This window comes from Pleurodeles waltl, chromosome 1_1 (genome assembly GCF_031143425.1).
Source record: "Pleurodeles waltl isolate 20211129_DDA chromosome 1_1, aPleWal1.hap1.20221129, whole genome shotgun sequence".
In the NCBI taxonomy this organism is placed as follows: domain Eukaryota; kingdom Metazoa; phylum Chordata; class Amphibia; order Caudata; family Salamandridae; genus Pleurodeles; species Pleurodeles waltl.
The window spans coordinates 865,591,974-865,664,062 of record NC_090436.1 but is presented as its reverse complement, the minus strand read 5'-3'; positions in this window follow the sequence as shown (position 1 = coordinate 865,664,062).

Below are 72,089 nucleotides of genomic sequence, written 5' to 3'. Positions count from 1 at the left end.
AAACACATTTTAAAAATCACCACTTTAAAAAGGCCAGGCTGCCTGAAACACAGAGAGTCCACAGTAAAACAGGCACAGGTAGCTGAAATAAACACCTTTGAACAAATAATACTATTTACCCAGAAAAGTCTGGGGGATCTTTTACCTATGTCTTCTTGCAATCCTTGAACACTGGGCTGTATTAGGACACAGGGAAGATGCTGAGGCTCACAAAATGGAAGTGGCTGTCTTGGGCTTCCCTCCACAAACTTAAGGTACCAGAGCAGGTGGGGGGGGGGAGGGCTCAGGTTCACAGGGACTCAGAGAGCCAATCAGCTAAGTCCAGTCCCTGTGGCCAGGGAGGAGGCAGGTGCTGCTCTATTCAGAATCTCCTCGGATACAGACAGGCTGAATGCACACTTCCAAGCCAGCAGAGTCTACTTTCCAGATAAAGGAGAGATTGTTTAAAAACAAACATTGGAATACTGCTGGTCGTGCTCTCTGAAATGTGGCATTTTTAAAGTAAAAAAACAGGGGGAGCAGACAGTTTCTAAACCCAATCTAAATCACAGAAACAGATTAAAACAGTCTCCTAAAACACACTCTGCAAGAAGTATGTAGCCTTTTTATTTAGAAAAAAAGGGGTGGGGGTTTATAAAGTCATGTGCCACAAACTAGCAAGGTCATTCACACAGTCACAGCAAAAACACATTTTAAAAAATCACCGCTTTAAAAAGGCCAGGCTGCCTGAAACACAGAGAGTCCACAGTAAAACAGGCGCAGGTAGCTGAAATAAACACCTTTGAACAAATAATACTATTTACCCAGAAAAGTCTGGGGGATCTTTTACCTAGGTCTTTTTGCAATCCTTGAACACTGGGCTGTATTAGGACACATGGAAGATGCTGAGGCTCACAAAATGGAAGTGGCTGTCTTGGGCTTCCCTTCACAAACTTAAGGGACCAGAGCAGGTGTGGGGGGAGGGCTCAGGTTCACAGGGACTCAGAGAGCCAATCAGCTAAGTCCAGTCCCTGTGGCCAGGGAGGAGGCAGCTGCTGCTCTATTCAGAATCTCCTTAAATACAGACAGGCTGAATCCACACTTCCAAGCCAGCAGAGTCTACTTTCCAGGTAAAGGAGAGATTGTTTAAAAAGAAACTCTGGAATACTGCTGGTCGCGCACTCTGAAATGTGGCATTTTTAAAGGCAAAAAACAGGGGGACCAGACAGTTTCTAAACACAATTTAAATGACAGCAACAGATTAAAACAGTCTCCTAAAACACTCTCTGCAAGATGTATGTAGTCTTTTTACTTAGAAAAAGAGGGTGGGGTGGGGAGTTTATGAAGTCATGTGCCACAAACTAGCAAGGTAATTCACACGCTCACGGCAAAAACACATTTTAAAAATCACCACTTTAAAAAGGCCAGGCTGCCTGAAACACAGAGAGTCCACAGTAAAACAGGCACAGGTAGCTGAAATAAACACCTTTGAACAAATAATACTATTTACCCAGAAAAGTCTGGGGGATCTTTTACCTATGTCTTCTTGCAATCCTTGAACACTGGGCTGTATTAGGACACAGGGAAGATGCTGAGGCTCACAAAATGGAAGTGGCTGTCTTGGGCTTCCCTCCACAAACTTAAGGCACCAGAGCAGGTGGGGGGGGGGGAGGGCTCAGGTTCACAGGGACTCAGAGAGCCAATCAGCTAAGTCCAGTCCCTGTGGCCAGGGAGGAGGCAGGTGCTGCTCTATTCAGAATCTCCTCGGATACAGACAGGCTGAATGCACACTTCCAAGCCAGCAGAGTCTACTTTCCAGATAAAGGAGAGATTGTTTAAAAACAAACATTGGAATACTGCTGGTCGTGCTCTCTGAAATGTGGCATTTTTAAAGTAAAAAAACAGGGGGAGCAGACAGTTTCTAAACCCAATCTAAATCACAGAAACAGATTAAAACAGTCTCCTAAAACACACTCTGCAAGAAGTATGTAGCCTTTTTATTTAGAAAAAAAGGGGTGGGGGTTTATAAAGTCATGTGCCACAAACTAGCAAGGTCATTCACACAGTCACAGCAAAAACACATTTTAAAAAATCACCACTTTAAAAAGGCCAGGCTGCCTGAAACACAGAGAGTCCACAGTAAAACTGGCACAGGTAGCTGAAATAAACACCTTTGAACAAATAATACTATTTACCCAGAAACGTCTGGGGGATCTTTTACCTAGGTCTTTTTGCAATCCTTGAACACTGGGCCGTATTAGGACACAGGGAAGATGCTGAGGCTCACAAAATGGAAGTGGCTGTCTTGGGATTCCTCCACAAACTTAAGGGGCCAGAGCAGGTGTGGGGGGAGGGCTCATGTTCACAGGGACTCAGAGAGCCAATCAGCTAAGTCCAGTCCCTGTGGCCAGGGAGGAGGCAGCTGCTGCTCTATTCAGAATCTCTTTGGATACAGACAGGCTGAATCCACACTTCCAAGTTAGCAGAGTCTACTTTCCAGGTAAGGGAGAGATTGTTTAAAAACGAACACTGGAATACTGCTGGTCACGCACTCTGAAATGTGGCTTTATTGAAGGCAAAAAACAGGGGGTGCAGACAGTTTCTAAACACAATCTAAATCACAGAAACAGATTAAAACAGTCTCCTAAAACACACTCTGCAAGATATATGTAGCCTTTTTACTTAGAAAAAGAGGGGGGATGGGGGTGGAGGGTTTATGAAGTCATGTGCCACAAACTAGCAAGGTAATTCACACAGTCACGGCAAAAACACATTTTAAAACATCACCACTTTAAAAGGCCAGGCTGCCTAAAACAGATACAGTCTACAGTAAATCAGGCACAGGTAGCTGAAATAAACACTTTTGAACAAATAATACTATTTACCCAGAAAAGTCTGGGGGCTCCTTACCTAGGTCTTTTTGCAATCCTTGGACACCGGGCTGTATTAGGACACAGGGAAGATGCTGAGGCTCACAAAATGGAAGTGGCTGTCTTGGGCTTCCCTCCACAAACTTAAGGGACCAGAGCAGGTGTGGGGGGAGGGCTCATGTTCACAGGGACTCAGAGAGCCAATCAGCTAAGTCCAGTCACTGTGGCAATGGAGGAGGCAGCTGCTGCTCTATTCAGAATCTCCTTGGATACAGACAGGCTGAATCCACACTTCCAAGCTAGCAGAGTCTACTTTCTAGGTAAGGGAGATTTTGTTTAAAAACAAACACTGGAATACTACTGGTCGCGCACTCTGAAATGTGGCTTTTTTAAAGGCAAAAAGCAGGGGGAGCAGACAGTTTCTACACAAAATTTAAATCACAGAAACAGATTAAAACAGTCTCCTAAAGCACACTCTGCAAGATGTATGTAGCCTTTTTACTTAGAAAAAGAGGGTGGGGAGTTTATGAAGTCATGTGCCACAAACTAGCAAGGTAATTCACACGCTCACGGCAAAAACACATTTAAAAAAATCACCACTTTAAAAAGGCCATGCTACCTGAAACACAGAGTCCACAGTAAACCAGGCACAGGTAGCTGAAATAAACATTTTTGAACAAATAATACTATTTACCCAGAAAAGTCTGGGGGCTCCTTACCTAGGTCTTTTTGCAATCCTTGAACACTGGGCTGTATTAGGACACAGGGAAGATGCTGAGGCTCACATAATGGAGGTGGCTGTCTTGGGCTTCCCTCCACAAACTTAAGGGGCTAGAGCAGGTGTAGGGGGGGCACAGGTTCACAGGGACTTAGAGAGCCAATCAGCTAAGTCCAGTCCATGTGGCCAGGGAGGAGGCAGCTGCTGCTCTATTCAGAATCTCCTTGGATACAGACAGGCTGAATCCACACTTCCAAGCTAGCTGAGTCTACTTTCCAGGTAAGGGAGAGATTGTTTAATAACAAACACTGGAATACTGCTGGTCGCACACTCTGAAATGTGGCTTTGTTAAAGGCAAAAAACAGGGGGAGCAGGCAGTTTCTAAACACATTTTAAATAACAGAAACAAATTAAAACAGTCTCCTAAAACACACTCTGCAAGATGTATGTAGCCCTTTTACTTAGAAAAAGAGGGGGGTGGGGGGTTTATGAAGTTATGTGCCACAAACTAGCAAGGTAATTCACACAGTCACGGCAAAAACAAATTAAAAAAAATCACCACTTTAAAAAGGCCAGGCTGCCTGAAACACAGAGAGTCCACAGAAAAACAGGCACATGTAGCTGAAATAAACACTTTTGAACAAATAATACTATTTACCCAGAAAAGTCTGGGGGCTCCTTAGCTAGGTCTTTTTGCAATCCTTGGACACCAGGCTGTATTAGGACACAGGGAAGATGCTGAGGCTCACAACATGGAGGTGGCTGTCTTGGGCTTCCCTCCACAAACTTAAGGGGCCAGAGCAGGTGTTGGGGGTGCTCGGGTTCACAGGGACTCAGAGAGACAATCACCTAAGTTCAGTCCCTGTGGCCAGGGAGGAGGCAGCTGCTGCTCTATTCAGTATCACCTTGTATACAGACAGGCTTAATCCACACTTCCAAGCTAGCAGAGTCTACTTTCCAGGTAAGGGAGAGATTGTTTAAAAACAAACACTGGAATACTGCTGGTCACACGCTCTGAAATGTGGCTTTTTAAAAGGCAAAAAACAGGAGCAGCACACAGTTTCTAAACACAATTTAAATCACAGAAACAAATTAAAACAGTCTCCTAAAACACACTCTGCAAGATGTATGGAGCCTTTTTACTTAGACAAAGAGGGGGCATTGGGGGTTTATGAAGTCATGTGCCACAAACTAGCAAGGTAATTCACACAGTCACGGCAAAAAAAAATCAAAAAAAAATCACCACTTTAAAAAGGCCATGCTACCTGAAACACAGAGTCCACAGTAAAACAGGCACAGGTAGCTGAAATAAACATTTTTGAACAAATAATACTATTTACCCAGAAAAGTCTGGGGGCTCCTTACCTAGGTCTTTTTGCAATCCTTGAACACTGGGTTGTATTAGGACACAGGGAAGATGATGAGGCTCATATAATGGAGGTGGCTGTCTTGGGCTTCCCTCCACAAACTTAAGGGGCCAGAGCAGGTGTAGGGGGGGCTCAGGTTCACAGGGACTTAGAGAGCCAATCAGCTAAGTCCAGTCCATGTGGCCAGGGAGGAGGCAGCTGCTGCTCTATTCAGAATCTCCTTGGATACAGACAGGCTGAATCCACACTTCCAAGCTAGCAGAGTCTACTTTCCAGGTAAGGGAGAGATTGTTTAAAAACAAACACTGGAATACTGCTGGTCGTGCACTCTGAAATGTGGCATTTTTAAAGTAAAAAAACAGGGGGAGCAGACAGTTTCTAAACACAATCTAAATCACAGAAACAAATGAAAACAGTCTTCTAAAACACACTCTGCAGGATGTATGTAGCTTTTTTACTTAAAAAAAATAGGGGTGGGGGTTTATGAAGTCATGTGCCACAAACTAGCAAGGTAATTCACACAGTCACGGCAAAAACACATTTTAAAAAATCTCCACTTTCAAAAGGCCAGGCTGCATGAAACACAGAGAGTCCACAGTAAAACAGGCGCAGATAGCTGAAATAAACACCTTTGAACAAATAATACTATTTACTCAGAAAAGTCTGGGGGGTCTTTTACCTAGGTCTTTTTGCAATCCTTGAACACTGGGTTGTATTAGGACACATGGAAGATGCTGAGGCTCACAAAATGGAAGTGGCTGTCTTGGGATTCCCTCCACAAACTTAAGGGGCCAGAGCAGGTGTGGGGGGGGGGCTCAGGTTCACAGGGACTCAGAGAGCCAATCAGCTAAGTCCAGTCCCTGTGGCCAGGGAGGAGGCAGCTGCTGCTCTATTCAGAATTTCTTTGGATAAAGACAGGCTGAATCCACACTTCCAAGCTAGCAGAGTCTACTTTCCAGGTAAGGGAGAGATTGTTTAAAAACGGACACTGGAATACTGCTGGTCACGCACTCTGAAATGTGGCTTTATTGAAGGCAACAAACAGGGTGCAGACAGTTTCTACACAAAATTTAAATCACAGAAACAGATTAAAACAGTCTCCTAAAACATACTCTGCAAGATATATGTAGCCTTTTTACTTAGAAAAAGAGGTGGGTGGAGGGTTTATGAAGCCATGTGCCACAAATTAGCAAGGTAATTCACACAGTCACGGCAAAAACACATTTTAAAACATCACCACTTTAAAAAGGCCAGGCAGCCTAAAACACAGACAGTCCACAGTGAAACAGTCACAGGTAGATGAAATAAACACTTTTGAACAAATAATACTATTTACCCAGAAATGTCTGGGGGCTCCTTACCTAGGTCTTTTTGCAATCCTTGGACACCGGGCTGTATTAGGACACAGGGAAGATGCTGAGGCTCACAAAATGGAAGTGGCTGTCTTGGGCTTCCCTTCACAAACTTAAGGGACCAGAGCAGGTGTGGGGGGAGGGCTCAGGTTCACAGGGACTCAGAGAGCCAATCAGCTAAGTCCAGTCCCTGTGGCCAGGGAGGAGGCAGCTGCTGCTCTATTCAGAATCTCCTTAGATACAGACAGGCAGAATCCACACTTCCAAGCCAGCAGAGTCTACTTTCCAGGTAAAGGAGAGATTGTTTAAAAAGAAACTCTGGAATACTGCTGGTCGCGCACTCTGAAATGTGGCATTTTTAAAGGCAAAAAACAGGGGGAGCAGACAGTTTCTAAACACAATTTAAATGACAGCAACAGATTAAAACAGTCTCCTAAAACACTCTCTGCAAGATGTATGTAGCCTTTTTACTTAGAAAAAGAGGGTGGGGTGGGGAGTTTATGAAGTCATGTGCCACAAACTAGCAAGGTAATTCACACGCTCACGGCAAAAACACATTTTAAAAATCACCACTTTAAAAAGGCCAGGCTGCCTGAAACACAGAGAGTCCACAGTAAAACAGGCACAGGTAGCTGAAATAAACACCTTTGAACAAATAATACTGTTTACCCAGAAACGTCTGGGGGATCTTTTACCTAGGTCTTTTTGCAATCCTTGAACACTGGGCTGTATTAGGACACAGGGAGAATGCTGAGGCTCACAAAATGGAGGTGGCTGTCTTGGGCTTCCCTCCACAAACTTAATGGGCCAGAGCAGGCGTGGGGGGTGGGGGAGGACTCAGGTTCACAGGGACTCAGAGAGACAATCAGCTAAGTCCAGTCCCTGGGGCCAGGGAGGAGGCAGCTGCTGCTCTATTCAGAATCTCCTTGGATACAAGCAGGCTGAATCCACACTTCCAAGCTAGCAGAGTCTACTTTCCAGGTGAGGGAGAGATTGTTTAAAAACAAACACTGAAATACTGCTGGTCGCACGCTCTGAAATGTGGCTTTTTTAAAGGCAAAAAACATGAGAGCAGACAGTTTCTACACAAAATGTAAATCACAGAAATAGATTAAAACAGTCTCCTGAAAAACACACCCTGCAAGATATATGTAGCCTTTTTACTTAGAAAAAGAGGTGGGGTGGAGGGTTTATGAAGCCATGTGCCACAAACTAGCAAGGTAATTCACACAGTCACGGCAAAAACACATTTTAAAACATCACCACTTTAAAAAGGCCAGGCTGCCTAAAACACAGACAGTCCACAGGAAAACAGGCATAGGTAGATGAAATAAACACTTTTGAACAAATAATACTATTTACCCAGAAAAGTCTGGGGGCTCCTTACCTAGGTCTTTTTGCAATCCTTGGACACCGGGCTGTATTAGGACACAGGGAAGATGATGAGGCTCACAAAATGGAAGTGGCTGTCTTGGGCTTCCCTCCACAAACTTAAGGGACCAGAGCAGGTGTGGGGGGAGGGCTCAGGTTCACAGGGACTTAGAGAGCCAATCAGCTAAGTCCAGTCCCTGTGGACAGGGAGGAGGCAGCTGCTGCTCTATTGAGAATCTCCTTGGATACAGACAGGCTGAATCCACACTTCCAAGCCAGCAGAGTCTACTTTCCAGGTAAGGGAGAGATTGTTTAAAAACAAACACTGGAATACTGCTGGTCGTGCACTCTGAAATGTGGCATTTTTAAAGTAAAAAAAACAGGGGGAGCAGACAGTTTCTAAACACAATCACAATCACAGAAACAGATAAAAACAGTCTCCTAAAACACACTCTGCAAGATATATGTAGCCTTTTTACTCAGAAAAAGAGGGGGGATGGGGCGGAGGGTTTATGAAGTCATGTGCCACAAACTAGCAAGGTAATTCAAACAGTCACAGCAAAAACACATTTTAAAAAATCACCACTTTAAAAAGGCCAGGCAGCCTAAAACACAGACAGTCTACAGTAAAACAGGCACAGGTAGCTGAAATAAACACTTTTGAACAAATAATACTATTTACCCAGAAAAGTCTGGGGGCTCCTTACCTAGGTCTTTTTGCAATCCTTGGACACCGGGCTGTATTAGGACACAGGGAAGATGCTGAGGCTCACAAAATGGTAGTGGCTGTCTTGGGCTTCCCTCCACAAACTTAAGGGACCAGAGCAGGTGTGGGGGGAGGGCTCATGTTCACAGGGACTCAGAGAGCCAATCAGCTAAGTCCAGTCCCTGTGGCAAGGGGGGAGGCAGCTGCTGCTCTATTCAGAATCTCCATAGATACAGACAGGCTGAATCCACACTACCAAGCTAGCAGAGTCTACTTTCTAGGTAAGGGAGAGATTGTTTAAAAACAAACACTGGAATACTACTGGTCGCGCACTCTGAAATGTGGCTTTTTTAAAGGCAAAAAGCAGGGGGAGCAGACAGTTTCTACACAAAATTTAAATCACAGAAACAGATTAAAACAGTCTCCTAAAACACACTCTGCAAGATATATGTAGCCTTTTTACTTAGAATAAGAGGGGGGTGGATGGTTTATGAAGCCATGTGCCACAAACTAGCAAGGTAATTCACACAGTCACGGCAAAAACACATTTTAAAACATCACCACTATAAAAAGGCCAGGCAGCCTAAAACACAGACAGTCCACAGTAAAACAGGCACAGGTAGCTGAAATAAACACTTTTGAACAAATAATACTATTTACCCAGAAAAGTCTGGGGGCTCCTTACCGAGGCCTTTTAACAATCCTTGGACACCGGGCTGTATTAGGACACAGGGAAGATGCTGAGGCTCACAAAATGGAAGTGGCTGTCTTGGGCGTCCCTCCACAAACTTAAGGGACCAGAGCAGGTGTGGGGGGAGGGCTCAGGTTCACAGGGACTCAGAGAGCCAATCAGCTAAGTCCAGTCCCTGTGGACAGGGAGGAGGCAGCTGCTGCTCTATTCAGAATCTCCTTGGATACAGACAGGCTGAATCTACACTTCCAAGCCAGCAGAGTCTACTTTTCAGGTAAGGGAGAGATTGTTTAAAAACAAACACTGGAATACTGCTGGTCGTGCACTCTGAAATGTGGCATTTTTAAAGTAAATAAACAGGGGGAGCAGACAGTTTCTAAACACAATCTAAATTACAGAAACAGATTAAAACAGTCTCCTAAAACACACTGTGCAAAATGTATGTAGCTTTTTTACTTAGAAAAATAGGGGTGGGGGTTTATGAACTCATGTGCCACAAACTAGCAAGGTAATTCACACAGTCACGGCAAAAACACATTTTAAAAAATCACCGCTTTAAAAAGGCCAGGCTGCCTGAAACACAGAGAGTCCACAGTAAAACAGGCGCAGGTAGCTGAAATAAACACCTTTGAACAAATAATACTATTTACCCAGAAAAGTCTGGGGGATCTTTTACCTAGGTCTTCTTGCAATCCTTGAACACTGGGCTGTATTAGGACACATGGAAGATGCTGAGGCTCACAAAATGGAGGTGGCTGTCTTGGGCTTCCCTCCATAAACTTAAGGGGCCAGTGCAGGCGTGGGGGGGGGGAGAGCTCAGGTTCACAGGGACTCAGAGAGCCAATCAGCTAAGTCCAGTCCCTGTGGCCAGGGAAGAGGCAGCTGCTGCTCTATTCAGAATCTCCTTAGATACAGACAGGCTGAATCCACACTTCGAAGCCAGCAGAGTCTACTTTCCAGGTAAAGGAGAGATTGTTTAAAAACAAACTCTGGAATACTGCTGGTCACGCACTCTGAAATGTGGCTTTATTGAAGGCAAAAAACAGGGCGTGCAGACAGTTTCTAAACACAATCGAAATCACAGAAACAGATAAAAACAGTCTCCTAAAACACACTCTGCAAGATATATGTAGCCTTTTTACTTAGAAAAAGAGGGGGGATGGGGGTGGAGGGTTTATGAAGTCATGTGCCACAAACTAGCAAGGTAATTCAAACAGTCACGGCAAAAACACATTTTAAAACATCACCACTTTAAAAAGGCCAGGCTGCCTAAAACACAGACAGTCTACAGTAAAACAGGCACAGGTAGCTGAAATAAACACTTTTGAACAAATAATACTATTTACCCAGAAAAGTCTGGGGGCTCCTTACATAGGTATTTTTGCAATCCTTGGACACCGGGCTGTATTAGGACACAGGGAAGATGCTGAGGCTCACAAAATGGTAGTGGCTGTCTTGGGCTTCCCGCCACAAACTTAAGGGACCAGAGCAGGTGTGGGGGGAGGGCTCATGTTCACAGGGACTCAGAGAGCCAATCAGCTAAGTCCAGTCCCTGTGGCAAGGGGGGAGGCAGCTGCTGCTCTATTCAGAATCTCCATAGATAAAGACAGGCTGAATCCACACTTCCAAGCTTGCAGAGTCTACTTTCTAGGTAAGGGAGAGATTGTTTACAAACACTGGAATACTACTGGTCGCGCACTCTGAAATGTGGCTTTTTTAAAGGCAAAAAGCAAGGGGAGCAGACAGTTTCTACACAAAATTTAAATCACAGAAACAGATTAAAACAGTCTCCTAAAACACACTCTGCAAGATATATGTAGACTTTTTACTTAGAAAAAGAGGGGGGTGGATGGCTTATGAAGCCATGTGCCACAAACTAGCAAGGTAATTCACACAGTCAAGGCAAAAACACATTTTAAAACATCACCACTTTAAAAAGGCCAGGCTGCCTGAAACACAGAGCGTCCACAGTAAAACAGGCAAAGGTAGCTGAAATAAACACTTTTGAACAAATAATACTATTTACCCAGAAACGTCTGGGGGCTCCTTACCTAGGTCTTTTTGCAATCCTTGAACACTGGGCTGTATTAGGACACAGGGAAGATGCTGAGGCTCACAAAATGGAGGTGGCTGTCTTGGGCTTCCCTCCATAAACTTAAGGGGCCAGTGCAGGCGTGGGGGGGGGGGAGAGCTCAGGTTCACAGGGACTCAGAGAGCCAATCAGCTAAGTCCAGTCCCTGTGGCCAGGGAGGAGGCAGCTGCTGCTCTATTCAGAATCTCTTTGGATAAAGACAGGCTGAATCCACACTTCCAAGCTAGCAGAGTCTACTTTCCAGGTAAGGGAGAGATTGTTTAAAAACGGACACTGGAATACTGCTGGTCACACACTCTGAAATGTGGCTTTATTGAAGGCAAAAAACAGGGTGCAGACAGTTTCTACAAAAAATTTAAATCACAGAAACAGATTAAAACAGTCTCCTAAAACACACTCTGCAAGATATATGTAGCCTTTTTACTTACAAAAAGAGGGGGGTGGAGGGTTTATGAAGCCATGTGCCACAAACTAGCAAGGTAATTCACACAGTCACGGCAAAAACACATTTTAAAACATCACCACTTTAAAAAGGCCAGGCAGCCTAAAACACAGACAGTCCACAGTAAAACAGGCACAGGTAGATGAAATAAACACTTTTGAACGAATAATACTATTTACCCAGAAAAGTCTGGGGGCTCCTTACCTAGGTCTTTTTGCTATCCTTCGACACCGGGCTGTATTAGGACACAGTGAAGATGCTGAGGCTCACAAAATGGAAGTGGCTGTATTGGGCTTCCCTTCACAAACTTAAGGGACCAGAGCAGGTGTGGGGGGAGGGCTCAGGTTCACAGGGACTCAGAGAGCCAATCAGCTAAGTCCAGTCCCTGTGGCCAGGGAGGAGGCAGCTGCTGCTCTATTCAGAATCTCCTTAGATACAGACAGGCTGAATCCACACTTCGAAGCCAGCAGAGTCTACTTTCCAGGTAAAGGAGAGATTGTTTAAAAACAAACTCTGGAATACTGCTGGTCACGCACTCTGAAATGTGGCTTTATTGAAGGCAAAAAACAGGGCGTGCAGACAGTTTCTAAACACAATCGAAATCACAGAAACAGATAAAAACAGTCTCCTAAAACACACTCTGCAAGATATATGTAGCCTTTTTACTTAGAAAAAGAGGGGGGATGGGGGTGGAGGGTTTATGAAGTCATGTGCCACAAACTAGCAAGGTAATTCAAACAGTCACGGCAAAAACACATTTTAAAACATCATCACTTTAAAAAGGCCAGGCTGCCTAAAACACAGACAGTCTACAGTAAAACAGGCACAGGTAGCTGAAATAAACACTTTTGAACAAATAATACTATTTACCCAGAAAAGTCTGGGGGCTCCTTACATAGGTATTTTTGCAATCCTTGGACACCGGGCTGTATTAGGACACAGGGAAGATGCTGAGGCTCACAAAATGGTAGTGGCTGTCTTGAGCTTCCCCCCACAAACTTAAGGGACCAGAGCAGGTGTGGGGGGAGGGCTCATGTTCACAGGGACTCAGAGAGCCAATCAGCTAAGTCCAGTCCCTGTGGCAAGGGGGGAGGCAGCTGCTGCTCTATTCAGAATCTCCATAGATACAGACAGGCTGAATCCAAACTTCCAAGCTAGCAGAGTCTACTTTCTAGGTAAGGGAGAGATTGTTTACAAACAAACACTGGAATACTACTGGTCGCGCACTCTGAAATGTGGCTTTTTTAAAGGCAAAAAGCAGGGGGAGCAGACAGTTTCTACACAAAATTTAAATCACAGAAAAAGATTAAAACAGTCTCCTAAAACACACTCTGCAAGATATATGTAGCCTTTTTACTTAGAAAAAGAGGGGGGTGGATGGTTTATGAAGCCATGTGCCACAAACTAGCAAGGTAATTCACACAGTCAAGGCAAAAACACATTTTAAAACATCACCACTTTAAAAAGGCCAGGCAGCCTAAAACACAGACAGTTCACAGTAAAACAGGCACAGGTAGCTGAAATAAACACTTTTGAACAAATAATACTATTTACCCAGAAAAGTCTGGGGGCTCCTTACCGAGGCCTTTTTGCAATCCTTGGACACCGGGCTGTATTAGGACACAGGGAAGATGCTGAGGCTCACAAAATGGAAGTGTCTGTCTTGGGCTTCCCTCCACAAACTTAAGGGACCAGAGCAGGTGTGGGGGGAGGGCTCAGGTTCACAGGGACTCAGAGAGCCAATCAGCTAAGTCCAGTCCCTGTGTCCCGGGAGGAAGCAGCTGCTGCTCTATTCAGAATCTCCTTGGATACAAGCAGGCTGAATCCACACTTCCAAGCTAGCAGAGTCTACTTTCCAGGTAAGGGAGAGATTGTTTAAAAACAAACACTGAAATACTGCTGGTCGCACGCTCTGAAATGTGGCTTTTTTAAAGGCAAAAAACAGGGAGAGCAGACAGTTTCTACACAAAATTTAAATCACAGAAACAGATTAAAACAGTCTCCTGAAAAACACACTCTGCAAGATATATGTAGCCTTTTTACTTAGAAAAAAGAGGTGGGGTGGAGGGTTTATGAAGTCATGTGCCACAAACTAGCAAGGTAATTCACACAGTCACGGCAAAAACACATTTTAAAACATCACCACTTTAAAAAGGCCAGGCTGCCTAAAACACATACAGTCCACACGTAACAGGCGTAGGTAGATGAAATAAACACTTTTGAATAAATAATAATATTTACCCAGAAAAGTCTGGGGGCTCCTTACCTAGGTCTTTTTGCAATCCTTGGACACCGGGCTGTATTAGGTCACAGAGAAGATGCTGAGGCTCACAAAATGGAAGTGGCTGTCTTGGGCTTCCCTCCACAAACTTAAGGGACCAGAGCAGGTGTGGGGGGAGGGCTCAGGTTCACAGGGACTCAGAGAGCCAATCAGCTAAGTCCAGTCCCTGTGGACAGGGAGGAGGCAGCTGCTGCTCTATTCAGAATCTCCTTGGATACAGACAGGCTGAATCTGCACTTCCAAGCCCGCAGAGTCTACTTTCCAGGTAAGGGAGAGATTGTTTAAAAACGGACACTGGAATACTGCTGGTCACACACTCTGAAATGTGGCTTTATTGAAGGCAAAAAACAGGGTGCAGACAGTTTCTACACAAAATTTAAATCACAGAAACAGATTAAAACAGTCTCCTAAAACACACTCTGCAAGATATATGTAGCCTTTTTACTTAGAAAAAGAGGGGGGGTGGAGGGTTTATGAAGCCATGTGCCACAAACTAGCAAGGTAATTCACACAGTCACGGCAAAAACACATTTTAAAACATCACCACTTTAAAAAGGCCAGGCAGCCTAAAACACAGACAGTCCACAGTAAAACAGGCACAGGTAGATGAAATAAACACTTTTGAACAAATAATACTATTACCCAGAAAAGTCTGGGGGCTCCTTACCTAGGTCTTTTTGCAATCCTTGGACACCGGGCTCTATTAGGACACAGGGAAGATGCTGAGGCTCACAAAATGGAAGTGGCTGTCTTGGGCTTCCCTTCACAAACTTAAAGGACCAGAGCAGGTGTGGGGGGAGGGCTCAGGTTCACAGGGACTCAGAGAGCCAATCAGCTAAGTCCAGTCCCTGTGGCCAGGGAGGAGGCAGCTGCTGCTCTATTCAGAATCTCCTTGGATACAAGCAGGCTGAATCCACACTTCAAAGCTAGCAGAGTCTACTTTCCAGGTAAGGGAGAGATTGTTTAAAAACAAACACTGAAATACTGCTGGTCGCACGCTCTGAAATGTGGCTTTTTTAAAGGCAAAAAACAGGGAGAGCAGACAGTTTCTACCCAAAATTTAAATCACAGAAACAGATTAAAACAGTCTCCTGAAAAACACACTCTGCAAGATATATGTAGCCTTTTTACTTAGAAAAAGAGGTGAGGTGGAGGGTTTATGAAGCCATGTGCCACAACCTAGCAAGGTAATTCACACAGTCACGGCAAAAACACATTTTAAAACATCACCACTTTAAAAAGGCCAGGCTGCCTAAAACACAGACAGTCCACAGGAAAACAGACGTAGGTAGATGAAAAACACACTTTTGAACAAATAATACTATTTACCCAGAAAAGTCTGGGGGCTCCTTACCTAGGTCTTTTTGCAATCCTTGGACACCGGGCTGTATTAGGACACAGGGAAGATGATGAGGCTCACAAAATGGAAGTGGCTGTCTTGGGCTTCCCTCCACAAACTTAAGGGACCAGAGCAGGTGTGGGGGAGGGCTCAGGTTCACAGGGACTTAGAGAGCCAATCAGCTAAGTCCAGTCCCTGTGGACAGGGAGGAGGCAGCTGCTGCTCTATTGAGAATCTCCTTGGATACAGACAGGCTGAATCCACACTTCCAAGCCAGCAGAGTCTACTTTCCAGGTAAGGGAGAGATTGTTTAAAAACAAACACTGGAATACTGCTGGTCGTGCACTCTGAAATGTGGCATTTTTAAAGTAAAAAAACAGGGGGAGCAGACAGTTTCTAAACACAATCACAATCACAGAAACAGATAAAAACAGTCTCCTAAAACACACTCTGCAAGATATATGTAGCCTTTTTACTTAGAAAAAGAGGGGGGATGGGGCGGAGGGTTTATGAAGTCATGTGCCACAAACTAGCAAGGTAATTCAAACAGTCACAGCAAAAACACATTTTAAAAAATCACCACTTTAAAAAGGCCAGGCAGCCTAAAACACAGACAGTCTACAGTAAAACAGGCACAGGTAGCTGAAATAAACACTTTTGAACAAATAATACTATTTACCCAGAAAAGTCTGGGGGCTCCTTACCTAGGTCTTTTTGCAATCCTTGGACACCGGGCTGTATTAGGACACAGGGAAGATGCTGAGGCTCACAAAATGGTAGTGGCTGTCTTGGGCTTCCCTCCACAAACTTAAGGGACCAGAGCAGGTGTGGGGGGAGGGCTCATGTTCACAGGGACTCAGAGAGCCAATCAGCTAAGTCCAGTCCCTGTGGCAAGGGGGGAGGCAGCTGCTGCTCTATTCAGAATCTCCATAGATACAGACAGGCTGAATCCACACTACCAAGCTAGCAGAGTCTACTTTCTAGGTAAGGGAGAGATTGTTTAAAAACAAACACTGGAATACTACTGGTCGCGCACTCTGAAATGTGGCTTTTTTAAAGGCAAAAAGCAGGGGGAGCAGACAGTTTCTACACAAAATTTAAATCACAGAAACAGATTAAAACAGTCTCCTAAAACACACTCTGCAAGATATATGTAGCCTTTTTACTTAGAATAAGAGGGGGGTGGATGGTTTATGAAGCCATGTGCCACAAACTAGCAAGGTAATTCACACAGTCACGGCAAAAACACATTTTAAAACATCACCACTATAAAAAGGCCAGGCAGCCTAAAACACAGACAGTCCACAGTAAAACAGGCACAGGTAGCTGAAATAAACACTTTTGAACAAATAATACTATTTACCCAGAAAAGTCTGGGGGCTCCTTACCGAGGCCTTTTTACAATCCTTGGACACCGGGCTGTATTAGGACACAGGGAAGATGCTGAGGCTCACAAAATGGAAGTGGCTGTCTTGGGCGTCCCTCCACAAACTTAAGGGACCAGAGCAGGTGTGGGGGGAGGGCTCAGGTTCACAGGGACTCAGAGAGCCAATCAGCTAAGTCCAGTCCCTGTGGACAGGGAGGAGGCAGCTGCTGCTCTATTCAGAATCTCCTTGGATACAGACAGGCTGAATCTACACTTCCAAGCCAGCAGAGTCTACTTTTCAGGAAAGGGAGAGATTGTTTAAAAACAAACACTGGAATACTGCTGGTCGTGCACTCTGAAATGTGGCATTTTTAAAGTAAATAAACAGGGGGAGCAGACAGTTTCTAAACACAATCTAAATTACAGAAACAGATTAAAACAGTCTCCTAAAACACACTGTGCAAAATGTATGTAGCTTTTTTACTTAGAAAAATAGGGGTGGGGGTTTATGAACTCATGTGCCACAAACTAGCAAGGTAATTCACACAGTCACGGCAAAAACACATTTTAAAAAATCACCGCTTTAAAAAGGCCAGGCTGCCTGAAACACAGAGAGTCCACAGTAAAACAGGCGCAGGTAGCTGAAATAAACACCTTTGAACAAATAATACTATTTACCCAGAAAAGTCTGGGGGATCTTTTACCTAGGTCTTTTTGCAATCCTTGAACACTGGGCTGTATTAGGACACATGGAAGATGCTGAGGCTCACAAAATGGAGGTGGCTGTCTTGGGCTTCCCTCCATAAACTTAAGGTGCCAGTGCAGGCGTGGGGGGGGAAGAGCTCAGGTTCACAGGGACTCAGAGAGCCAATCAGCTAAGTCCAGTCCCTGTGGCCAGGGAAGAGGCAGCTGCTGCTCTATTCAGAATCTCCTTAGATACAGACAGGCTGAATCCACACTTCGAAGCCAGCAGAGTCTACTTTCCAGGTAAAGGAGAGATTGTTTAAAAACAAACTCTGGAATACTGCTGGTCACGCACTCTGAAATGTGGCTTTATTGAAGGCAAAAAACAGGGCGTGCAGACAGTTTCTAAACACAATCGAAATCACAGAAACAGATAAAAACAGTCTCCTAAAACACACTCTGCAAGATATATGTAGCCTTTTTACTTAGAAAAAGAGGGGGGATGGGGGTGGAGGGTTTATGAAGTCATGTGCCACAAACTAGCAAGGTAATTCAAACAGTCACGGCAAAAACACATTTTAAAACATCACCACTTTAAAAAGGCCAGGCTGCCTAAAACACAGACAGTCTACAGTAAAACAGGCACAGGTAGCTGAAATAAACACTTTTGAACAAATAATACTATTTACCCAGAAAAGTCTGGGGGCTCCTTACATAGGTATTTTTGCAATCCTTGGACACCGGGCTGTATTAGGACACAGGGAAGATGCTGAGGCTCACAAAATGGTAGTGGCTGTCTTGGGCTTCCCGCCACAAACTTAAGGGACCAGAGCAGGTGTGGGGGGAGGGCTCATGTTCACAGGGACTCAGAGAGCCAATCAGCTAAGTCCAGTCCCTGTGGCAAGGGGGGAGGCAGCTGCTGCTCTATTCAGAATCTCCATAGATACAGACAGGCTGAATCCACACTTCCAAGCTTGCAGAGTCTACTTTCTAGGTAAGGGAGAGATTGTTTACAAACACTGGAATACTACTGGTCGCGCACTCTGAAATGTGGCTTTTTTAAAGGCAAAAAGCAAGGGGAGCAGACAGTTTCTACACAAAATTTAAATCACAGAAACAGATTAAAACAGTCTCCTAAAACACACTCTGCAAGATATATGTAGCCTTTTTACTTAGAAAAAGAGGGGGGTGGATGGCTTATGAAGCCATGTGCCACAAACTAGCAAGGTAATTCACACAGTCAAGGCAAAAACACATTTTAAAACATCACCACTTTAAAAAGGCCAGGCTGCCTGAAACACAGAGCGTCCACAGTAAAACAGGCAAAGGTAGCTGAAATAAACACTTTTGAACAAATAATACTATTTACCCAGAAACGTCTGGGGGCTCCTTACCTAGGTCTTTTTGCAATCCTTGAACACTGGGCTGTATTAGGACACAGGGAAGATGCTGAGGCTCACAAAATGGAGGTGGCTGTCTTGGGCTTCCCTCCATAAACTTAAGGGGCCAGTGCAGGCGTGGAGGGGGGGAGAGCTCAGGTTCACAGGGACTCAGAGAGCCAATCAGCTAAGTCCAGTCCCTGTGGCCAGGGAGGAGGCAGCTGCTGCTCTATTCAGAATCTCTTTGGATAAAGACAGGCTGAATCCACACTTCCAAGCTAGCAGAGTCTACTTTCCAGGTAAGGGAGAGATTGTTTAAAAACGGACACTGGAATACTGCTGGTCACACACTCTGAAATGTGGCTTTATTGAAGGCAAAAAACAGGGTGCAGACAGTTTCTACAAAAAATTTAAATCACAGAAACAGATTAAAACAGTCTCCTAAAACACACTCTGCAAGATATATGTAGCCTTTTTACTTACAAAAAGAGGGGGGTGGAGGGTTTATGAAGCCATGTGCCACAAACTAGCAAGGTAATTCACACAGTCAAGGCAAAAACACATTTTAAAACATCACCACTTTAAAAAGGCCAGGCAGCCTAAAACACAGACAGTCCACAGTAAAACAGGCACAGGTAGATGAAATGAACACTTTTGAACAAATAATACTATTTACCCAGAAAAGTCTGGGGGCTCCTTACCTAGGTCTTTTTGCTATCCTTCGACACCGGGCTGTATTAGGACACAGTGAAGATGCTGAGGCTCACAAAATGGAAGTGGCTGTATTGGGCTTCCCTTCACAAACTTAAGGGACCAGAGCAGGTGTGGGGGGAGGGCTCAGGTTCACAGGGACTCAGAGAGCCAATCAGCTAAGTCCAGTCCCTGTGGCCAGGGAGGAGGCAGCTGCTGCTCTATTCAGAATCTCCTTAGATACAGACAGGCTGAATCCACACTTCGAAGCCAGCAGAGTCTACTTTCCAGGTAAAGGAGAGATTGTTTAAAAACAAACTCTGGAATACTGCTGGTCACGCACTCTGAAATGTGGCTTTATTGAAGGCAAAAAACAGGGCGTGCAGACAGTTTCTAAACACAATCGAAATCACAGAAACAGACAAAAACAGTCTCCTAAAACACACTCTGCAAGATATATGTAGCCTTTTTATTTAGAAAAAGAGGGGGGATGGGGGTGGAGGGTTTATGAAGTCATGTGCCACAAACTAGCAAGGTAATTCAAACAGTCACGGCAAAAACACATTTTAAAACATCATCACTTTAAAAAGGCCAGGCTGCCTAAAACACAGACAGTCTACAGTAAAACAGGCACAGGTAGCTGAAATAAACACTTTTGAACAAATAATACTATTTACCCAGAAAAGTCTGGGGGCTCCTTACATAGGTATTTTTGCAATCCTTGGACACCGGGCTGTATTAGGACACAGGGAAGATGCTGAGGCTCACAAAATGGTAGTGGCTGTCTTGAGCTTCCCCCCACAAACTTAAGGGACCAGAGCAGGTGTGGGGGGAGGGCTCATGTTCACAGGGACTCAGAGAGCCAATCAGCTAAGTCCAGTCCCTGTGGCAAGGGGGGAGGCAGCTGCTGCTCTATTCAGAATCTCCATAGATACAGACAGGCTGAATCCACACTTCCAAGCTAGCAGAGTCTACTTTCTAGGTAAGGGAGAGATTGTTTCCAAACAAACACTGGAATACTACTGGTCGCGCACTCTGAAATGTGGCTTTTTTAAAGGCAAAAAGCAGGGGGAGCAGACAGTTTCTACACAAAATTTAAATCACAGAAAAAGATTAAAACAGTCTCCTAAAACACACTCTGCAAGATATATGTACCCTTTTTACTTAGAAAAAGAGGGGGGTGGATGGTTTATGAAGCCATGTGCCACAAACTAGCAAGGTAATTCGCACAGTCAAGGCAAAAACACATTTTAAAACATCACCACTTTAAAAAGGCCAGGCAGCCTAAAACACAGACAGTCCACAGTAAAACAGGCACAGGTAGCTGAAATAAACACTTTTGAACAAATAATACTATTTACCCAGAAAAGTCTGGGGGCTCCTTACCGAGGCCTTTTTGCAATCCTTGGACACCGGGCTGTATTAGGACACAGGGAAGATGCTGAGGCTCACAAAATGGAAGTGTCTGTCTTGGGCTTCCCTCCACAAACTTAAGGGACCAGAGCAGGTGTGGGGGGAGGGCTCAGGTTCACAGGGACTCAGAGAGCCAATCAGCTAAGTCCAGTCCCTGTGTCCCGGGAGGAAGCAGCTGCTGCTCTATTCAGAATCTCCTTGGATACAAGCAGGCTGAATCCACACTTCCAAGCTAGCAGAGTCTACTTTCCAGGTAAGGGAGAGATTGTTTAAAAACAAACACTGAAATACTGCTGGTCGCACGCTCTGAAATGTGGCTTTTTTAAAGGCAAAAAACAGGGAGAGCAGACAGTTTCTACACAAAATTTAAATCACAGAAACAGATTAAAACAGTCTCCTGAAAAACACACTCTGCAAGATATATGTAGCCTTTTTACTTAGAAAAAGAGGTGGGGTGGAGGGTTTATGAAGTCATGTGCCACAAACTAGCAAGGTAATTCACACAGTCACGGCAAAAACACATTTTAAAACATCACCTCTTTAAAAAGGCCAGGCTGCCTAAAACACATACAGTCCACACGTAACAGGCGTAGGTAGATGAAATAAACACTTTTGAATAAATAATAATATTTACCCAGAAAAGTCTGGGGGCTCCTTACCTAGGTCTTTTTGCAATCCTTGGACACCGGGCTGTATTAGGTCACAGGGAAGATGCTGAGGCTCACAAAATGGAAGTGGCTGTCTTGGGCTTCCCTCCACAAACTTAAGGGACCAGAGCAGGTGTGGGGGGAGGGCTCAGGTTCACAGGGACTCAGAGAGCCAATCAGCTAAGTCCAGTCCCTGTGGACAGGGAGGAGGCAGCTGCTGCTCTATTCAGAATCTCCTTGGATACAGACAGGCTGAATCTACACTTCCAAGCCAGCAGAGTCTACTTTCCAGGTAAGGGAGAGATTGTTTAAAAACGGACACTGGAATACTGCTGGTCACACACTCTGAAATGTGGCTTTATTGAAGGCAAAAAACAGGGTGCAGACAGTTTCTACACAAAATTTAAATCACAGAAACAGATTAAAACAGTCTCCTAAAACACACTCTGCAAGATATATGTAGCCTTTTTACTTAGAAAAAGAGGGGGGTGGAGGGTTTATGAAGCCATGTGCCACAAACTAGCAAGGTAATTCACACAGTCACGGCAAAAACACATTTTAAAACATCACCACTTTAAAAAGGCCAGGCAGCCTAAAACACAGACAGTCCACAGTAAAACAGGCACAGGTAGATGAAATAAACACTTTTGAACAAATAATACTATTACCCAGAAAAGTCTGGGGGCTCCTTACCTAGGTCTTTTTGCAATCCTTGGACACCGGGCTGTATTAGGACACAGGGAAGATGCTGAGGCTCACAAAATGGAAGTGGCTGTCTTGGGCTTCCCTTCACAAACTTAAAGGACCAGAGCAGGTGTGGGGGGAGGGCTCAGGTTCACAGGGACTCAGAGAGCCAATCAGCTAAGTCCAGTCCCTGTGGCCAGGGAGGAGGCAGCTGCTGCTCTATTCAGAATCTCCTTGGATACAAGCAGGCTGAATCCACACTTCAAAGCTAGCAGAGTCTACTTTCCAGGTAAGGGAGAGATTGTTTAAAAACAAACACTGAAATACTGCTGGTCGCACGCTCTGAAATGTGGCTTTTTTAAAGGCAAAAAACAGGGAGAGCAGACAGTTTCTACCCAAAATTTAAATCACAGAAACAGATTAAAACAGTCTCCTGAAAAACACACTCTGCAAGATATATGTAGCCTTTTTACTTAGAAAAAGAGGTGAGGTGGAGGGTTTATGAAGCCATGTGCCACAAACTAGCAAGGTAATTCACACAGTCACGGCAAAAACACATTTTAAAACATCACCACTTTAAAAAGGCCAGGCTGCCTAAAACACAGACAGTCCACAGGAAAACAGGCGTAGGTAGATGAAAAAAACACTTTTGAACAAATAATACTATTTACCCAGAAAAGTCTGGGGGCTCCTTACCTAGGTCTTTTTGCAATCCTTGGACACCGGGCTGTATTAGGACACAGGGAAGATGCTGAGGCTCACAAAATGGAAGTGGCTGTCTTGGGCTTCCCTCCACAAACTTAAGGGACTAGAGCAGGTGTGGGGGGAGGGCTCAGGTTCACAGGGACTCAGAGAGCCAATCAGCTAAGTCCAGTCCCTGTGGACAGGGAGGAGGCAGCTGCTGCTCTATTCAGAATCTCATTGGATACAGACAGGCTGAATCTACACTTCCAAGCCAGCAGAGTCTACTTTCCAGGTAAGGGAGAGATTGTTTAAAAACAAACACTGGAATACTGCTGGCCGTGCACTCTGAAATGTGGCATTTTTAAAGGAAATAAACAGGGGGAGCAAACAGTTTCTAAACACAATCTAAATTACAGAAACAGATTAAAACAGTCTCCTAAAACACACTCTGCAAAATGTATGTAGCTTTTTTACTTAGAAAAATAGGGGTGGGGGTTTATGAAGTCATGTGCCACAAACTAGCAAGGTAATTCACACAGTCACGGCAAAAACACATTTTAAAAAATCACCGCTTTAAAAAGGCCAGGCTGCCTGAAACACAGAGAGTCCGCAGTAAAACAGGCGCAGGTAGCTGAAATAAACACCTTTGAACAAATAATACTATTTACCCAGAAAAGTCTGGGGGATCTTTTACCTAGGTCTTTTTGCAATCCTTGAACACTGGGCTGTATTAGGACACATGGAAGATGCTGAGGCTCACAAAATGGAAGTGGCTGTCTTGGGATTCCCTCCACAAACTTAAGGGGCCAGAGCAGGTGTGGTGGGGGGGGGGGGCTCAGGTTCACAGGGACTCAGATAGCCAATCAGCTAAGTCCAGTCCCTGTGGCCAGGGACGAGGCAGCTGCTGCTCTATTCAGAATCTCTTTGGATACAGACAGGCTGAATACACACTTCCAAGCTAGCAGAGTCTACTTTCCAGGTAAGGGAGAGATTGTTTAAAAACGGACACTGGAATACTGCTGGTCACGCTCTCTGAAATGTGGCTTTATTGAAGGCAAAAAACAGGGTGCAGACAGTTTCTACACAAAATTTAAATCACAGAAACAGATTAAACAGTCTCCTAAAACACACTCTGCAAGATATATGTAGCCTTTTTACTTAGAAAAAGAGGGGGTGGAGGGTTTATGAAGCCATGTGCCACAAACTAGCAAGGTAATTCACACAGTCACGGCAAGAACACATTTTAAAACATCACCACTTTAAAAAGGCCAGGCAGCCTAAAACACAGACAGGCCACAGTAAAACAGGTACAGGTAGCTGAAATAAACACTTTTGAACAAATAATACTATTTACCCAGAAAAGTCTGGGGGCTCCTTACCTAGGTCTTTTTGCAATCCTTGGACACCAGGCTGTATTAGGAGACAGGGAAGATGCTGAGGCTCACAAAATGGAAGTGGCTGTCTTGGGCTTCCCTTCACAAACTTAAGGGACCAGAGCAGGTGTGGGGGGAGGACTCAGGTTCACAGGGACTCAGAGAGCCAATCAGCTAAGTCCAGTCCCTGTGGCCAGGGAGGAGGCAGCTGCTGCTCTATTCAGAATCTCCTTAGATACAGACAGGCTGAATCCACACTTCCAAGCCAGCAGAGTCTACTTTCCAGGTAAAGGAGAGATTGTTTAAAAACAAACTCTGGAATACTGCTGGTCGCGCACTCTGAAATGTGGCATTTTTAAAGGCAAAAAACAGGGGGAGCAGACAGTTTCTAAACACAATCTAAATCACAGAAACAGATTAAAACAGTCTCCTAAAACACACTCTGCAAGATGTATGTAGCCTTTTTACTTAGAAAAGGAGGGGTGGGGTGGGAGTTTATGAAATCATGTGCCACAAACTAGCAAGGTACTTCACAGTGTCACGGCATAAACAAATAAAAAAAAAATCACCACTTTAAAAAGGCCATGCTACCTGAAACACAGAGTCCACAGTAAACCAGGCACAGGTAGCTGAAATAAACATTTTTGAACAAATAATACTATTTACCCAGAAAAGTCTGGGGGCTCCTTACCTAGGTCTTTTTGCAATCCTTGAACACTGGGCTGTATTAGGACACAGGGAAGATGATGAGGCTCATATAATGGAGGTGGCTGTCTTGGGCTTCCCTCCACAAACTTAAGGGACCAGAGCAGGTGTAGGGGGTCTCAGGTTCACAGGGACTTAGAGAGCCAATCAGCTAAGTCCAGTCCATGTGGCCAGGGAGGAGGCAGCTGCTGCTCTATTCAGAATCTCCTTGGATACAGACAGGCTGAATCCACACTTCCAAGCTAGCAGAGTCTACTTTCCAGGTAAGGGAGAGATTGTTTAATAACAAACACTGGAATATTGCTGGTCGCACACTCTGAAATGTGGCTTTGTTAAAGGCAAAAAACAGGGAGAGCAGACAGTTTCTAAACACATTTTAAATAACAGAAACAGATTAAAACAGTCTCCTAAAACACACTCTGCAAGATGTATGTAGCCCTTTTACTTAGAAAAAGAGGGGGGTGGGGGGTTTATGAAGTTATGTTCCACAAACTAGCAAGGTGATTCACACAGTCACGGCAAAAACAAATTAAAAAAAATCACCACTTTAAAAAGGCCAGGCTGCCTGAAACACAGAGAGTCCACAGTAAAACAGGCACAGGTAGCTGAAATAAACACTTTTGAACAAATAATACTATTTACCCAGAAAAGTCTGGGGGCTCTTTACCTAGGTCTTTTTGCAATCCTTGAACACTGGGCTGTATGAGGACACAGGGAAGGTGCTGAGGCTCACAAAATGGAGGTGGCTGTCTTGGGCTTCCCTCCACAAACTTAAGGGGCCAGTGCAGGTGTTAGGGGTGCTCAGGTTCACAGGGACTCAGAGAGCCAATCAGCTAAGTCCAGTCCCTGTGGCCAGGGAGGAGGCAGCTGCTGCTCTATTCAGAATCTCCTTGGATACAGACAGGCTGAATCCACACTTCCAAGCTAGCAGAGTCTACTTTCTAGGTAAGGGAGAGATTGTTTAAAAACAAACACTGGAATAATGCTGGTTGCAAACTCTGAAATGGGGTTTTTTTAAAGGCAAAAAACAGGGGGAGCAGACAGTTTCTAGACACAATTTAAATCACAGAAACAGATTAAAACAGTCTCTTAAAACACACTCTGAAAGATGTATGTTGCCTTTTTACTTAGAAAAATAGGGAGGGGGGGGGGTTTATAAAGTCATGTGCCACAAACTAGTAAGGTAATTCACACAGTCACCGCAAAAATGAATTAAAAAAAATCACCACTTTAAACAGGCCAGGCTGCCTGAAACACAGAATCCACAGTAAAACAGGCACAGGTAGCTGAAATAAACACTTTTGAACAAATAATACTATTTACCCAGAAAAGTCTGGGGGCTCCTTACCTAGGTCTTTTTGCAATCCTTGAACACTGGGCTGTATTAGGACACAGGGAAGATGCTGAGGCTCACAAAATGAAGGTGGCTGTCTTGGGCTTCCCTCCACAAACTTAAGGAGCCAGAGCAGGTGTGGGGGGGAGGGCTCAGGTTCACAGGGACTCAGAGAGCCAGTCAGCTAAGTCCAGTCCCTGTGGCCAGGGAGGAGGCAGCTGCTGCTCTATTCAGAATCTCATTGGATACAGACAGGCTGCATCCATACTCCCAAGCTAGCAGAGTCTACTTTCGAGGTAAGGGAGAGATTGTTTAAAAACAAACACTAGAATCACTGGAATACTGCTGGTCGCGCGCTCTGAAATGTTGCTTTTTTAAAGGCAAAAAAGAGGGGGAGCAGACAGTTTCTAAACACAATTTAAATCACAGAAACAAATTAAAACAGTCTCCTAAAACACACTTTGCAAGATGTATGTAGCCTTTTTACTTAGACAAAGAGGGGGGCCAGGGGGTTTATGAAGTGATGTGCCACAAACTAGCAAAGTAGTTCACACAGACACGGCAAAAATGAATTAAAAAAAACACCACTTTAAAAAGGCCAGGCTACCTGAAACACAGCAAGTCCACAGTAAAACAGGCACAGGTAGCTGAAATAAACACTTTTCAACAAATAATACTATTTACCCCGAAAAGTCTGGGGGCTACTTACCTAGGTCTTTTTACAATACTTGAACACTGGGCTGTATTAGGACACAGGGAAGATGCTGAGACTCACAAAAATATTTGCGGTGCTCAGCTCAAATGGGTTATGGTGCCCTAGGTCAAAGTAGTATATGCAGGGTCGTAGGTGCGGGTCCAGGTGGAACACGAATACTCAGACCGGTGGGGTATACACAGAGGCACACACCAAGGCTGCCCACTGTCGATTCAGGACTAATAATTTCCTTTTTTCGGGGGTTATCAACCTTCTGGAGAACATTGTTCCTATCACCCCTGGGGAGAGTCATGCTGGTGAAAATGGTGGCATTGTAGTGCCTTCTTTATGTGTTTGCTAATGTGCTGCTAGTGCTGAGCTGCAAAGTGTTTACAGATCTGAACAGCTGGGTGTTGGATTTGGTCTGGGCAGTGGGACACCGCTATGTGGCACTGGACAAGTTGTATGTGACAATGGCTGCATGCGGTCTGGAAGTGCCAGATTACGAACTGTGCTGCCTGACGAGCTAGCTAAAATGGTGTAAGATCTCAGTGCCCACAGAGACATCACTGGAGGTGGCCAGCCTCTGGCTTTGAAGAACAAGGGAAGGCGTACTCAGGGCTCTACTGGGATGAGCCTCTGGGTTGAGCACACACCACTATTGTTGAAAGTGCCTAAATACTGCTGGGCACATCATCGGTGCAGGAGGTGGGCGGGAACAGCATATTTACCAGATCTGCCTCTGTGGTACTTGCCAGCTTTAATTTTTATTTTTAATTTGTTTAATTTGTATTGATGTTTTTAGTGGAAACATTTCACATTACATTATTCTTTCTTGTCAATGCTTATAATAACAGTATGAGCGCGGTATACAGTTCTCACTTATCAATAACTTAGGTCTGCATGATCAAAATTGTCATTTGTTCATTCATCCCGTCCCGCACCGATAACTTGTATAGTCCTCATACCTGCTTTCTGATACCTGCCAGTCTGTTGTATAATTTTCCAGAATGTGGACATGAATGTGGACATAGGCATCTTACTTCTCAGCTATTAATATCACAGCAGTAATTATGTGATTTCCAGCATCAGCAACAGCTCACAGTGCATTTGTTATCTCTAACCGAACCATTTCTAACAACCTATTGCAACTGTAAATAGGTAAAATAGAACAATAACTGGCAGTTCTTCCTTGATTTCGCTTTGTTATCCTTCCTTCCTGCTCTCCGTGGAAAGTTCAGTGCCCTCTCAATCATGCATGTTAACAATGCCCAGGGTTACTGATGAAGTCTTTTAGGGAGCCTTTTACCTTTTAGGGAGCCCCTTGTGTGTGTGCTCATGGGTTTCCCTCCATGTTCCCTTCGTCTCTTATATGAGTTGTTATCACCATCCTCCATGCTTGCCTATGCGTCCGCGAGGTCTGTACTCATTACTGCTACTAATGCTTTCCACCTGCTGGCCATAGGGTGCTTACCATTGTGTTGTCACGTTGCAATGCTACCCATTTAGCCTGTGCCCAGTTTGTCAATGAGTGAAGCCAAGCCATCAAGTGTGGAGGGTCTGGTGACTTCCACCGGCGTGTTATCAGACACTTAGGGCCATATTTATACTTTTTTGACGCACAACTGCGCCAACGCAGTTGTGCGTCAAAAATTTTAACGCCGGCTAACGCCATTCCAAAGCGCCATGCGGGCGCCCTATTTATTGAATGACGTTAGCTGGCGCAGCTGACTGGTGTGCGTCAAAAAAAATTACTCACACCAGGCAGCGCCGGCGTAGGGGAAAATGGAGCTTGGGCGTCAAAAAATGGGGCAAGTCAGGTCTGAGGCAAACAGAGTATAAATATGCCCCTTAGCTACCAGGAGTCCTAAAGCAATTAATCAAGATGTGGGCTTGTGCTTCTTACTCCTTTGGAATAGGCCTAGGATACATACCCACACATGCCCAGGATGTCTCTATCTGTCAAATGTGCTACCCCGTCCCAGTATGATTGCAAGTGTGCGCACTCCCATAGTGTGTCACAACATGGACACACAGCGTTTGCGGTGCCAAAGTATCTGCTAATGTTAGGGGGAGTGAGGTACGCCCTATGTATGATATACAATTGTATTAACTTAAATTGTGCATTTTGTGGGGGTCTGCAAAATATTAGACCACCCTTTATCTGCGCAGGGACAGGTAAGGTTCTGCTCCCATTTCACACGTAGGGATACTTCAAGTGATGGCGCAGTGTGTACACAATGATTCGGCAAACCACTGCACTAAATGTTGACCCACTCCCATGACATGGAGATATTGTATGGTTAGGCATATAGGTAGTTTGCTGGTGATCTCGCCCCACCACTGGCATAGCGCGCCCACAAGTAAGGCATGCACCAAATATTGCCAGGGTGGTAGACCTATTGCCTCCGCTAGTGCCTTGTAAGGCAGCAGCGCTCCAACTTCGGTCTCTGACCGTCGTCACCCCTCCTCCCTCCACAATGCCAGTTCTGCCGCAGTAGTGAGCTGGCACCCAACTTGCCAGCCTTCATTAGGGTCAGGAATATGGCACATCATGCCAGAAGAAGCATGCCTTCAGAGTGGACCTGGGTCAGCTAGCTGTTCAAGGAGGGGACCGCTGTCTCATTCGAGGAACTCAAAGAAGCATATGCTATCCCAGTGGGAACCCACGAAGCACTTAGGCGAGCCATCGGTTAAATATTTTGCTTGGGGAGGATAATGGCTTAGGAGGATGATGGTGAATGGGATGATCTTAGTAGTGGCGTGGCTGTGAGTTGAACTTGCACTCCGTGTTGAAGTACAGTATCGACGCAGTGGCCTTTCTTCTTCAAGTGTAGAGAATTTCCAGTAGCAAGCTTTCACTTTTTTTTTAATTATGAAGTCAAAGTTTGAAGTTTCCTGCTATTAGAATGTTACTGAGAAATGTATCTATGAGAAGGGTGGCAAAAGTATGGTGGGTTGTAGCCAGGCCCGTTGGGCTGTAGCAGATGAAAAAGTTGTTGAATAGTATGAGTGTGAACACTAGAGTCTTAAAGGCTTTGCTTGGCACTAGTATGATTCCAAAGGTGGACAGAATTTCTCTGCACATGAATCCTTTGCTCTTCTCTGCTGGCTGATGTCTCACTGACTGCAGTCAGCAAAGTTACCTTGTCAAGGACAAAAGAGCTTCCTCAGAGGGATTAAGGACAGCATAGCTATGTCCTGCTTTCCTGAGCGTTTCGTGAATTGGTGGGAACCTGATTATCTTTCTACCTCTGTGTTCCATCTGCCTTGAGGGTCACGGGAACAGTAGGCTTTAGGCAAAAAACAAACCTCAGACAACTCCAGTTGGCAAAGTGAACCTTAGAAAAGGCAAAGCGATAGACATGTACAGGGGACACACTTACAGACAATTCTTGCAAAAGATTGATTTTAGACCAGGAAACATCAGCCACAACAAAACAGAGAGGTTGTACCCAAGAAGATCACAAAAGTTTAATATATGGACATATAAATTCCAAATAAAAGGGGACAGGAAACAAAAAGGCATAGTAGCATGTTTCCAATGGAACCTAATCACAATCTGATGCAGGCAGGGTAGATATGAGACACTGCACTACAAAGACTGCCACTCAACTGTCTAGTCTAGCTCTTTGAAAGGGCACAAAAACCATTGCTCCTATACAATAAGACTGCTATGTTGATGGAACCCCCAATCTCGCATTGTAGCTCCTCGGAACTGATGAATAGCCTTGCTGCACTACACATTCTTGACTTGGGACCTTGCAATGCTCCAAAACCAGGATTTAAGGTACACCTGTTCCGCTGACCAGTCTGGGTCCCTGTAGCTGGCCCACACTCCATCTCAGTCAACCCAAACTTGTAACAGTTGGCACTTTGTGCTTTTTAGTGCTATTGTCACAGACATTTTAAAACTTGAAAATCTCTGGTTCTACTGATTGCATTTTTGTCTGCTCGCTCTTGGTTTATTTATTAAAATGTACTATATTCTTCTACATTTGTGTGGGATTTTTCTTGTATTGTGTTTTCACTTTAATACTGTTTGAAGTGCTGCATGAATACTTTACACATTGGCTCTAAATTAAGCCTGGCGGCTCTATGCAAATCTACCAGAGGGTTGAGCACAGGTTAATTTGGGGTTTGAGTGTGCCTTACCCTGACCCTGACAAGGATTGTGGTTGCTGCCTGAGCAGGGCTTTATCACCCTCAATCAGCAATCCAATTTCTTAACAGTGAGGATCAGGATTTGTGTTTGTGCAGTGCCATACCTTAATCTTATGTCACACTGAAAGTCCCAGATAAATAATTTAAGACCAATTCGTTGGCACTCCCTTTGAATGTATAGGCATCAACATTGTTTGGCTTCTGGAACCCAAGACAGCCCTTGGCAACAGGTTCATCCTGGTCTTGGTGGAGCATGCCACCCAGTACCCAAAGGCAATACCTCTGAGTTTAATGACTGTGCCTGCAGTGGCTAGGGCATTGATGGGGATCTTTACCTGTGTGGGTTTGCCAAGGAGGTTATCTCCTGAGTAGAGCCCCAGGGAGAGCACACTCCAACAACCTTGAACCCAGCACCTGGACTCTACCATCTGTGAGTCCTACCCTGCCAAGTGGTGCCACCTGAGCCCTGGTCCCTTGGAAGCGAGCCTAGAGGTGCTGTGCCAGCCCATCTGTGGATAAAGCAGAACCAACGCATCACTTCTGCAGCGCAGTGCAATCCTGAGCAGGATCGATGCATCGCCTCTGCTGTGAAGGTCCTCCCAGCGCAAGGACTCCTCACTGATCTCGCAGCCCCCATCATAACTGCTGTCGTGCAAAGCTTCACTAACGGCAGCCTCGACGACCATGCAGATTCTCGCACTGCAATCACACAGTTCTTCAAAACAGATGCATTGCCCTGACTTCATGAAGCATCCTCGATGCTGGACTTTGCATCACACACCCTCATTGATGTGATCCTCTATGACAACACAGGACCTTACATCGTAGCTCCGCAGCTCCTTCGATCCGGTGTGCCACTTTGCCTGCACGGCTCATCGATGCGGTAGCAACTAGATATTCACATATGGTGCTGCGTGCTTTTTGGCACTATTTTCACTGAAATCTTTAAACTTACATATCTCCAGCTCTACTGATTAGATGTTTGTCATTTTGGTCTTCTTTTATTTATTTCAATTTACTATATTGTTCTAAATTGGTGTGGGATTTTTCTTGTGTTGTGTTTTCACTTTATTACTATAAGGAAATATGGGCCAGATGTAGCAAAGGGTTTTACCCATTCTGTGTCTATGGGAAAAAAAGTTTGTACATATGGCCCTATGTATTTAGTTGTGTGGCCGGCACAAGTATTGGGTCCACATTATCTCTCTACTGGGAACCAAACACCCCATTCTAACCTCTGACTCCCTCAGGGAGCAGAACAAAGCAGTTCAAGGCCTACTCAAGGGAGGTGGTGAGGGCTAGTAATCACCATTAATCGGCACACAAAAATATCACTCAATAAACAATTTTCCAGTCTGTGTTTTAAAAAAAAAAAGTAAAAGTACATTTATTATACACTCACTACTCAAAACTACACAGTAATTAACAATTACACATAAGGCTGGTGGAAATAGCTTTAAAAACATTACATTTGAACCCTAAAGTGTCATGACCTGCAAATTCACAATACATTACCTTCACATACAATCATACATTACAACACATAACCATATATGGTGGTGCCCGTTTACATTAGGTCAGTGTTGTCCCATTCCAAGATTGGAATCACAAGTTATTATAACACTTCATTCTGTCACTGATTTCAGTGGAATCAGCCCAGGCTCACCCTGTGGGATGGGTCTTGGCAACCAGTGCCAGAGCTCCACACTCTCTCAATAAGCTGGTGGGGTTCAAAGCTCAATTCCTTCTCCAGCTGAAATCTCAGGCCTTGTTCGGCTGTTTTGCATGCTTTATGGCTCATTTTGCTCCTGGTGGCAAGCCTTATCCACCTGGAGCCCTTTCCTCAGGCCTCCAAGGTGGTGACCTTTACAAGGAGCTGGCTCTACTGGCTCCCTGTGCCAGCCTTTCTCCTTTTTTTCCTCTGAAGCTTCTCTTCTCCTTGGCACAGAAGTCCAGTCTTTCCTCCAGGGGCTGTAAGGGCCCCAGCTTCCCTGGTCCAGGGGAGATCCCCACTGGACCTGGGAGCAACTTTAGTCAGAGTCCTTAGTTCAGATGGATATCAGGGGATTCCTCCTTCCAGTTGTCCATGGCTGCCGCCTTCAGTCCCAGTGTCCAGCAGGAAAACACAACCAGGAGAGAGCTGTTCCCCATGCACAAGATCTTTTAAGTGGGGGTGGAAGGTTTGAGAAGTGAGTTACCTCTGGCCTATACTGGGGTGTCCCATTACCTCTCAACTCTTATCCCTACCCTACTGCACAGCATGCTGTGACAATTCAAAATGGCGTCACCCAGGAGTCACTAGTCACATCTTCTCTGGGGGCCTCAGCTCCATCCCTTGCGAACATCACTGACAGGGCCTTTCCTATCAATCTTCAAAGTGGATCCCCTCATGTGTTGGCTCTATAGGTCTGGCCTCCCTCCTTTGTTCAGAGGGCTTGGGCTGGCCCATCTCTGATACAGTGAACAGCTAATTGACAGATGTGGATCCTTCAACCCCCACCCCTTTCCTTCTCAAGAGCTTTGTGTGGGGAGACCTGTGTTCCGACTGCTTGAAAGGAATGTAATTACCTTGGCACGGCAGGGTGACAAAAGGCCTCGGTTTTCATCCTGAGCCAGGCTAGAGAAATAAGACAACCCTGGATGACCCATAAACTGTACAGATAGCTTCTTGGAAATCTCATATTTGGGTTTGGCATACAGATTCTACCCCAGTTTGATACGTCACTGGACTGGATGGGTCAAAGGGAAGTAAACTGCACTCTAAGGCAGCTTTCCCCATAGGTGTAAAATGGAGTGTCACTGCAGACAGGATAGTGTACCACCTTGATTTTTCCTATGAGTGTGCAGTAACATTATGAAGACTTCCCAGGTCAAAATCAAATCCAGCAGAGTCCCCTCTGCACCAGGCTACCTGTGCCCAGTTACCGGGCTGCACACAACAGGAGTCTCCCATGAACAGCTCACAAACATGCCAAGTGCTCCTTACCCTTGCTGAGTCAAAGCAGCCTTATCCTAAAGGTGGACACTAGCAGTATACATGGGCATTCCCTTTACCATGGCTTTACCAGGGGCGAGTCACCGGTTGCAGGCTCACCTACAGTAAAAAGGTCAAAAACCAGGTGAATAAAAAAACTACAAATCTGGACAGATTTGATGGGCAGAAACCATCATCCCACAATAACTCTTTGAAGTGCTGCATGAATACTTTACCTGTTGCCTCAACGGTAAGCCTGACAGCTCTGTGCCAATCTACTAGAGCGTTGAGCACAGGCTAATTTGGAGTTTGCTTGTGTCTCACCGCAACAGGGATTGTGGCTGCTCCTTGAGTAGACTTTTACCCCCCTCAACCAGTAACCCATTTTCTCACACCCAACAATATACAAATCAGTCTTGGCCCTGCTCCTCATGAAAGCAGTCCAGCACAAACTACCAGGCCTAGTCCTCCCTGACCCAGAATGCAAGCAACCCAGAAAAGAATAGAACCCTTGTTATGGGCTCATGAGTTGGGTATAGCTTTGTTCCAGTGGCAATGTGCACTGGACCAATGTCTGGACATACCCGTAACACCTAGGGTGACACACTAAAGTGTGCGAAAAAGGATTCTGGAATGCTTGAAGCAATTTCAGCCACTGGTATTCACTCAGGCCGCATCCCAGTCGATCATTATTTTGCACACTTTTGTTAACTCAGTTTGGACCCAGCCATATGCTAATCAGTCTTTACTCTGCTCCTCATGGGAAAAGTCCAGCTCGAAGTGCCAGGCCAAGTCCTCCCTGAACTGGAACACAAGCAACCCAGGACCGGTTTTGCCCTAGTTATGGGCTCATCAGCCATGTATAGCTTGGTTCCAGTGAAAAGGTGTGCACAAGGCTAACGTCTGGTCACACCCATCCCACTTAAGGCAACACACTAAAGTATGCAAAAGGTGAGGACTGGAATGCTTGAATTAATCTCAGCCACCGGTAATCACTTGGGCCGCACCCCAGTTCATTGTTGTTTTGCATACCATGTCACCTCAGTTTGGACCCAGCCATATGCCAATCAGTAAATATAGACAGTAAATATAGAGAACGTGGTAGCTGGGTAAGCTTGGCACACATATGCCAAGTATCACACGTAACAATGAAAGATAATATAAATAATATAAAGTAAATGGATTGGGTGCTCAAGGATGATGAAAAGCCGCCAATGCTTTTTTTCTACAGGGAGGACAATGTCCATGCACAAGAAGGCCAGTTCGGAACCCTCAAACACAAATCAGTATTTCACTCTTCTGTGGCCACACACGTTTCGTCTCTGGATAATTATATTCCAGTTGACTTCCTCAGGACTGATAACAGATGAGTATTCAAATCAACAACTCTGGTCTCAAACATATTCAGCTGCGTATACAATGTTTAACGTGCCATAGCAATCTATACGTTTGTACAGTGTAATGTGCTGAGTGGGAGAGTACTCCACAACTCTGTGGCTCCCGAACAACAGTGGAGTTCTCGGGGTTGCATCCCAGTTCATTATTATTTTACTCACCATGTCACCTCAGTTTGGACCCAGCTATATGGAAATCACTCTTGGCTTTCCTCCAAATGTGAACAGTCCACATCGAGCTGCCAGGCCAAGTCCTCCCTGAACCAGAACACAAACAACCTAGGATGGCTTTCATCCTTGTCATGAGCTCATCAGCCTGTATAGATTGGTTCCAGTACCACAGTGTGCACAGAGCCCACGTCAGGGCATGCCCGTCCTACTTAGGGTGACACACAAAAGTATACAAAAAGTAATGAAATGAAATGCCTGAAATAATCTCAGTCACTGGTAATCACTTCTGCCGCATTCCAGTACATTGTTAATTTCCACATCATGTCACCTCAGTTTGGACACAGCAATACGGGCTCATCAGCAGTGTAAAGCTTGGTTCCAGTAAAATGGTGTGCACAAGACCAACATTTGGTCACACCCCTCCCACTTAAGGCAACACACTAAAGTATACAAAAAGTGAGGGATGGAATGCTTGAATTAATCTCAGCCACCGGTAATCACTCGGGCCCCACCCCAGTTCATTGTTATTTTGCTTTCCATGCCACCTCAGTTTGGACCAAGCAATTTGCAAATCAGTAAATATAGAGAAAGTAGAGGCTGGCTAAGTTCGGCGCACTCACACCAAGTATCAGACGTAACAATGATAGGAAAAATCACACAAAGTAAAATTATTGGGAGCTCAGGGATGAGGAAAAAAGCCCCCATTTTTGTTTCTTCAAAAGGACAATGTCCATGCATAAGAAAGTAAATCCCGAACACTTCAACACAAATCAATATTCCACTCTTCTGTGAACAGTGTTCTTCTGTGCTCCATTTATGGACAAATATATCTATGTTGAGATTTTCGCCCCACGTGTTTCGTCTCTGGATAATTATATTCCAGTTGACTTCCTAAGGGCTGATAACAGATAAGTATTGAAATCACCAACTCAGTTGTTTATATAATGTTCATCTTGGCAAAGCAGTCTATACGTTTGTAGGGTGTAATGTGCTGAGTACTCCACAACTCTGTAGCTCCTGAACAACAGTGGAGTTCTTGGGACCACATCGCAGTTCATCGTTATTTTGCACATCATGTCACCTCAGTTTGGACCCAGCTTCTATGAAAATAAGTCTTGTCCCTGCTCCTCGTGGGAACAGTCCAGCCCAAAGTGCTAGGCTATGTCTGCGTGAACCGAAACACAAGAAATCCATGACTGCTATTGCCTTTGTAGCCTGGTATAGTTTGGCTTCAGTGGCATGGTGCACTGAACCCACGTCTGGGCATACCATTCCCACTTAGGATGACACACTAAAGTATACATACAGTGATGGATGGAATGCTTGAACTAATCTCAGCCACTAGCAATCACTAGGGCTTTATCCCAGTCCATCGTTATTTTGCACACCATGTCACCATTAAGACCCAGCATACACATATCAGTCTTGGCTTTGCTACTTGTGGTAGCAGTCCAGTCCAAACTGCCAGGACAACTCCTCCCAGAACCAGAATGGAAGCAACCTAGGCAGTTTAGTTTTGCCTATTCCGATTGGAGCAGTGTCAAGGCTGATTTGCATATGGCTGGTTACAAGCTGAGGTGGCATGGTGGGTGAAAAATGATGGATTGGGATGGTGCCTGAGTGACTGCCAGTGGCTGAGATTAATTCATGCTTTCCATCCATCACCTTGTTGTTGTTGCAAGTGCCGTCCTAAGTGAGATGGGTATGCCCAGACGTGGGTGCTGTTCTCCCTGTGCCACCGGAATCAAGCTATATCTTCCTGATGGCCTCATATTACGAGTGAAACTGGTTTTGGGTTGTATAGGCAATCGTTGTGTTATGTGCTCTAAAGTTTTTAAAAGTTCGGGAATGTGCAATTTTTTTTTTTTAGGTTTTCCAAGATGTATTTTACATCTTATGTTTTGTTTTGGTCCTACCTTTGATGAGTTATAATCGGCAATTTTTGAGTTTTAATATCTGTACTATTGATAATTATGCTCTGTCTTGCTTAGAGGTGATGGCATGTGGAGACTACAGGAATAAACATGTGGGTAATAAAAGGATGTTTTTCATTTCCATGCACATAACCACTTTAAAACTGTGATTTCCGGTTTTAGAGGTCAAGTTTGTTTGTGGCAAATTTGGAATTATTTTGACCTATACGAATGGAAAATAAATGCTTCATGATTGGAGGTGAAAAAGAGGAAAGGATTATGTGGGACATGATAGCATGTCCTTCTTTTTCATCTCTGTCTTTAATCTCCAACTGTTAGGTATTTGTGTAAGCATATGAGCATTTAAATTGTGTGGACTTAACGGTATTGCCTATACAAGACCAATTTGTAATGTTGTGGCCCTGAGAGTTTTTCAAAGACGACCCTTTTAGATGACAAATTAAATTTTTGTATGATTCGATGTGAAGCAATGTGTGGACTAGAAGAAAGGACTATGAGGGACATGAGATTATGTTTTCCATCTTTACTTAGGTTTACGATTTCAATCTCCATTTTTGTATCTATTCATGCATATGAGCACTTTAAAACTTTTAAATCTGTGTTTCCATGGTAATGTCCATTTAAAATCAACCTGTGATGATTGGACTCCAAGACTCCCACAAACGGCTAGCCGTACTTCTGTATGATTAAAGGTGATGCAAGGGAGAAAACTAAGGGCCTCATTATGAGAGTGGCAGTCCAAGGATTGCCACACTTGCGGTGACGGCTTGGCCGCCGCACTCCAGGAGGTCTGACTGCCACATTACAACCATGGTGGGTGGGCCCGCCAGAGGACTGCCGTCCCTGCCAGGAACATCGTTCCTAATGGGGGTACTCAAAGTGGCCATGCTGATTCCAACCATGGAAAAGCTGTCAAAGCCAGTGCCAGGGGATCACAGGAGAGCCCCTGCATTGCCCAGGGGACCACCTGCCCAGCATCATCAGAATGCGCAGTGTCTGCTTTGCAGGTACTGGTGTGCTTCGATATTGGCCTTGGTACTTTTAAGGGAGCTGAGACCATTATCGTAGCACTGTTCCCGCTGGTCAGCCTGGTGGGAACGCATAATACAATGTTCCTGCCAGTCAGCCCGGCAGGAACCCTGTAATATGCTTGGGGAGGGATACCACCTGTATGACAGTGGCATCTTCCCCGCAAGTTTGGCGGTTGGCTCGTCAGACAACCAAACTCATAATGAGGCCCCATGTTTTCTATTTTTATTTCTGTTCACTTAAGCGCATGCGCACTTTAACTTAACTGGTTTATGGGTAATGTTTATCTGTGATCAAGGCTCGCAGATAGGAGCTGAAATGTGTTGGATCTGTGGCATCATTAATGAATAAAGCACATTTTCAAACATCAGTATCAGTCATGGCGTTTTCTCTGCTGGCAGCAGAGCAGAGTGTGATTGATATATATATATATATATATATATATATATATATATATATATATATATATATATAGATATAGATATATAGATATATTTACTGAAAAAAACAAAGATTAAAGGGACGTTATAGTTAGGTTCTGTTCTGAGTTTACTCTTACAAAACCATAGAAATTCAGCAATTGTAGTTAGAGTTCTTTCAAGTAACTATAACTCGTGCCCTAAGGTAACTATAACTCGCGCCTTCGCCATGCACAGTTTTCTTATCAATAATTTTATTGTAAATGTTGCTGTGATAATATCAAATATGCCATAAAAGATCCCATCAATGACATAATATGTGGAGTAATTAGCTGTGAAAGGCGAAAGCGTAAGTTATAGTTACTGTAAAGAGGTGGGGCAAAAGATGAGAAAGGCACTTGTAGATTGAAATAAAAGTGTCATTCTTCTTCTTGAATAAATGCTTCAGCCATCCAGCATAACGAACAGCCGTCCGTTTCCAAACGTGCGTCCCGTCTCACTATGCGCATTCAAACCACATGACGAGTGATTCGGTGTTCTCGAACCGCTCGTCATGTACAGCACACCACACATCTCTCTTCAATATTTAATGTGAATACAAATTCAAAACTAACACTTCAGTTATGTTAACAGTTTAAGAAAATAAAGACATCAAAATCATGAGAAACATATCAGTCAATTTAAAATATAATCTTTAAAATGTTGAGGAACAATGCTTCTTCTTTTGCTTTTCCTTTTCTCATAAGGTATACCTCTTTTCTGATTATCACAGTTATGCAAGGTCAGTTTTCCCTTTCTCCTGTGGGAACAAACTTCTTCTTCGGAGACTCATTGACAGGAACCAATCTGTTCAGATTCTAAATTCTCCCATCTGAAGTCTTGACCGCATTCTTGAACAACTTGACAACTTTCATGGGTCTAGTATATTTTGACCATTCAGCACATCCAACAGGAGCTTTCATTTTTACAACATCTCCTACATCAACTGTCTTTTCACAAACTCTTTTCCTCATATCATAATCTTCTTTTCTCTTGAGTAACAATTTTTCCTCTCATTCCCTCCACTTTGTTTCAAACAAATGAAATGTATTCTTATTCCAATCCATCCATCCAGGACCCAACTTGGTGTTGGGAATCCTCCTTCTGAAAAGTTTGAACGGAGATTTGCCAGTAGTCGCATGTGGCACGAAATGATATGCTGTAATCCTCTTCATTAACACACTCTTGCAAGTTGAATGCTTTCTTTGATATCTCTATTAAACCTCTCTAGAGCACTATTCGTTTCAGGATGATACACAGCTGTCTTTTTGTGAACAACACCACAACTTTCAAGATATTCCTCAAAATCTTTCGAACAGAATTGTGGTCCATTATCCGACAGTAATGATGTAGGAAAACCTTCCTTCCGAAATATTTCCTCTAAGAATAATCTGACACTGTTAGAAGAAATATCACACACATTTTTAACTTCAACCCACCTTGAATATAAATCCAACAAAACAATAAGATAGGGTGTCGAGTGTTCATTTTGAAAAGGACCAACTAAGTCAATAGCGACATCATCCCACGGTTTGTTTGGTAATCTTCTGCAAACCATAGGTACATTACGTGTTTTCAAAATCTTATCACTAGCCGAGCATTGAATGCACTCTCGATCTACTCCTTCACTCTCCAAATCTATGCAAGGCCACCAAACATTCGCTCTCAAATTTTCTTTGGTCTTCACAATCCCTAAATGACCATCGTGAGCTTGATCTATGATTCTCTTCCTTAGTTTGGAAGGTGGAATTCGCCTTGTTCCTCTCAACAACATCAACGTATCCATTGCTAATTCCTCCTTAATCAAACTCCAAACTTTCTCCAGATTCTTGAAATTCCCATTTCTCATAGCTTCAATTACTTTGCATAATTCGGTATCTTCTTTCAACGCATCCAACCACTCCTGCTCAGTCATCGCACCACAGGTAATTTCCTTTACACTACTATCAATTACACAAACATCTCCTTCAAGTACACTTTCCCAATCACTTTCTTCACTAGGTCCAGTAGCATCAACCAATCTTGAAAGACAATCAGCACTCACATTCAATGCTCCAGGTAAATAAGCCACCTCAAACTTGAACTCTTGTAATCCAATTATCCACCTTCTTCTTCTGGCAGACATGCATCTTAGGGCCAGATGTAGGAAGCCTTTTGCATGTCGCAAACTGCGAAAAACGCAGTTTGCGACATGCAAAAGGCCTAACGTGATGCACATCCTCAAATTGCGAGTCGGTACCGACTCGCAATTTGAGGATGCGACTCGCAAATAGGAAGGGGTGTTCCCTTCCTATTTGCGACCGCATCGCCATGCTGAGTTGCTTTGTGACCACGAATGTGGTCGCAAACCAACTCTCAGTTACCACCCACTTGAAGTGGGTGGTAACTCATTCGCAAAAGGGAAGGGGTCCCCATGGGACCCCTTCCCCTTTGTGAATGCCGAAAATAATATTTTTTCAGAGCAGGCAGTGGTCCTATTGACCACTGCCTACTCTGAAAAAAAACAAAAACAAATGGTTTCTGAAGTTTTTTCTTTTTGCAACTCGTTTTCCTTTAAGGAAAACGTGCTGCAAAAAGAAAAAAAAAACTGCTTTCTTAAAAAAGCAGTCACAGACATGGAGGTCTGCTGTCTCCAGCAGGCCACCATCCCTGTGAATGCATGGACTCGATATGGGGTCGCAAAATGCGACCCACCTCATTAATATTCATGAGGTGGGTCTTTGCGACCCCATAGCGAGTCGCAGAAGGTGTCTGAGACACCTTTCTGCATGCAATTTTGCGAGTTGCAAATTGCGAGTCAGTATGACTCGCAATTTGCAAGTCGGAATTTTTTTTCTTGCTACATCTGCCCCTTAATTCTTTGCAAATGAAAACCTCCACTAGTGGTTTATGATCAGTTAGAACTTTAAACTCCAATCCCCATACAAAATGTCTAAATTTTTTAAGAGCCCAATATGTTGCCAAGACTCTATTTCAATTACAGAGTAATTTTTCTCTACCTCACTCAAACCTTTCAATCCACAAGTAATCAACATTCTCTCACCCTTATCTTCTTGCATGAGTACTGCACCCAATCCTTTTGCACTTGCATCTGTGATTACAAATGTCCTTCTCTCTGGTTTGAATGCTTGGAGAGATGGAGTCTTTCTAACTCCTGTTTTATGTTTTGAAACTCCTCTTCACAATCAACATCCCACTTGAACACTTTTTTTTTTTTTAACAGACTTCTCATATTTACTGTCTTTTCTGCCAAATGTCTAATATATCTACCATAATACTCAACCATACATAGAAATGAGCTAACTTCTTCCTTTGTCTGTAGGGAGATTAATCTACTTAATGTATTTACTAAATTCAACTTTGGTCTTACTCCATTTCCTGAAATCAAATGGCCTAAATATTCTACCTCTCCCAAACCAAACTGGCATTTACTCTTCTTGAGAGTGAGACCCGCTTTGCTCAGGCGTTCCAACACTGCGTTTACTCGTTCTAAATGTTCTTCTGTGGCATTCCCAAAATTTAATACATCGTCTTGATAACATTTCACTCCTATTAGACCCTTTAGAATTTTATTCATCACCCTCTGAAACACCGAAGCAGCCGAAACAAGACCAAAAGGCATTCTTTTAAATTTATAAGCACCAAAAGGTGTTATAAATGCTGCCAATTCCTGTGAACTTTCCTCCAACTCTACTTGATGGTATGCTGAAGCCAAATCCAAAGTTGAAAAATACTTTGCTCCACCAATCACGGACACAATTTCCTCCATATTAGGAAGAGGAAACTTGTCTACTACCACCTCTTTGTTTAAAGCACTTAAGTCCACACACAGCCTAATCTCTCCATTACTTTTCTTGGTTACCAAAATGGGTGCCAACCACTCCGTAGCTTCCACCTCCTCAATTACTCCTAAACCCTCCAATCTCTTCAATTCTGCTATAACTGGCTCCTGTAATGCTAACGGAATTCGCCTCACCTTTGACACAATTGGTACAGCATTCTTCTTTAATCTGATCTTATGCTTACACTCCTTGAGACATCCTAAACTGTCAGAAAACACTTCTGGAACTTTTTCCACAAACAAACATTCATCATTGCAAACGTCCTGAACTTGAATTTGTGGATGAAGATTAGGATTAAGCACCACACCCAATAATCTTTGAAGTGTACAATTTAGGAGATTGTCATCCTTATTTGAGACATACATCTTTCCTATAATACAGTATGTCTCCCTTTAAATTCAATATGTCCTTCAAAATATCCCAACATTCTAATAGGTTGTCCACCATATCCTCCAGGACTCACTTTCATTGGATTCAAATTCTTAAGTTTTAAGCTCAAAGTGTAAAAGCATTCCTTAGAAATAATTGTCAAATATGAACATGAATCAAAACGCATTAATACTCTAGTTCCTTCTAGACTAATGAATTCACTAGGATAATCACATCTCTCTTACTGTGTTCAAGTTTGGAAAACAATATCCTGCGAAACCTCCTTAACCTCTCTCACCCGACCTTCAGCACCGTTTCCTTTCTTTTTACTACAACAACACTTATCGAAATAAGCTCTCTTTCCACACCCATTGCAGATTACCTTTAGGGCTGGACAAATACTAGCATACGCTTTATGACCAGTCTTACCACATCTAAAACACTCACCCTTAAACTTAACTGTATCCTCTCTTTTCATTTCCGTCACTAACTCCTTACTCCTCACCTCACATACTACCTCTTCATTCTTCCCAGATTCACCAGTTACAATTTTCTTATTTGCCCTCAACTCCAAAACACATTTCATCATATGCTCAACTCTTTTTGCCACACAGATAACTTCTTCTAGAGGCAGTTCATCCTTCAGCCACAATTCTTCTCTGATCCTATCACTACTACATTTCAACACAAACTGATCACGGATTCTCTCATCAACTAAACCCCCAAATTTACATGAAGCCGCTAACTTCCTCAAACTTGTAATGTATTCTTCCACCGTCTCATCTTTCCCTTGCTCTCTCTTCCCAAAATAATACCGTTCCATAATTGTGCTTTTTCTTGGCAAATAGTGCTTGTCCAATTTCAACATACAAATCTCAAATTCATTCAAATTTCTCATTTCCTCACTATTTAAATCTGGTAAATTTTCTAAAACTTCCTGACCTTCCCCACCCAGACAATGGATAAGTAATGCCTGTTTTCTCTCTGCACTAAGAGTTGGCCAACATACCCTCCCACAATGAATGAACATTTTTTTCCATTTGGTCCAAGGATAAACAGCCTCTCCAGGAGAAGTTAAGAAAAACAGAGGTGGTGTTACGTTCTGCATGGTGAATAATCTTACACAACAATATTAACCATTCAAGCCGTAGTTATACACAACACTCCAAGCTGGAAATGTAATGAAAGAAAAAAAGAGAAATAAAGAAGAAAAGAAATTAAATTACAACTGTACTCTATACCACAAATTGCGTTTGACACTGCAATCTATTATTATACTTCCATTAACTTTTCCCGTTTTCCCTTTTATGCTAGATGAAAAAAAAAATTATAATAAAAGGTTTGCCTGTCATCGTATACTCCAGACAGGCAAGGCAAATGAACCACAAAAGGTGTGCCTGTCACTGTGTACGTCTTGATAAGCAAAAATCCAAATTGTGTTTGTTCTGTGCTCCTCCAATAAACAAATTGTAAAGTTACAGTTAAAAGAGGTTCAAACACTAAAGTTAAAACTTGTTTCTTTTTTTTTAATGAAAAAAAATACTTCCAAGAATGATCTTCCAAGTTTTTGAAACACTGTTTTCTGTTTGCAAAACAGTAAAAGAGTCTATCCGTCACTTTAATTTCAACACTTCACCAGAAAAACACTGACTGCTTTATACTTTATGCAATCCTGCTGATCCAAGGAGTCTGCCCCTTTAAGTCAAAAAATGTCTTTAAGCCTGAGGCAACATTGACATCCAATCACAGCCTTTTTTAGAGAAACTCTTCTTTTTACTTCCTGCTTCCCAGGGGCTCATAAACTGTGTGCCCCAGTATCCAATGAGAAAAAGAAACTGTGTGATGTTACAGGCAACTGCCAAGCCTCTCACAATGAATTGTCGATGAACTCCACAGTTCCACAATTCACCGGTATGCTGCAATGTTGAAGCGTTGTTTCCTTCACCCTCGTCCCCAGTGTAAAGAGGTGGGGCAAAAGATAAGAAAGAGTCTTGTAGATTGAAACAAAAGTGTCTTTATTCTTCTTGAATAAACGCTTCAGCCATCCAGCATAACGAACAGCTGTTAGTTTCTATACGCGTGTTCCGTCTCTTGACGTGTATTCAAACCACATGACGAGCGAGTCGGTGTTCTCGAACTGCTCATCATGTACAGCACACCACAGTTACCTTAGGGCACGAGTTATAGTTACTTGAAAGAACTATAACTGCTAAATTTCTATGGTTTTGTACCAGTAAATTCAGAACCTAACAATAACATCCCTGTAACTTAATTTTTTCAGTGAATTTCTATGGTTTTTTAACATAAAGTAATTTTAATTACTATACATTATTTGAACCCCCACCGGGGGATTAACTGCAGCCAGGCCTTGCAGCTAAGTCCTTTATAACCACCCAACCTCATGCCACACATAGTTTTTGGCAGTGCGCAGCACAGGTTTCTCTCTCAGTGGATCTGTATGTGCATGAGTGTCTAAGTGGGTCTGATAATGGGTATGTGAATGTATGCGTGGGTCTGAGTGGCTGTATGAGTGTCTGAGTGGGCGTGTGAGTGGGCGAATGAGTCACTCAGTGCATGCATGAGTGAATGATTTAGTGTATGAATGAGTCTTTGTTTTTTCTTTCAAAGTTTTCATATTTGCAAATATTTTGTGAATAATTCGTAAAATTTCACGAATTTTCACAAATATCATGCGTGGTGACACAGAATTATTTCAAACCCATAATGTACCCTTAAAACACACCTATAGCACACCCCTGGGGTCAGGGTACCTTTACTCCCTTATGCCACTTTCAATGAGGATTTTCACCCCTGAGGACAATGTCCCAAGAAATAAAATGGTAGCCACAACTTTCTAGTCAGGTTGTGAGCAGCTAATTACAGAGCTTATTTTTGCACACTTCTTTGCTAAAATTCACATACTTTTGCAATTTATTCGTGAAGGATCTGTATCCCTAGATATACAAATTAATTTTTGCTTTAATATCTCAAAAACTACTGAACGGATTTACACCAAATTGATCTGCATACTGAAACATAGCTTTCTGCAAATTTGGTGTAATTCCATCCAGAGGTTCGGGCTGTAGTCGTGTCTAAAGATCCTATTGGAATTACCATGGGAAACGCAATGTTTTTTTACCTCCCTTTTTCTCTGCCATCACCCTTAGGTAATACATATATACCACTAGGTGTTATAGATATACACACATACATACACACATACATACACATATTATGTAATAGTATTTTATATAACTGAGCTACGTACTTTTTGCCAGAATGTTTCACAGTTAAAGTACATTCTTATACTATAATTTCTCTTACTTTTCTACTGTTGTACAACAATGCACGCCATGTCTCCTTTACCTCCTTTTCTTTAACCGGTTCTGTGCCTTGGACGAGATGATCTCGTCCAAGGCTACAGTTCCCCTGTGCCTTGGACGAGATCATCTCGTCCATGGCACAGGGGAACTTGGGGGCGCGCTAGCGCGCCCCCGTGCACCCCCCGTTCCCCCCCCCAAGTCGGGATGGAAGGGGAAGACCTTCCCCTTCCACCCCGACCCCCCAAACCCCCCTGTGACGTCAGCGCGCGAGCGCGCGCTGATTTGTCACAGGGGCCTCCCTAGTCGATTGAAAAAGAAATGCAAAAGCATTTCTTTTTCAATCACTTGGGAGGCCGGAGGGGCTTCAAAGGGAAGTAAAAGTATTTCCTTCCCTTTGAAGTCCCTCCGAGGGTTTCAAAAGCCGGATTGCTTGCAATCCGGCTTTTAAAACCCCACTAGACACCAGGGATTTTTTTTTTTTATTGAAACTGACAAAAGGGAGCGACCCCTTGGGCAAGGGTCGCTCTCAAGGGGGGCATTTTTTTGAGAAGGCCTTTTCTGCCCCCCCTGGGGGCAGATCAGCCTTATTAGGCCGATCTGCCCCCAGAGGGGGCAGAAACCTCTAGGCACCAGGGACCATTTTTTTTTTTCTTTTTTTTTTTATGTTTCATTTCTTTTTTTTTTGGTGGGGAGCGACCCCTTAGGCAAGGGTCGCTCCCCTTGGGGGAAAATTATATTTTGGCCATTTCTGCCCCCCTGGGGGCAGATTGGCCTATTTTGATGAGGCCAATCTGCCCCCAAGGGGGGTAGAAACCACTAGACACCAGGGATTTTTTTTATTTTTATTGTTATTGACAAAAGGGAGCGACCCCTTGGGCAAGGGTCGCTCCCAGGGGGGGCATATTTTCAGGAAGGCCTTTTCTGCCCCCCCTGGGGGCAGATCGGCCTACTATTAGGCCGATCTGGCCCCAGGGGGGGCAGAAACCTCTAGGCACCAGGGACCATTTTTTTTTATTTATTTTTTTATGTTTCATTTTTTTTTTTTTTGGTGGGGAGCGACCCCTTAGGCAAGGGTGGCTCCCCTTGGGGGAAAATTATATTTTGGCCATTTCTGCCCCCCTTGAGGGCAGATTGGCCTATTTTGATGAGGCCAATCTGCCCCCAAGGGGGGTAGAAACCACTAGACACCAGGGAGTTTTTTCTTTGCGTGAATTTCACGCAAAGGGAGTGACCCCTTAGGCAAGGGTCGCTCCCTGGGGGGGAGGGCAATTTATTTTAGGCCATTTCTGCCCCCAGGGGGGGGGCAGAACCCTCTAGGCACCAGGGCAATTTTTTTTTTTTTTTTTGTTTTTTTTTTTTCCTTTTTTTAGAGATGGGGAGCGACCCATCAGGCAAGGGTCGCTCCCCTGGGGGGCAAATTGTATTTAGACCATTTCTGCCCCCCTGGGGGCAGATTGGCCGATTTTAGGTCAATCTGCCCCCAAGGGGGCAGAAACCACTAGGCACCGGGGATTTGTTTTTTGGCGCCAATGTCACGCAGGGGGAGCGACCCCGTAGGCAAGGGTCGCTCCCGGGGGCGGGGGTGGGGGCTGGGGGGGGCACATTTATTTTAGGCCATTTCTGCCCCCCCTGGGTGCAGTTCGGCCTATTATTAGGCCGAACTGCCCCCAGGGGGGGGGGGGGCAGAACCCTCAGGGCACCAGGGCAAATTTTTTTTTTTTGTTTTTTGTTTTTTTCGAGATGGGGAGCGACCCATCAACCAAGGGTCGCTCCCCTGGGGGGCAAATTGTATTTAGGCCATTTCTGCCCCCCTTGGGGCAGATTGGCCGATTTTAGGTCAATCTGCCCCCAAGGGGGCAGAAACCACTAGACACCTGGGATTTGTTTTTTGGCGCCAATGTCACGCAGGGGGAGCGACCCCGTAAGCAAGGGTCGCTCCCGGGGGCGGGGGTGGGGGCTGGGGGGGGCAAATTTATTTTAGGCCATTTCTGCCCCCCCTGGGGACAGTTCGGCCTATTATTAGGCCGAACTGCCCCCAGGGGGGGGGGGGCAGAACCCTCAGGGCACCAGGGCAAATTTTTTTGTTGTGTTTTTTTTTTTTTTTTTTTTTTTCGAGATGGGGAGCGACCCATCAGGCAAGGGTCGCTCCCCTGGGGGGCAAATTGTATTTAGGCCATTTCTGCCCCCCTGGGGGCAGATTGGCCGATTTTAGGTCAATCTGCCCCCAAGGGGGCAGAAACCACTAGTCGCCTGGGATTTGTTTTTTGGCGCCAATGTCACGCAGGGGGAGCGACCCCGTAGGCAAAGGTCGCTCCCGGGGGGGGGGGGGGCCTGGGGGGGGGAAATTTATTTTAGGCCATTTCTGCCCCCCCGGGGGCACATCGGCCTATTATTAGGCCGAACTGCCCCCGGGGGGGGCAGAACTCTCTAGGCGCCAGGGCAATTATTTTTTTTGTGTGTTTTTTTTTTTTTTTCTTTTTTTAGAGATGGGGAGCGACCCATCAGGCAAGGGTCGCTCCCCTGGGGGGCAAATTGTATTTAGACCATTTCTGCCCCCCTGGGGGCAGATTGGCCGATTTTAGGTCAATCTGCCCCCAAGGGGGCAGAAACCACTAGGCACCTGGGATTTGTTTTTTGGCGCCAATGTCACGCAGGGGGAGCGAGCCCGTAGGCAAGGGTCGCTCCCGGGGGCGGGGGTGGGGGCTGGGGGGGGGAAATTTATTTTAGGCCATTTCTGCCCCCCCTGGGGGCAGTTCGGCCTATTATTAGGCCGAACTGCCCCCAGGGGGGGGCAGAACCCTCAGGGCACCAGGGCAAATTTTTTTGTTGTGTTTTTTTTTTTGTTTGTTTGGTTTTTTTCGAGATGGGGGGCGACCCATCAGGCAAGGGTCGCTCCCCTGGGGGGCAAATTGTATTTAGGCCATTTCTGCCCCCCTTGGGGGCAGATTGGCCGATTTTAGGTCAATCTGCCCCCAAGGGGGCAGAAACCACTAGGCACCTGGGATTTGTTTTTTGGCGCCAATGTCATGCAGGGGGAGCGACCCCGTAGGCAGGGGTTGTTCCCGGGCAGGGGCAGGGGTGGCTTGGGGGGCCAAATTTATTTTAGGGCATTTCTGCCCCCCCCCCTCCCTGGGCCGGCTGAGCTAGAGGCCAAACTCCACAGGTAGGCACTTTGCAAAAAACACCTCTGTTTTCTGTGAAAAAATATGTTCTGTCCACGTTGAGTTTTGGGCCATTTCCTTTCGTGGGCGCTAGGCCTACCCACAGAAGTGAGGTACCATTTTTATCGAGAGACTTAGGGGAATGCTGGGTGGAAGGAAATTTGTGGCTCCTCTCAGATTCCAGAACTTTCTGCCACAGAAATGTGAGGAACATGTGTTTTTTTAGCCAAATTTGGAGGTTTGCAAAGGATTCTGGGTAACAGAACCTGGTCCGAGCCCCGCAAGTCACCCCTCCTTGGATTCCCCTAGGTCTCTAGTTTTCAGAAATGCACAGGTTTGGTAGGTTTCCCTAGGTGCCGGCTGAGCTAGAGGCCAAAATCTACAGGTAGGCCCTTCGCAAAAAACACCTCTGTTTTCTTCCAAAATTTTTGATGTGTCCACGTTGCGCTTTGGGGTGTTTCCTGTCGCGGGCGCTAGGCCTACCCACACAAGTGAGGTATCAATTTTATCGGGAGACTTGGGGGAACGCTGGGTGGAAGGAAATTTGTGGCTCCTCTCAGATTCCAGAACTTTCTGCCACAGAAATGTGAGGAACATGTGTTTTTTTAGCCAAATTTTGAGGTTTGCAAAGGATTCTGGGTAACAGAACCTGGTCCGAGCCCCGCAAGTCACCCCTCCTTGGATTCCCCTAGGTCTCTAGTTTTCAGAAATGCACAGGTTTGGTAGGTTTCCTAAGGTGCCGGCTGAGCTAGAGGCCAAAATCTACAGGTAGGCACTTCGCAAAAAACACCTCTGTTTTCTTCCAAAATTTTGGATGTGTCCACGTTGCGCTTTGGGGTGTTTCCTGTCGCGGGCGCTAGGCCTACCCACGCAAGTGAGGTATCATTTTTATCGGGAGACTTGGGGGAACGCTGGGTGGCAGGAAATTCGTAGCTCCTCCCAGATTCCAGAACTTTCTGCCACAGAAATGTGAGGAACATGTGTTTTTTTAGCCAAATTTTGAGGTTTGCAAAGGATTCTGGGTAACAGAACCTGGTCCGAGCCCCGCAAGTCACCCCATCTTGGATTCCCCTAGGTCTCTAGTTTTCAGAAATGCACAGGTTTGGTAGGTTTCCCTAGGTGCCGGCTGAGCTAGAGGCCAAAATCTACAGGTAGGCACGTCACAAAAAACACCTCTGTTTTCTTCCAAAAATTTTTATGTGTCCACGTTGCGCTTTGGGGTGTTTCCTGTCGCGGGCGCTAGGCCTACCCACACAAGTGAGGTATCATTTTTATCGGGAGACTTGGGGGAACGCTGGGTGGAGGGAAATTTGTGGCTCCTCTCAGATTCCAGAACTTTCTGCCACAGAAATGTGAGGAACATGTGTTTTGTTAGCCAAATTTTGATGTTTGCAAAGGATTCTGGGTAACAGAACCTGGTCCGAGCCCCGCAAGTCACCCCTCCTTGGATTCCCCTAGGTCTCTAGTTTTCAGAAATGCACAGGTTTGGTAGGTTTCCCTAGGTGCCGGCTGAGCTAGAGGCCAAAATCTACAGGTAGGCACTTCGCAAAAAACACCTCTGTTTTCTTCCAAAATTTTTGATGTGTCCACGTTGCGCTTTGGGGTGTTTCCTGTCGCGGGCGCTAGGCCTACCCACACAAGTGAGGTATCATTTTTATCGGGAGACTTGGGGGAACGCTGGGTGGAAGGAAATTTGTGGCTCCTCTCAGATTCCAGAACTTTCTGCCACAGAAATGTGAGGAACATGTGTTTTTTTAGCCAAATTTTGAGGTTTGCAAAGGATTCTGGGTAACAGAACCTGGTCCGAGCCCCGCAAGTCACCCCTCCTTGGATTCCCCTAGGTCTCTAGTTTTCAGAAATGCACAGGTTTGGTAGGTTTCCCTAGGTGCCGGCTGAGATAGAGGCCAAAATCTACAGGTAGGCACTTCGCAAAAAGCACCTCTGTTTTCTTCCAAAATTTTGGATGTGTCCACGTTGCGCTTTGGGGTGTTTCCTGTCGCGGGTGCTAGGCCTACCCACACAAGTGAGGTATCAATTTTATCGGGAGACTTGGGGGAACGCTGGGTGGCAGGAAATTTGTGGCTCCTCTCAGATTCCAGAACTTTCTGCCACAGAAATGTGAGGAACATGTGTTTTTTTAGCCAAATTTTGAGGTTTGCAAAGGATTCTGGGTAACAGAACCTGGTCCGAGCCCCGCAAGTCACCCCTCCTTGGATTCCCCCAAGGTCTCTAGTTTTCAGAAATGCACAGGTTTGGTAGGTTTCCCTAGGTGCCGGCTGAGATAGAGGCCAAAATCTACAGGTAGGCACTTCGCAAAAAGCACCTCTGTTTTCTTCCAAAATTTTGGATGTGTCCACGTTGCGCTTTGGGGTGTTTCCTGTCGCGGGCGCTAGGCCTACCCACACAAGTGAGGTATCAATTTTATCGGGAGACTTGGGGGAACGCTGGGTGGAAGGAAATTTGTGGCTCCTCTCAGATTCCAGAACTTTCTGCACAGAAATGTGAGGAACATGTGTTTTTTTAGCCAAATTTTGAGGTTTGCAAAGGATTCTGGGTAACAAAACCTGGTCCGAGCCCCGCAAGTCACCCCTCCTTGGATTCCCCTAGGTCTCTAGTTTTCAGAAATGCACAGGTTTGGTAGGTTTCCCTAGGTGCCAGCTGAGCTAGAGGCCAAAATCTACAGGTAGGCACTTCGCAAAAAACACCTCTGTTTTCTTCCAAAATTTTGGATGTGTCCACGTTGCGCTTTGGGGTGTTTCCTGTCGCGGGCGCTAGGCCTACCCACGCAAGTGAGGTATCATTTTTATCGGGAGACTTGGGGGAACGCTGGGTGGCAGGAAATTCGTAGCTCCTCCCAGATTCCAGAACTTTCTGCCACAGAAATGTGAGGAACATGTGTTTTTTTAGCCAAATTTTGAGGTTTGCAAAGGATTCTGGGTAACAGAACCTGGTCCGAGCCCCGCAAGTCACCCCATCTTGGATTCCCCTAGGTCTCTAGTTTTCAGAAATGCACAGGTTTGGTAGGTTTCCCTAGGTGCCGGCTGAGCTAGAGGCCAAAATCTACAGGTAGGCACGTCACAAAAAACACCTCTGTTTTCTTCCAAAATTTTGTATGTGTCCACGTTGCGCTTTGGGGTGTTTCCTGTCGCGGGCGCTAGGCCTACCCACACAAGTGAGGTATCATTTTTATCGGGAGACTTGGGGGAACGCTGGGTGGAAGGAAATTTGTGGCTCCTCTCAGATTCCAGAACTTTCTGCCACAGAAATGTGAGGAACATGTGTTTTGTTAGCCAAATTTTGATGTTTGCAAAGGATTCTGGGTAACAGAACCTGGTCCGAGCCCCGCAAGTCACCCCTCCTTGGATTCCCCATGGTCTCTAGTTTTCAGAAATGCACAGGTTTGGTAGTTTTCCCTAGGTGCCGGCTGAGCTAGAGGCCAAAATCTACAGGTAGGCACTTCGCAAAAAACACCTCTGTTTTCTTCCAAAATTTTTGATGTGTCCACGTTGCGCTTTGGGGTGTTTCCTGTCGCGGGCGCTAGGCCTACCCACACAAGTGAGGTATCATTTTTATCGGGAGACTTGGGGGAACGCTGGGTGGAAGGAAATTTGTGGCTCCTCTCAGATTCCAGAACTTTCTGCCACAGAAATGTGAGGAACATGTGTTTTTTTAGCCAAATTTTGAGGTTTGCAAAGGATTCTGGGTAACAGAACCTGGTCCGAGCCCCGCAAGTCACCCCTCCTTGGATTCCCCTAGGTCTCTAGTTTTCAGAAATGCACAGGTTTGGTAGGTTTCCCTAGGTGCCGGCTGAGATAGAGGCCAAAATCTACAGGTAGGCACTTCGCAAAAAGCACCTCTGTTTTCTTCCAAAATTTTGGATGTGTCCACGTTGCGCTTTGGGGTGTTTCCTGTCGCGGGTGCTAGGCCTACCCACACAAGTGAGGTATCAATTTTATCGGGAGACTTGGGGGAACGCTGGGTGGCAGGAAATTTGTGGCTCCTCTCAGATTCCAGAACTTTCTGCCACAGAAATGTGAGGAACATGTGTTTTTTTAGCCAAATTTTGAGGTTTGCAAAGGATTCTGGGTAACAGAACCTGGTCCGAGCCCCGCAAGTCACCCCTCCTTGGATTCCCCCAAGGTCTCTAGTTTTCAGAAATGCACAGGTTTGGTAGGTTTCCCTAGGTGCCGGCTGAGATAGAGGCCAAAATCTACAGGTAGGCACTTTGCAAAAAGCACCTCTGTTTTCTTCCAAAATTTTGGATGTGTCCACGTTGCGCTTTGGGGTGTTTCCTGTCGCGGGCGCTAGGCCTACCCACACAAGTGAGGTATCAATTTTATCGGGAGACTTGGGGGAACGCTGGGTGGAAGGAAATTTGTGGCTCCTCTCAGATTCCAGAACTTTCTGCACAGAAATGTGAGGAACATGTGTTTTTTTAGCCAAATTTTGAGGTTTGCAAAGGATTCTGGGTAACAAAACCTGGTCCGAGCCCCGCAAGTCACCCCTCCTTGGATTCCCCTAGGTCTCTAGTTTTCAGAAATGCACAGGTTTGGTAGGTTTCCCTAGGTGCCAGCTGAGCTAGAGGCCAAAATCTACAGGTAGGCACTTCGCAAAAAACACCTCTGTTTTCTTCCAAAATTTTGGATGTGTCCACGTTGCGCTTTGGGGTGTTTCCTGTCGCGGGCGCTAGGCCTACCCACGCAAGTGAGGTATCATTTTTATCGGGAGACTTGGGGGAACGCTGGGTGGAAGGAAATTTGTGGCTCCTCTCAGATTCCAGAACTTTCTGCCACAGAAATGTGAGGAACATGTGTTTTTTTAGCCAAATTTTGAGGTTTGCAAAGGATTCTGAGTAACAGAACCTAGTCCGAGCCCCGCAAGTCACCCCTCCTTGGATTCCCCTAGGTCTCTAGTTTTCAGAAATGCACAGGTTTGGTAGGTTTCCCTAGGTGCCGGCTGAGATAGAGGCCAAAATCTACAGGTAGGCACTTCGCAAAAAGCACCTCTGTTTTCTTCCAAAATTTTGGATGTGTCCACGTTGCGCTTTGGGGTGTTTCCTGTCGCGAGCGCTAGGCCTACCCACACAAGTGAGGTATCATTTTTATCGGGAGACTTGGGGGAACGCTGGGTGGAAGGAAATTTGTGGCTCCTCTCAGATTCCAGAACTTTCTGCCACAGAAATGTGAGGAACATGTGTTTTTTTAGCCAAATTTTGAGGTTTGCAAAGGATTCTGGGTAACAGAACCTGGTCCGAGCCCCGCAAGTCACCCCTCCTTGGATTCCCCTAGGTCTCTAGTTTTCAGAAATGCACAGGTTTGGTAGGTTTCCCTAGGTGCCGGCTGAGCTAGAGGCCAAAATCTACAGGTAGGCACTTCGCAAAAAACACCTCTGTTTTCTTCCAAAATTTTGGATGTGTCCACGTTGCGCTTTGGGGTGTTTCCTGTCGCGGGCGCTAGGCCTACCCACGCAAGTGAGGTATCATTTTTATCGGGAGACTTGGGGGAACGCTGGGTGGCAGGAAATTCGTAGCTCCTCCCAGATTCCAGAACTTTCTGCCACAGAAATGTGAGGAACATGTGTTTTTTTAGCCAAATTTTGAGGTTTGCAAAGGATTCTGGGTAACAGAACCTGGTCCGAGCCCCGCAAGTCACCCCATCTTGGATTCCCCTAGGTCTCTAGTTTTCAGAAATGCACAGGTTTGGTAGGTTTCCCTAGGTGCCGGCTGAGCTAGAGGCCAAAATCTACAGGTAGGCACTTCGCAAAAAACACCTCTGTTTTCTTCCAAAATTTTTGATGTGTCCACGTTGCGCTTTGGGGTGTTTCCTGTCGCGGGCGCTAGGCCTACCCACACAAGTGAGGTATCATTTTTATCGGGAGACTTGGGGGAACGCTGGGTGGAAGGAAATTTGTGGCTCCTCTCAGATTCCAGAACTTTCTGCCACAGAAATGTGAGGAACATGTGTTTTTTTAGCCAAATTTTGAGGTTTGCAAAGGATTCTGGGTAACAGAACCTGGTCCGAGCCCCGCAAGTCACCCCTCCTTGGATTCCCCTAGGTCTCTAGTTTTCAGAAATGCACAGGTTTGGTAGGTTTCCCTAGGTGCCGGCTGAGATAGAGGCCAAAATCTACAGGTAGGCACTTCGCAAAAAGCACCTCTGTTTTCTTCCAAAATTTTGGATGTGTCCACGTTGCGCTTTGGGGTGTTTCCTGTCGCGGGCGCTAGGCCTACCCACGCAAGTGAGGTATCATTTTTATCGGGAGACTTGGGGGAACGCTGGGTGGCAGGAAATTCGTAGCTCCTCCCAGATTCCAGAACTTTCTGCCACAGAAATGTGAGGAACATGTGTTTTTTAGCCAAATTTTGAGGTTTGCAAAGGATTCTGGGTAACAGAACCTGGTCCGAGCCCCGCAAGTCACCCCATCTTGGATTCCCCTAGGTCTCTAGTTTTCAGAAATGCACAGGTTTGGTAGGTTTCCCTAGGTGCCGGCTGAGCTAGAGGCCAAAATCTACAGGTAGGCACTTTGCCAAAAACACCTCTGTTTTCCTTCAAAAATTTGGCTGTGTCCACGTTGCGCTTTGGGGCGTTTCCTGTCGCGGGCGCTAGGCCTACCCACACAAGTGAGGTATCATTTTTATCGGGAGACGTGGGGGAACGCTGGGTGGAAGGAAATTTGTGGCTCCTCTCAGATTCCAGAACTTTCTGCCACAGAAATGTGAGGAACATGTGTTTTTTTAGCCAAATTTTGAGGTTTGCAAAGGATTCTGGGTAACAGAACCTGGTCCGAGCCCCGCAAGTCACCCCTCCTCGGATTTCCCTAGGTCTCTAGTTTTCAGAAATGCACAGGTTTGGTAGGTTTCCCTAGGTGCCGGCTGAGCTAGAGGCCAAAATCTACAGGTAGGCACTTCGCAAAAAACACCTCTGTTTTCTTCCAAAATTTTGGATGTGTCCACGTTGTGCTTTGGGGTGTTTCCTGTCGCGGGCGCTAGGCCTACCCACGCAAGTGAGGTATCATTTTTATTGGGAGACTTGGGGGAACGCTGAGTGGAAGGAAATTTGTGGCTCCTCTCAGATTCCAGAACTTTCTGCCACAGAAATGTGAGGAACACGTGTTTTTTTAGCCAAATTTTGAGGTTTGCAAAGGATTCTGGGTAACAGAACCTGGTCCGAGCCCCGCAAGTCACCCCTCCTTGGATTCCCCTAGGTCTCTAGATTTCAGAAATGCACAGGTTTGGTAGGTTTCCCTAGGTGCCGGCTGAGCTAGAGGCCAAAATCTACAGGTAGGCACTTCGCAAAAAACACCTCTGTTTTCTTCCAAAGTTTTTGATGTGTCCACGTTGCGCTTTGGGGTGTTTCCTGACGCCGGCGCTAGGCCTACCCACACAAGTGAGGTATCATTTTTATCGGGAGACTTGGGGGAACGCTGGGTGGAAGGAAATTTGTGGCTCCTCTCAGATTCCAGAACTTTCTGCCACAGAAATGTGAGGAACATGTGTTTTTTTAGCCAAATTTTGAGGTTTGCAAAGGATTCTGGGTAACAGAACCTGGTCCGAGCCCCGCAAGTCATCCCTCCTTGGATTCCCCTAGGTCTCTAGTTTTCAGAAATGCACAGGTTTGGTAGGTTTCCCTAGTTGCCGGCTGAGCTAGAGGCCAAAATCTACAGGTAGACACTTCGCAAAAAACACCTCTGTTTTCTTTAAAAAAAATGGGATGTGTCCACGTTGCGTTTTGGGGCGTTTCCTGTCGCGGGCGCTAGGCCTACCCACACAAGTGAGGTATCATTTTTATCGGGAGACTTGGGGGAACATAGATTAGCAAAACAAGTGCTATTGCCCCTTGTCTTTCTCTACATTTTTTCCTTCCAAATATAGGAGAGTGTGTAAAAAAGACATCTATTTGAGAAATTCCCTATAATTCACATGCTAGTATGGTCACCCCGGAATTCAGAGATGTGCAAATAACCACTGCTCCTCAGCACCTTATCTTGTGCCCTTTTTGGAAATGCAAAGGTTTTCTTGATAGCAATTTTTTACTCTTTATATTTCAGCAAATGAATTGCTGTATACCCGGTATAGAATGAAAACGCACTGCAGGGTGCAGCTCATTTATTGGCTCTGGGTTCATCGGGTTCTTGATGAACCTACAAGCCCTATATATCCCCGCAACCAGAGAAGTCCAGCAGACGTAACAGTATATTGCTTTCCATAATCTGACATTGCAGGGAAAAGTTACAGAGTAAAACGTAGAGAAAAATTGATGTTTTTTTCACCTCAATTTCAATATTTTTCTTTTTCAGCTGTTATTTTCTGTAGGAAACCCTTGTAGGATCTACACAAATGACCTCTTGCTGAATTCAGAATTTTGTCTACTTTTCAGAAATGGTTAGGTTTCTGGGATCCAGCATTGGTTTCATGCCCATTCCTGTCACTGACTGGAAGGAGGCTGAAAGCACAAAAAATTTCAAAAATGGGGTATGCCCCAGTAAAATGCCAAAATTGTGGTGAAAAATTGGGTTTTCTGATTCAAGTCTGCCTGTTCCTGAAGGCTAGGAAGCTGCTGAGTTTAGCACTGCAAACCCTTTGTTGATGCCATTTTCAGGGGGAAATCCACAAGCCTTCTTCTGCAGCCACTTTTTCCAATTATTTTGAAAAAAACGAAATTTTCACTGTATTTTGGCCAATTTCTTGGCCTCATTCAAGGGAACCCACAAAGTCTGGGTACCTCTAGAATTCCTAGGATGTTGGAAAAAAAGGACACAAATTTGGCTTGGTTAGCTTATGTGGACAAAAAGTTATGAGGGCCTAAGCGCAAACTGCCCCAAATAGGCAAAAAAAGGCCTGGCACAGGAGGGGGAAAAGGCCTGGCAGCGAAGGGGTTAAATGCCTGGTGAACCACCTATAACGTTGAGAGAACAGTTAATAAAATTAATGCTTTTTTAGTGCTATTGATGGTTTTAAATTTAAACCATGTAGGAAAAGGTGGTCAGTGAAGCATTATCTGGGAATGGAAGGCCAGAACATTTATCCACGTTTGCCTCTTCTTTGTGCTGCTGCTGGTGAAGAGAATGACAAATATAAAGAAGCAGTAAAAATATTGAAGAAGCATTCACCAAACCATCAAATTCACTAGTCAGAAGACATAAGTTTTTCTTGAGGGAGCAATCTGCCCAGAGCCAGTGGACATGTATGTGGTGGCTTTAAGAACGTTAGCCACAAGTGGGAGTTTGATGCTTTTAGTTATAAACTTATCAGAGACCAAGTTGTTAATCAATGTTATAACAATAAAATAAAAAAATTATTGTTGACCTGTAACAATAATTTTCTTGATGAAGCAGTTCACATTGTGAATAACATACTTATTGAGAAATGTATCCTGGATGATAGGCATATCCCACTACTTAATCAGTTGGGGTCAAAAGTTACAATTATTTCATGAAAGACATTCAACAGGAAAAATATTCAAAAACATTGTGTGCTCCTGACATTAAACCTCAGGGTTATAATGGCTCTACTATTGACCTCAAGGGTTATTTTAACACTGAGGTAATTTTTAAGGTTGGAGGGATTCAATAAATCTTTATTTATCTTCCCCTGGTTCAGACATTTTGGGGTGGCATCATCAAGGGTGTTTGGGTATTGTTCTATAACCCAGTTATGCAAAACAAGTTTTGTAAGCTGAAAATGTAATCTCTGATGGTGGTTTAGAAGATGTTTTGGTGAGTTATGATATGGTGTTTGGTGATAAACTTGGGAAACGTGAAGGACTTGAGCATATTTTATGATGGAAAAAAAAAAGCATCCCGGTCAAACATAAATTAAGGTGTGTACCATTGAGTGTTAGGAAAGGATTAAACAAATTACTAGCCACACAGTGTGAAGAAGAGGTATTGAACCCATGAAGTCCTTGTTATGGGTATCTCCTATTGCGGTGGCTAAAAAGCATGATATGCGTTCTGCATATCATTAGGTTGTATTGGTTAAAGAACCAAGGTACCCAAAAATGTTTGTAACACCAAGTGTTGTTTTCCAGGTTTGCAGGATCCCTTCTGGGCAGGCTTCATAAGGTACTGTTGTTCAGCCTGTGATGAGTGATGTGGTATAAGGGTTAAGTGGAAAATCTATTTTCCAAGATGGCATTTTGGCCTATGCGAAGAGTCTTGGAGAACATTGAGGAAAAACTGAAACTGAAGGTGGTTCTTAAAGGGCCTGAATGTAGGGGATTGAGGTTGGGATGGGACAAGTGCAAGTTTAGTGTGCAAGAAGTGGAATATCTGGGGATATTTGCTAAAATATCATGTTTTTAATATCAGAACACAGTAATATCGATAAAAATATTGTGATACAAAAATATCATAATGCAGAAATATCATCAAGAATATATTTTTTGGGGTACGTAATATTGTTATGAAGAACATCATTGTTGTTAATATTGTTTTCAATAATATAGTTCTAAAGAATATTGTTCCTTAATTACTTTAATTTGTTTTAGTTCATATATTAATTTTATGTGTTATTGTTTAGAATTAGTTATGTAGTTGTTAATAGTAATTTATAGTGTCATATTGGGTTGTTGGGCTTGTAGGGGGATAGGGTAGGAACTGAATTAATAATTAATTATTAATTAATCAATACTTTTTAAGTGAGTATGTGATTGATATTAATTTTGTATATTATGTAATACTGATTTAATTAATTATATTTTAGGTGTGGGTTGCTAGGTTTGTAGCTGTATAAGGTGGAAAGTAAATAAAGTAATAATAAATTAATAATTCATTTTTAATTTATTATCCATCATTAATTGTATTATTAATTATGTAATTATGTAATAATCATGTATTTTAGTTACATTTTAGGTGTGGGGTTCTGTGTTTGTAGAGGTATCGGGTGGGAAGTTAATTAAGCAAGTATTAATTAATAATACATTAATTTGTTATTAATTATTGGAGTGATTATTAAATATGTCCTTTACGCAATACTGAATTATTGTAGCTATATTTAAGTTGTGAGTTGCTAGGTTTGTAGGGGCATAGGGTGGGAAGTAATTATCAATAAATAACAAATTATTACTGTATAACTAAAAATGGTGTAATAATTATATATTAGTTATATTTTGGGAATGGGCTGCTGTGTTTGTAAGGTTGTTGGGTGGTAAGTAAATTAAGTAATTATTAATTCTTAATTAATTAATAATTGTTGTTTAGATACATAATTATCAATTATGTAAATTGTGTTATACCTATTTATTTTAGTTATTGACTGCTAGGCTTGTAGGGGTGTAGGGCAGCAAGTTAATTAAGTAATAATTAAATAACAATTATTTTTAAATTGAATTTTTATGATTACATTGTTTATTAATTTTGTAAATTAGTTAATTGCCTTTTTTTAACAAAGATAAATTAATACGGTTATGCAAATATATGTGCTTGAAGTCAAGTAGTTTACCAACTGTTGCTTAGATTGGAGTGGATATACTAAATCTTAATCCTCCGAAGTCCAACGCTTTTCCCTACTGTTGCTCAGACTGGAGTGGGAACTCCAAAGTCCAATGCTTTCCCTACTGTTACATAGACTGGAGTGGGAGTAGTACATTTTACCCCTCTGATGTCCAACGCTTTCCCTATTGTTGCTTAGACTGGAGTGGGAGTAGTAGTTCTAACCCTTCTGAAGTCCAATGCCTTCCCTCCTGTTGTTTAGACTAGAGTGGGAATAGTAAATTGTACACCGCCCAAGTCCAAGGCTTTCCCTACTATTGCACAGACTGGAGTGGGAATGATAAATCTTACCCCTCCAAAGTCCAACACTTTCCATACTGTTGCACAGACTAGAGAGGTAATAGTACATTTAACCCCTCCACAGTCTAATGATTTCCCTACTGTTGCACAGACTGGAGTGGGAATAGTAAATGTAACCCCTTTGAAGTCCAGCACTTTCCCTACTGTTGCATAAACTGTAGTGAAAGTAGTGTATATATTATTCCCAGAGTTAAATACATTTCCTAATATTGTTTAAATTAATAATAATGTGTGTTTTTCTATTTAATTTTATAGTATTTGTTCTATTTATATTTAGTTCAAATTTTAAAAAATATTTGTAATTTAAAAAAAAATTGTTTAGTAATTTATGGTTTAGAACTGAATTGTTAACTTTTTTTATGTTTCAGATACAAATATATATGTGTATATATATATATATATATATATATATATATATATATATATATATATATATATATACACACATATATATATATATAGATGTGCTTTTTATAATAGTACATTTGAAGGATTAAACAAAAAATAATATATATATTTTTAATTGTATTATTATATATATACACATACATATGTATGTGTTTATATGTTTATATATTTTGATATAGTATAACATATTAGTGAGTTCTAGTTAAGTAACATTATATTAACCCCTTGCGGGCCACAGACGTAATGGTTACGTCCGTGGCTGTGCCTCTCAGGCGCCACGGACGTAACGATTACAGGGTGTCGGGGGAAGCGCTAGCGCTCCCCCCGAGGGCAGCACCCCCACACCGCCAGGTCGGGGCTGGAAGGGCAATTGCTTCCCCTTCTCCCCCTGACCCCTTCTGACTGCCCCTGTGACGTCTGATGACGTCAGCACGCGATAGCATGCTGACCTCATCAGAGGTCAGCTCCCATCGCGCTGGAAGCATGCTTCCAGCGCAATGCGGAAGAGAAATGCAAAAGCATTTCTCTTCGGCTTGGGAGGAGGGGGACAGCAGAGGCATGAAAGGAAAGGAAAGGCCTTTCCTTTCCTTTCATGTTTCAGAAAGCATTTCTGCTGCCGGATAGCAATGCGATCGGGCAGAAGAAATGCCCACTAGACACCAGGGATTTATTTTTTGTTTGAAATGGACATGAGGGGAGTGGCCCCTTGGCCAAGGGCCGCTCCCCAGGGGGCCAAATAATTGTTAGGCCATTTCTGCCCCCGGGAGCAGATCAGCCTAATGTAATTAGGCCCATCTACCCCGAGGGTGGGCAGAAAACCCCTAGACACCAGGGAGATTTTTTTTTTCTTTTATGTGTAGGGAGCGACCCTTCGGCAAGGGTCATTTCCTGGGGGGCCAAATTGTTTTGAGACCATTTCTGCTCCCCCTGGGGGCAGATCAGCCTAATATAATTAGGCCGATCTGCCACCAGGGGGAGGCAGAAACCACTAGAAACCAGGGATTTTTTTTATGTTACACTTACGCATAAGGGAAGCGGCCCCTTGGGCAAGAGCCGCTCCCCAGGGGGTCAACTAATTTTTAGGCCATTTCTGCCCCCCCGGGGGCAGATCGACCTAATATAATTAGGCCCATCTACCCCCAGGGTGGGCAGAAAACCCCTAGACACCAGGGATAATGTTTTTTTCATTTATGTGTGGGGAGCGACCCCTTAGGCAAGGGCCTTTCCCTGGGGGGCCAAATTGTTTTTAGGCCATTTCTGCCCCCCCCGGGGGCAGAAACCACTAGACACCAGGGATTTTTTTTTAGTATACTCACACATAAGGGGAGTGGCCCCTTGGGCAAGGGTCTCTCCCCGAGGGGTCAAATAATTTTTAGTCCATTTCTGCCCCCCCCACCGGGGGAAGATCAGCCTAACAAAATTAGGCTGATGCACCCAGGGGAGGCAGAAAACCCCTAGACACCAGGGATAAAAACAATTTATTTATTTTTTTATATGTGGGGAGCGACCCCTTAGGCAAATTATTTTTAGGCCATTTCTCCCCCACTGGGGCAGAAGCCACTGGATACCAGGGATTTCTTTTTTATACTAACGCATAATGGGAGCGGACCTTTGGGCCAGGGCGGCTCCCCGGAGGGGGGGAAATATTTTTAGGCCTTTTCTGCCCCCCGAGGCAGATCGGCCTAATATAATTAGGACGATCTGCCTCCAGGGGGGGGCAGACACCTCTAGACACCAGGGATATATATATTTTTTTATTTACTTTATGTTTTTATGTATGGGGAGCAACCCTCTAGGCAAGGGTCGCTCCCATGGGGGGGGGGGGGAATTGTATTTAGGCCATTTCTGCCCCCCTTGGGGGCAGATCAGCCTACTTATGTTGGCCCAATCTGCCTCCTAGGGGGGCAGAAACCACTAGACACACAGGGATTGGTGTGTGTATGTGTGTGTTTTGTTTGGGGGGTGCCCCTTGGGCAAGGGTTGCTCCTAATGGGGGCACATTACTGTTGGCCATATCTGCCCCCCTTGGCGGAAGATCGGACTATTTTTGGAAGGCCCATCTGCCCCCAAGGGGGGCAGAAAGCCCACCACAGACCAGGGAAGATATTTTTCAAAATAAGAGGGTGGGGGTATGGCCAAACCCCCCCCAGAAATAAATGAGGCCAAGGTTGTTCTGCTCACCAGTGGGCAAATGGGGCAATTACCCCCGATCCACACCCCTGGGTGGCAGAAAAGCTACTAGATGGCATGGAATAAAAAAAAAAAAATAGTGGGATGGTGGCAACGAACCAGTATAGGACTGGTTATGCCCCCAGCCCAACTGAAGGGGGTTACAGTCTTTCAGCTCTCCTCCCGCACACTAAAACATCTTATCCCACAGTAAGCAGGAAGACATTTGATTATTTGGGTTTTGGTTTTACATTTGGGCCATTAGAGCTTGGTAACTCTCAAAATCGTCCCACTTGGAATGGTGACGGCTGCACTTTTTTGACTTTGGGACACTGCCATGTAGAAAGATCCACAAGACCCAGACACATCTGAAAACTAAACATCTGGTTGATTCCAGGGTGGTGTGCTTCACATGCACCCGCACCATTTTATTACCCACAATGCCCTGCAAACCTCCAACTTTGCTGGAAATCACACATTTTCCCCACATTTTTCTGATGGAACCTTCCGGAAGCTGCAAGAATCCACAAAATTCCTACCACCCAACATTGTCTCATCTATACCGATAAAACTTCTGCTGCACTTGTCAGCCTAAAAATGTTTTTTTTCAAACTGCACTTTTGAACCCGCTTTGGTTCCCCCTCAATTTCAACATGTTTGTGGCTTTTCCCTGTCACAGGAACTTGGCCCACCGACACAAGTGAGGTATCATTTTTACCCGGAGACTGAGGGGAACGTTGGGTGGTAGGAAATCTGTCCTGCTGCGGTGATCCCACACAGAAAAATGGGGAAAAGGTGATTTTGTAAGCTAAATTTGAGGTTTGCTGAGGATTCTGGGTAAGAAATCATTGGGAGATCCACGCAAGTCACACCTCCCTGGACTCCCTCGGGTGTCTACTTTTCAGAAATGTCTGGGTTTGCTAGGTTTCCCTAGATGGCTGCTGAGCCCAGGGCCAAAAACGCATGTGCCCCCACCCCCCCCCCCCAAAAACAGGTAGTTTTGTATTTGAAAATTTTGATGTGTCCAGATATTGTTCTGGGGCATTTCCTTTCGCGAGCACTAGGTCTAACAACACAAGTGAGGTATCATTTTTATTGGGAGACTTGGGGGAAAGCTGGGTGGAAGGAAATTTGTGGCTCCTCTCAGATTCCAAAACTTTCTGTCACTGAACTGAGAGGAAAAAGTGTTTTTTTGTCCAATTTCTGTGGTTTGCAAAGGATTCTGGGTAACAGACCTGGTCAGAGCCCCAAAAGTCACCCCATTGTGAATTTCCCTAGGTGTCTAGTTTTTAAAATTGCACAGGTTTGCTACGTTTCCCTAGGTGCTGGCTGACCTAGAGGCCAAAATCCACAGCTAGGCACTTTCCGAAAAACAGCTCTGTTTTCTTTGGGAAAATGTGATGTGTCCACATTGTTTTTTTGGGGCATTTCCTATCACTGGCACTAGGCCTACCCACACAAGTGAGGTACCATTTTTATCAGAAGACTTGGGGGAATGCTGGGTGGAAGGAAATTTGTGGCTCCTCTCAGATTCCAGAACTTTCCGTCACCGAAATGAGAGGAAAAAGTGTTATTTTGGCCAAATTTTGAGATTTGCAAAGGATTCTGGGTAACAGAACCTGATCAGAGCTCCACAAGTCACCTATCTTGGACTCCCTTATGTGTGTAGTTTTAAAAAATGCGCAGGTTTGCTAGCTTTCCCTAGGTGCCGGCTGAGCTAGAGGCCAAAATCCACAGCTAGGCACTTTCGCAAAAAACAGCTCTGTTTTGTTTGTGAAAATGTGATGTGTCCATGTTGTGTCCTGGGGCATTTCCTGCCGTGGGTTCTAGGCCTACCCACACAAGTGAGGCACCATTTTTATCGGGAGACTTGGGGGAATGCTGGGTGGAAGGAAATTTGTGGCTCCTCTCAGATTCCAGAACGTTCTGTCACCAAAATGAGAGGAAAAAGTGTTTTGTGGGCCAAAGTTTGAGGTTTGCAAAGGATTCTGGGTAACAGAACCTGGTCAGAGCTCCACAAGTCACCCCATCTTGGATTCCACTAGGTGTCTAGTTCTCAACAATGCACAGGTTTGTTAGGTTTCCCTAGGAGCCGGCTGAGCTAGAGGCCAAAATCCATAGCGAGGCACTTTGCAAAAAACAGCTCCATTTTCTTTGTGAAAATGTGATGTTTCCACGTTGTGTTTTGGGGCATTTCCTGTCACTGGCGCTAGGCCTACCCACAAAAGTGAGGTACCATTTTTATCAGGAGACTTGGGGGAATGCTGGGTGGAAGGAAATTTGTGGCTCCTCTGAGATTCCAGAATTTTCTGCCACCTAAATGAGAGGAAAAAGTGTTTTTCTGGCCACATTTTGAGATTTGCAAAGGATTCTGGGTAACAGAACTTGGTCAAAGCCCCACAAGTCACCCCATCTTGAATTCCCCTACGTGTCTAGTTTAAAAAAAATATCCAGGTTTGTTAGGTTTCCCCAGGTGCCGGCTGAGCTAGAGGCCAAAATCCACAGCTAGGCACTTTGCAAAAAACAGCTCTGTTTTCTATGGGAAAAAGTGAGGTGTCCACGTTGTGTTTTGGGGCATTTCCTGTTGCGGGCACTAGGCCTACCCACACAAGTGAGGTACCATTTTTATCAGGAGACATCAGGGAAAGCTGGGTGGAAGGAAATCTGTGGCAGCTCTCAGATTCCAGAACTTTCTGTCACAGAAATGAGAGAAAAAAGGGTTTTTTGGGCCACTTTCTGAGGTTTCCAAACGATTCTGGGTAACCGAACCTGGTCAGAGCCCCACAAGTCACCCCATCTTAGATTTCCCTAGGTCTCTAGTTTTCAAAAATGCGCAGGTTTGCTAGGTTTCCCTACGTGCAAGCTGAGCTAGAGGCCAAAATCCACAGCTAGGCACTTTGCAAAAAACAGCTCTGTTTTCTTTAGGAAAATGTGATGTGTCCACGTTGTGTTTTGGGGCATTTCCTGTCGCGGGTGCTAGGCCTACCCACACAAGTGAGGTACAATTTTTATCAGGAGACTTGGCGCAATGCTGGGTGGAAGAAAATTTGTGGCACCTCTCAGATTCCAGAACTTTGTGTCAACGAAATGAGAGGAAAAAGTGATGTTTTGGCCAAATTTTGAGATTTGCAAAGGATTCTGGGTAAAAGAACCTGGTCAGAGCCCCACAAGTCACCTATCTTGGACTCCCCTACATGAGTAGTTTAAAAAAATGCGCAGGTTTGCTAGCTTTCCCTACGTGCCGGCTGAGCTAGAGGCCAAAATCCACAGTTAGGCACTTTCGCAAAAAGCAGCTCAGTTTTGTTTGTGAAAATGTGATGTGTCCACGTTGTGTTTTGGGGCATTTCCTCTAGCGAGCGCTAGGTCTACCCACACAAGTCAGGTACCATTTTTATCAGGACACATCAGGGAAAGCTGGGTGAAAGGAAATTTGTGGCTCCTCTCAGATTCCAGAACTTTCTGTCACCGAAATGAGAGGAAAAAGTGTTTTTTTGGCCAAAGTTTGAGGTTTGCAAAGGATTCTGGGTAACAGAAGCTGGTCAGACCCCCACAAGTCACACCATCCGGTATTCCCCTAGGTCTAGTTTTAAAAAATGCGCAGGTTTGCTAGGTTTCCCCAGGTGGCGGCTGAGCTCGAGGCCAAAATCCACAGCTAGGCACTTTGCAAAAAGCAGCTCTGTTTTGTTTGTGAAAATGTGATGTGTCCACGTTGTGTTTTGGGGCATTTCCTGTTGCGGGCACTAGGCCTACCCACACAAGTGAGGTACCATTTTAATCGGGAGACTTGGGGAAATGCTGGGTGCAAGGAAATTTGTGGTTCCTCTCAGATTCCAGAACTTTCTGTCACCGAAATGAGAGGAAAAAGTGTTTTTTTTTGCCACAGTTTGAGGTTTACAAAGGATTCTGGGTAACAGAACCTGGTCAAACCCCCACAAGTCACCCCATCCGGGATTCACCTAGGTGTCTAGTTTTCAAAAATGCGCAGGTTTGCTAGGTTTCCCGAGGTGCCGGCTGAGCTAGAGGCCAAAATCCACAGCTAGGCACTTTGCAAAAAACAGCTCAGTTTTGTTTGTGAAAATGTGATGTGTCCACGTTGTGTTTTGGGGCATTTCATTTCGTGGGCGCTAGGTCTACCCACACAAGTGAGGTACCATTTTTATCAGGAGACATCAGGGAATGCTGGGTGGGAGGACATTTGTGGCTCCTCTAAGATTCCAGAACTTTCTGTCACCGGAATGAGAGGAAAAGGTATTTTTTTTTGCCAAAGTTTGAGGTTTACAAAGGAGTCTGGGTAACAGAACCTGGTCAGACCCCCACAAGTCACCCCATCCGGGATTCCCCTAGGTGTCTAGCTTTCACAAATGCGCAGGTTTGCTAGGTTTCCCTAGGTGAAAGCTGAGCTAGAGGCCAAAATCCACAGCTAGGCACTTTGCAAAAACAGCTGTTTTCTTTAGGAAAATGTGATGTGTCCATGTTGTGTTTTGTGGCATTTCCTGTCGTGAGCGCTAGGCTTACCCACAGAAGTGAGGTACCATTTTTAATGGGAGACTTGGGGGAATGCTGGGTGGAAGGAAATGTGTGGCTCCTCTGAGATTCCAGAACTTTCTGTCACCGAAATGAGACGAAAAAGTGATGTTTTGGCCAAATTTTGAGATTTGCAAAGGATTCTGGGTAAAAGAACCTGGTCAGAGCCCCACAAGTCACCTATCTTGGACTCCCCTACATGAGTAGTTTTAAAAAATGCGCAAGTTTGCTAGGTTTCCCTAGGTGATGGCTGAGCTAGAGGCCAAAATCCACAGTTAGGCACTTTCGCAAAAAACAGCTCAGTTTTGTTTGTGAAAATGTGATGTGTCCACGTTGTGTTTTGGGGCATTTCCTCTTGCGAGCGCTAGGTCTACCCACACAAGTGAGGTACCATTTTTATCAGGACACATCAGGGAAAGCTGGGTGAAAGGAAATTTGTGGCTCCTCTCAGATTCCAGAACTTTCTGTCACCGAAATGAGAGGAAAAAGTGTTTTTTTGGCCAAAGTTTCGAGGTTTGCAAAGGATTCTGGGTAACAGAACCTGGTCAGACCCCCACAAGTCACACCATCCGGGATTCCCCTAGGTCTAGTTTTCAAAAATGCGCAGGTTTGCTAGGTTTCCCCAGGTGGCGGCTGAGCTCGAGGTCAAAATCCACAGCTAGGCACTTTGCAAAAAGCAGCTCTGTTTTGTTTGTGAAAATGTGATGTGTCCACGTTGTGTTTTGGGGCATTTCCTGTCGCGGGCACTAGGCCTACCCACGCAAGTGAGGTACCCTTTTAATCGGGAGACTTGGGGAAATGCTGGGTGGAAGGAAATTTGTGGTTCCTCTCAGATTCCAGAACTTTCTGTCACCGAAATGAGAGGAAAAAGTTTTTTTTTTTGCCACAGTTTGAGGTTTACAAAGGATTCTGGGTAACAGAACCTGGTCAGACCCCCACAAGTCACCCCATCCGGGATTCCCCTACGTGTCTAGTTTTCAAAAATGCGCAGGTTTGCCAGGTTTCCCGAGATGCCGGCTGAGCTAGAGGCCAAAATCCACAGCTAGGCACTTTCCAAAAAACAGCTCAGTTTTGTTTGTGAAAATGTGATGTGTCCACGTTGTGTTTTGGGGCATTTCATTTCGTGGGCGCTAGGTCTACCCACACAAGTGAGGTACCATTTTTATCAGGAGACATCAGGGAATGCTGGGTGGGAGGACATTTGTGGCTCCTCTCAGATTCCAGAACTTTCTGTCACCGGAATGAGAGGAAAAAGTGTTTTTTTTTGCCAAAGTTTGAGGTTTACAAAGGAGTCTGGGTAACAGAACCTGGTCAGACCCCCACAAGTCACCCCATCCGGGATTCCCCTAGGTGTCTAGTTTTAAAAAATGCGCAGGTTTGCTAGGTTTTCCTAGATGAAAGCTGAGCTAGAGGCCAAAATCCACAGCTAGGCACTTTGCAAAAAACAGCTGTTTTCTTTAGGAAAATGTGATGTGTCCATGTTGTGTTTTGTGGCATTTCCTGTCGCGAGCGCTAGGCTTACCCACAGAAGTGAGGTACCATTTTTATCGGGAGACTTGGGGGAATGCTGGGTGGAAGGAAATGTGTGGCTCCTCTGAGATTCCAGAACTTTCTGTCACCTAAATGAGAGGAAAAAGTGTTTTTTTGGCCAAATTTTGAGATTTGCAAAGGATTCTGGGTAACAGAACGTGGTCAAAGCCCCACAAGTCACCCCATCTTGGATTCCCCAAGGTGTTTAGTTTTAAAAAATGCACAGGTTTGCTAGGTTTCCCTAGGTGATGGCTTAGCTAGAGGCCAAAATGCACAGCTAGGCACTTTGCAAAAAACAGCTCTGTTTTCTATGGGAAAAAGTGAGGTGTCCACGTTGTGTTTTGGGGCATTTCCTGTTGCGGGCACTAGGCCTACCCACACAAGTGAGGTACCATTTTTATCAGGAGACTTGGGGGAATGCTGGGTGGAAGAAAATGTGTGGCTCCTCTCAGATTCCACAACTTTCTGTCACCAAAATGAGAGAAAAAAGTGTTTTTTTGGCCAATTTCTGAGGTTTGCAAACGATTCTGGGTAACAGAACCTGGTCAGAGCCCCACAAGTCACCCCATCTTAGATTTCCCTAGGTCTCTAGTTTTCAAAAATGTGCAGGTTTGCTAAGTTTCCCTAGGTGCAAGCTGAGCTAGAGGCCAAAATCCACAGCTAGGCACTTTGCAAAAAACAGCTCTGTTTTCTTTAGTAAAATGTGATGTGTCCACGTTGTGTTTTGGGGCATTTCCTGTCGTGTGCGCTAGGCCTACCCACACAAGTGAGGTACCATTTTTATCGGGAGACTTGGGGGAATGCTGTGTGGAAGAAAATTTGTGGCATCTCTCAGATTCCAGAACTTTCTGTCACCGAAATGAGAGAAAAAAAGTGATGTTTTGGTCAAATTTTGAGATTTTCAAAGGATTCTGGGTAACAGAACCTGGTCAGAGCCCCAGAAGTCACCTATCTTGGAGTCCCCTACATCAGTAGTTTTAAAAAATGCGCAGGTTTGCCAGCTTTCCCTAGGTGCCAGCTGAGCTAGAGGCCAAAATCCACAGCTAAGCACTTTGCAAAAAATAGCTCAGTTTTGTTTTTGAAAATGTGATGTGTCCACGTTGTGTTTTAGGGCCTTTCCTCTCACGGGCGCTAGGTCTACCCACACAAGTGAGGTACCATTTTTATCAGGAGACATCAGGGAAAGCTGGGTGGAAGGACATTTGTGGCTGCTCTCAGATTCCAGAACTTTCTGTCACTGAAATGAGAAGAAAAAGTGTTTTTTTGGCCAAAGTTTGAGGTTTGCAAAGGATTCTGGGTAACAGAAACTGGTCAGACCCCCACAAGTCACCCCATCCGGGATTCCCCTTTGTGTCTAGTTTTAAAAAATGCACTGGTTTGCTAGGTTTCCCCAGGTGGCGGCTGAGCTAGAGGCCAAAATCCACAGCGAGGCACTTTGCAAAAAACAGCTCTGTTTTCTTTAGGAAAATGTGATCTGTACACGTTGTGTTTTGGGGCATTTCCTGTCGCGGGCGCTAGGCCTACCCACACAAGTGAGGTACCATTTTTATCAGGAGACTTGGGGAAACGCTGGGTGGAAGGAAATTTGTGGCTCCTCTGAGATTCCAGAACTTTCTGTCACCAAAATGAGAGGAAAAAGTGTTTGTTTGGCCAAATTTTGAGGTTTGCAAAGGATTCTGGGTAATAGAACCTAATCAGAGCCCCACAAATTACCCCATCTTGGATTCCCCTATGTGTCTAGTTTTAAAAAAAGCGCAGATTTGCTAGGTTTCCCTAGGTAAAGGCTGAGCTAGAGGCCAAAATCCAGAGCTAGGCACTTTGCAAAAAACAGCTCAGTTTTGTTTGTGAAAATGTGATGTGTCCACGTTGTGTTTTGGGGCATTTCATTTCGTGGGCGCTAGGTCTACCCACACAAGTGAGGTACCATTTTTATCAGGAGACATCAGGGAATGCTGGGTGGGAGGACATTTGTGGCTCCTCTAAGATTCCA